Genomic DNA, 50,481 nt, shown 5'->3' with positions numbered 1-50,481 from the left:
TACCACGTGAAATAAGGTTTAGTCGGGAGGAACTCTCCGCTTCCAAGCCTACAGTTGAAATTATATAAAATAGTTGCTTGTTTATGCAAATAAATATTTCTCTTTTTGTGATCGACCAATAACCCCTACAATGGGAGAAGGCTCAGAGGGCCAGGTGCCCCACGATGCTCAAGGACAGTGTAGGATGCAGCTCCTTAATCCTTGCTGTTGCACAGAGAACTGATTTATCTCCACACAAAGGGGGCCTGAGGGCGACCTTTCTTTTGGATAAGCAGCCAGCAATTAGACAGACTGGTGTGAATGTTTCTTCTGAGTTGTTCAAAAGAACGTGAAGGGCTCCCTGAGAACAGCCAGACCAGCATGGGGGAAGAGTATACCTGGCTCAACCCAACAGAGAGTATAAAACCTCAACAGCTAACAAAGGAATTTTGAAAAGAGCAATGGTTTTGAGCTGGCTTCAACCCATGTATTCCTGGGACTGGGACACCCAGGGTCATGACAGTGAGCATATCCGAGACTGGTAATGGCAATCACATTGGTATTGTGATTGAATTGTATATTGCAATTGCTAGATTTTGTTAAGTGTACGCACTTGAATTGTGATTTCAGTGTATTGCTGGATCACTCTGCTAAATCAAAAATCCTGTGTAACATCAAATTCCCTCAAAAATAAAACCTTTATACTTTTATATTAAACATTGCACTCTCCGTATGCATAGAATGTCTAAAAGAACCTGGTGAGCGTGTACTGGACTCCAACACCTTGCACACATCTGAAACAGTACCATTAATGCATTTTCCTCAGCTGATACGCTGTGATACTTGCCAAAAATTAGCTACCATCAAGTCTTTCATGCAGTTCTAACTGCACGTTGTCCAAAGAAGCTTAGCTTCTTTGCAAGTGTGACTTGTTCTCTTGCATTTGTCTACGTTCATAGTAGAGATCTGTGCTTTTCATCTCCATTTATTATGTCATGTGTCATCTTAGCAAACGGTCTGAGGACCACTTACGATGCAAAGCAAACCTCAAGTTATAACAGGTAGCAGTAAATTTTGAAATATCATGTTAAGTAATTTAAAGTTATTGTAAGTATTTTGTTTTATACTGTATACTGGTTTCTCAAAAGAACTTGCAACACCAACCACTTACTAGTCAGTGTCCATTAAGCTGCACTGGTATTACTGCTTGAGAAACATGCCTCTTAAGCAAGTTAGAGTTTAATTCCCATGGTTAAATTCAGCCATGACATGAACTTGAATTATTAAGTCAGATAAAAACTGCCTTTCTTCTCCCTATAGTTCAGTAAGTTCTCATTTCTAATACTGCACTACTAAACAACAACTCAAGCTGAAAAAGCAGCAACTTCCTTGTTTCTGATGTTTCTATCTCAACATGGGCTTTCTGATTTAATGGTCTTTCAAAACCTTTTTTTGACTACTTCCACCTTTTTTCTTGATTTTTCTTTTTCAAACGTATTAATTATTTTTTTAAGAAAGTACATTAAACTGTTTGCTTTTCATTATTTACGTTAACCACTATAACTACTACTGGATCTGGAAATTCATCCTCAAGATGATCTTGTTTTTCATTTCTTGTCTCTGTGTCACTATCTGTTTGAGGCCTCTATCACTCTTCTTCATAAAGAAGATATTTCAGAAACTGAAATATTCAGTAAAATGGAATATCTTCCAAAGTGCTGCTTAACATAGATTCTGAACTTGTTACTTCTGTTTCAGAAATATTGCCTTTAGAATCTTCTGGGATTTTACCTGTAAGAGACTTTAACTGTTTTGTTTCTGAAGGTTATCTTGAAGATTTGAGTAAAATAAAGATTTCAGACCAGCGCTTTTTTTTCCTTGAGCAGCCCAGATTCTCTGTCTTTTGACTGTCCTCTACTAGCTCTTAACAAGAGCAAGTTCTCTTTCACCTTTGTTAATTCTTCTTTTGTGATTAACCCTATTTTTGCAAGTCTTTCAACAAGATGATCCTGGATTTTTTTTGCTTAAAACTGATTTTAGAGTCATAATTTCTCTTTCTGGGAGTAGCTCTAGAAGAAAGTTTTGCACTCTCTCACTTAATGCAAGTTTTCCTTTTATTATAGATTGTTTAGCTAGATTTTCACTACAATTAACCTGGTCTATTTCCAGTAAACCCGTCACTTGTGCCACAAGCTCTCCTTCTCTAACAGTCAGTGAAGACAAATTCTGATGTACTTTCTTTAGTTTCTCTTCCATCATTAGCTGTGAAAGTTTCTCTGTAAGATGATGTTGGATAAATTTATTGAAAAAAGGTTTTAGATTCATTATTTCTGTTTCCAAAACTCTTCCTATAAGAGTATCTTGAAGCACTTTGTTTGAAATAGATTTTATTTCTCGTTCTGAAGGCTTCTGCTGGTGATGATCTTGTACTACTCTAGGCAACTCCATTATCCATATCTACTGGCAATCTCACATCGATCACCTCCAGTGGTGTATTCTGAAAATCCTTTCCTAATTTCATTTCTGAAAGTCTTTCTAATGTATATTTTTGCAGATTTTGAGGTAACAGAGATTTAAGATTTATTACTTCTGTTTTGGTAGCATTTCCCTCACAACTGTCCTCTCTCTCTCTCTCTCAGAGAAATCCACTGCATTATCTACTGTTCCTTTACAACTTTGCAAAGGTTATCTTTTGACATTCATATTCTGTATCAGTCCCTTTGACTTATCCAGTTTCTGAAAATCTCTGAAGAGAACGATCTTACAGGTCACAACTCAAAGCATTTATTACTGGTATTTCCATTTCTGATTGATTTTCTTTCCTTCCATCAGAAAAATCTGCTTCATGTTTTGTTTGTCTCATATCAACATTTGGCAGAAAGGAGTGTTGATCCTTCTTTTCTAACTGCACTTCTTCCATTAACCTCATTTCTATAAGCCACTCTGCAGGAAAGTCAGGCTGATTCTGATTCAAACACACATGTAACAAGTCTTAGATGTTTCTGAAGTTCTCTCTCCTCAGAAAAGGATTGCAAGATCTGCCAGCTAATTCTGCCTCTGAAACCACTGATGATCCCTCCTGAATTCCCTGAGATGATAAATCCTGGTGTTTCTTTCCTAATCCCAAACGTGGGATCATCCCCCTTTCAAAAAATCTCCTAGGTTTTGACTTAAAATAGGCTTGAGATTAACTGGAGCAGGAAGTAGCTTGAGATTCCTTCAGCAGGATGTCTTTTCCTTGACATGTTTTGTTCTTCATATATGCCGCTCTTGAAAACAACGGGTGTTGTGTACCTGTAATACTCTGCAGATTCTGATATTTCTCCCTGACTTCTCTTGGGACTACAGCTACTTCTGAAACCTATCTTTGATAGGCTCAAGGATTTTGCTTACTACTGATGTCAGGATTATTAAGTTGATAGATGTGTCTATAAAGGACTCAAGAGCTTTAGTTAAAGAAGAGTTTGGATGTCTTATTTTTGTTTCTGAATATGTCTGTTCTTGCTCCATCACAAATACACCTGTTTCTATAGCTAGTGGCAATAGTTCCTTGACATTTAATGAAGAAAGTTTCTGATGCTCCTCCTCTAATTCCATAGGACTTAATAAAGATTGACACTGGTCATTCTCGCTTAAAACAACATGCAGGTTCTTTACATCTTCTGTTAAAGGTGTTCTGACAAGTGGGTCTTGGTCTTCTTCCTCTCTCCCCTTCACTTAACACAAAAGCTTGTGATCTCTCCACAAGTCCCAAAAAAGGTTCACATTTGTCCTTCCTTGGAACAGCTGGCTGATGCTGTAACATAAATGTTCAAATCAATTTAGAGATTACTATTTGCATTTTTTCAAACAAAATTCTAGTATTATATACAACCAGAAAAAATTCTCAGACCAGCTCAAGAGTACGTAAATGCATAACAACAGAAATGTTCCATAAAAAACTTCAGTATGACTGAGACTAAAGCGCTGTTCAAATATTAACTCTAGAATACTTCTGTGCATTTATTCCCATTTTACAAATAGCACTCCTGACCTTCAGTGTACAAAATTGGAAACCTAAATTCTTGATCATTTATCCAAAGTGATTTAATTGTCAGAGTAGCCTAGAGTAAGCCAGAACTGCTTTGAGTAGAAGCTGTAGGCATTATATAATTAGCCAAAGTAGTCCTGGCTCTCCACCCCAGCATTGTCACCTCAGACAAAACTGAGACTCAGCTGTCCAAGTTCACGGTGGTGACAATGCTGAGATGAGGGGCCCAGACTATGGAACAACTGAGCACAGGTGAAGACCTCTGATGGAACCTGGTAGCAACAGAAGTCTTTGCTAGCAATTTGTACAATGCCATAAGAGACCAATATATCCCCAGTCCTAAAGAGGAAATACATTAACCAGAGGTGGCAAGTCCAATCACCCAGATCCATGAGAACCCTAGTTCTGGAAGTCCACAAGCCAACCTACTTTTTCATTTAACCCTTATATCTAAATTTGACATTTCTTTTGTTTCTGAGGCTTGAACCTTCATGGTCTAAGCACTTAACACTATTTTGTAAAATGCTAGCATGAGTTTTTCAGACAGTGCACACCTTTAAGAGCTATCATGGAAGTCCTGCCTGTGGTAAGTAGCCAGAGGAAATTTGGTAAGATACTGTAGGACCCATCCTTTTATTCTGCCTGTATTCCAGATCAGAAGTTACTAAATTGTTCCTAAGGACATTTTCCTTTTTCCATGTACTTTGACTGAGGAAGTACTGGTTTCACACATTTATTATATTAGAAATTCTATTTCCTGACAGAAAAATGCATTTGCAAAAATATTTGAATGACTTATAGTCTCTTCTATCTCATTCCCTGCCTACAACAATCCACTTCTGAAGTCCCTGAGTTTTGGCAGAATATCCTCTCACCAATATTGGAAAGCGTACAGAGTGTTCATCAGCTAAAATCTATACATTCAACTATATTATTAAATAGCAGTCCAACTTTCAGTGCAATTGCTTGCTTTCAACAAGCAAATGCCACGTTAATGGCTAATGCCCCACCAAGCAGTATCAGTGACTCCATACGATCAGGAAATGCTACCATTTGGAGGAAATGCAATGATGAAATAAACAGAAAAAATAGTTAACTATTTTGAGTGGTTGGACTGCAAGATTCTGAATGATGTCTTTGCTTGATAACACAACTGTAAGCTTGCCTTGCAGAAGTAGTTACCTCTAAGGTACGAATGTACCAAATTTGAAGACTACACCGTGAAGATATTTCTATTGTAATAATATTGTATATATTATTATTTGTAATAATATGAAATATCCTAAAAGAAAGAGTAACTACTATACTACATAATTTTATACATAATTTTAAACTACACAGTTTTAAATTCATAGCTATATTACTTAGAAAAAATTCTCAGGTACACGTAATTCTCACGTAACTATTTGCCACACATATAGAGAACGGCTTACATCTAAACGCTGTTCTGGTTAGGTCACTGTTGGAAGTTCTTCCGTGTACTCAGCATTTCAGATGAATTAATGTATGAGATTTCATGAATCTCATTCCTATGTTAATCATCATGTTTCAGATACTGACATGGTATATTTAATTGGTATACTCCTGAATATGATACAACTTACCCCTTTTTCTTTCAAAAAGAGGGGCAATTTTTTTTTTTTTTAGCAGTTTCACCTGGCAAATAATAAATAAAAAACAAATAAACCCCTCCAAATTCACACTTTCTATTTGATATCTGTAAAACTACCTATAAACAATTTATCTAGTGAGACAAATATTTTTTGAAACTTCTAAGTACTCATATAATGAATACTTATTAAAAATGCAGACTAGAACAAGTTCCAATCAGTAGAGTAGGAAGCAAGGGAAGCACTAATAAGACTTCCTAATTATTTTAGATCAGTAATTGCTTGAATAAAGTGTAGGGAGTGTATAAAACCTTCAAATGAATAACAACACAGTCTAGTTCAGTGGGTTATTTGAATTTGCACTACATGCAATAAAATTATTGCTTTTGTTCCTTGAAGAACTCTGCTGCCTTAAACACAGTTTTTTCCCTTTAGGCAATCAGTATTTGCAAGCAAAAAAAAAAAAAGAGGGATTTTTACCCCATTTTTTAAGCGTATCAACTGTTTTTGATGCCCCAGTGGAATGCAGTACCTTTGAAATATCAAATTTTATAGTCTGTAAGAATGTTATTTCTTAAAAGTTATAAAATGCTCATCCCTTTGTCTCTGATTGCCTCTAATTGCCTCAAACATATATGAACAAAAATAATTAAACTGCTACAATAATACAACAAAATCCCTGTTATGTAATGTAGAAGACAAAGTTTTCTGGTTTCAAAGAGGTGGTCTGGTTTATGTGCACAAAACTGCACATAATAGACTCTCAAAAATATATATCTTTAAGTGCAGAAGCCTAAACTACTCTTTTACATATGCTACAGATTTACCACTGATGTGATAGTTGGCTATACACACCATAAGAGCACCTGGGATTTTGGCTGAGCGATGTCTACAGTAGAATCCGCCCCAAAGGCGGCAATCACACCTACCTACTAAACATGCCTCTCCAGACCTCTTCATAATGGAAACTGTACCAGATATAACAGTTACAGGAATACACATGGCCTATTCTAACTTCCATTTGCACGTTCATACTCTGTTTAAAAAAAAAAAAGTTACTGCAGTTCAGCTTAAACTTTTCCAAAATGACACACTGATTCCTATGAAAAAAGGACACTTTTATGCCACAGTAAGCATTTGCCCAGATAGTGGAAGGGAGACAGACCTAAGTGTCACAGAACATAACTGTAAGTTGTTAAATTCATATCTTACATATTAGAAAAACAAAACACACCTGTGCATATAAAACTGTATATTACATCCACTTTCATTTTCATATATGGGGGCAGAATGCATATAGTGCGGAATGCTTCTAAATGTTATCCTTTTACTAAGGATTATTACTACCTTTTGTTTATGTCATCTTCTAAGACCAACACTGGACACCTCAAAGGTCTACACTACTCTATTTCAGTCTCTAAAATGTTACTGAAGTGTCTGTCCTTTTAATGGCCTCCTCTTCCAACTGCAAATTCTTTTCAAAGGGAGGTGAAACTACTCACAAATGCAGAAAGGGTTTAGAAAAGGACTACAATTCAACAAAAATTACACTTTTTTTTTTTTACACAATTTTTTACACAATTACAAAAATAGAATTTCTCAGGAGGAGATGCGATGACACTTGTGAATGACTTTCAAGAAACTCATTTAAAATAGTCACTTTTGATTGACTGAGAGAAACAAAGACTGAGCATTTGAATTCAACTTAATGCTGCTGTTGATACAATTGAAAAATTGTACATTCTTCTAGTCAATACATGCACTTGCATTACTGAATAATTTTTTAACCTTCTTGATGATTCCTGTTGCACTTTCTAACCTGTTTTCCAGCTCTACAAATCTGCCTTGACTATTTGAAGATTTTCCATCTAAAGTTGTATCCACTTTTTTTTCCCAGGAAAAGCAGACGTAGATGCTTCACTCATTCTTGGAAGAGGAAGGATTTCTTCTTCAGAGCATTCACGTTTACTGATAAAAAAGAAATTTGCTGCTACAGTTTTCAATATTTGCTCTGGATACCTCACAGACTGAGGAGAACCATCTTCTAATTCACTCTGTAAGTAGGTTATTATTGTTGTTCTCTCTAATTTCTCAACATGGGTTAAAAATAAATGGGATTAAAAACGGGATTAAAATAAAGTCAGGAGCAAACAGGGACACTTCCTCTAGAAGTTTCAATGCTAATTTCACCAGTGAGGTAAGAGGTGCTTTAACTTAAACCCAAGTGGGGAGATGCTAAAGTGCAAGTGAAAAGTAGTTAAATTCAGTCACCTGAAATTTATCATGGCACATGATTACTGCACTTTAAATTATTAGAAGGCCACATTAATGTCTATGCATTTTTAGCACTGTAACAAAACAAAGCTTGACCTATGATGCAGAAAAAAAAAGTACAAAGAACAGAACAGGCAATACTGTAACAACAGCAGGCAAAATATTAAGTTGCATCCCTTCCTCTAACTGGAGTTAATACAGTGCTTACTGCAATACACCACATTCAGTCCTGATATAAGCAGTAGCACAAGCCCAACTGCTAAAGAAACTGTTTCTGCTTATGGGATAAGTGGGGGAAAAAAAAAAAGCCAACTGCAAGGGAACATGAAATCAGAAAGGGTTAAAACATTATTAATATTTAACTTTAAAAACTTTTGCTTCACGTACTACTGGTAACACAACTTTGAAAGTTTATGTCCAGAGACAGTACTTACTTGTTTACCTACAAGAATACATATCTAACTGTATGATTTTTTCCACATTAAATAGGACACATTGAAAAGAAAGATATTTTCAAGTTATGCCTAAAATGATGTTCTCTGTTTAAGGTTACCTAATTTTAGGGGTACTTAAGGGCTAAATTATTAAGAGCCATCTTATTTAAGCCCCTATTGAGGGAACAAATACACTGCAAAGTAGGTAAAACACAAGACTGAACAGGACAACGTGCTTACAGAACATGAATTCTAATGCCATGATGATTGTAACTCCATAATGAGTTTATTGACCAAGATATTTTAAAACCTCAGTGGGTTTTATTTTACATAGCAAATCTTTAACAGGACAAAGAGAGATATCCACAAGGCAGAGAACTTTTGGGAGAAATGGCATATTTGTTCCTGATCTGGTTAAATCCTTGGCAATCATGTTTCCCTTTATTTGCAAGGCTTTTGAGTTGTGCCAATTAAGCATACTGATTGTTAGTATAGATACGACTCTTATTTGTTAAGACCAAAAGTTTGGAGGTAGGGATAAAGTTTTATTAAGAGGGCAACGTCAAATGTATTTTGTATGCACTGACCTGCCAACTTAGTAGTCAGACCGCCACCTTTCAAGGTAAGTGTTCCAAGGCTTACCATAACATATTCAACACGCACTGAATTTCAGTCTCCTTGCACTAAAAGCTAGAAGTGGCGGAAAAGCTTTCGGCCCACAATGCAAAGACAAGCTTCAACTTTTACAATACCCAGCACAGAAACCCTGAACTCAACTGATGATATGTACCATCCTTTATCACATCTCTCGCACGATTCTGACTACCACCACAGTTCCCACACAAAGAAAGAAATCCTATGTAGTTAACAGGAAGAGAAGGAACAACCCTGTCTGCAATTCAGAAAGGCTGATCAAAGCCCTTCTGGTTCCTGGCACAGCAATTAGAGGGTACTGGATACATGTTGTAGCACTTGTAAAGAAACACTAACGTTATATTCAGTGAAAATAAAATACCTTTACCTCTTTTTCAGAGATCCTGGCCAGTAACTGTTCATCAGCTTCAGAAGAAAAGACAAAGAAAAAAAAAAAAAAAAACACACAACGGTTTACTTTTCACTTACTACTATCAAAATTCCAACATTAAAAAAAAGGTAACTTGTTATGGAGAAGTTAAAGTGACATCATCAGATCACAAACAGGATGTCAAAGAACAATTTACTTTGGAAATGTCCAACTCTAACTAGATCACTCTAATGGCAAGTCCCTATGTTGAAAGATGTTTTTAAACTTTGGTTTTGTAGACATCCTAATAAACATCTCACAGACTGCCTCTCCTTTTCTTTGGCAGCTGTAAGCAATTCTCAATTTAATGTAGTATCAGATGACAAACAGGTGACTTACAAAAATTAAATACCAACCTATCAGTTTAGTCTGCATTATTAATGAAATTTTGGGGCTACACACAAGGTGACTTTGGGAGTAGATTGTGGCCAGCCAGCCCACTCCCTGGAACTGCCACTTTTGTCCTGCAGGTACCACAGAAGTACCAGTTTGAGAATCAGTGCTGAGATACACGTAACACTTCTCCATAAGGCACTAACTTGTCAACAGCCAGTTGCTCAACGTCTTCAGCCAATGACTTCACACCTGCCTGCACCATACCAGAGGAAAGAAAAAACAAACACTCTGTAATTTTCAGGAAATACACAGCACCAGTATTTCCTGACTAACCCTGGGTTTAGATCTGTACATACAACACAGGAGAACATCCCTAGGACCCTAAGAACACCTAGAGAAAAACCGAAATCCAAGTTCTTACAGCTAATGTGTGTCCCGCAGGGAGGCTTCCCTCTCTGCCCTTCTCCCACGACCTACCCGAAGCGCACGAGCCCGCGGGACAGGGGCATGAAGGGTCGCCCCTAGGCACAGCGATGCCGCCCCGCTGCAGCCGTGGGGGCTGACAGGGCCCCAAACCTGCCCACCGGCCCCGCACGCACCTTGCCGAGCTTGTCTGCCTTATCCTGGCTCTCAGCTGCTTGAGGCTGAGGGAGTGTCGGGACAGCAGCAGGGCCCACAGCCCAGCAGGGGCCCCGCCGCCTCCTTCGGGCCGAGCCCAGCATGGGGATGCTGCCGCCCCAACGGCCGTTAGGCGCCGCCCCAACGGCCGTTAGGCGCCGCGGCAGCCCGCGCGCACGAAGGCAGGCGGGGCAGGGCGGGGCCCCGCGCGCCTAACGGCCGCGCTCGCCCCACAGGCAGCTGGCGAGTTTTCAGGTTTTCACAGTAGGGTTTCTGCTTGCGTGGAAGAGCGGTTAGAGCAGCAGTAAGCTGACTGATGAAGGAGGAAAAAAAAAAAAACCACCAAATTTAAAAAAAAAAAAAGCTTTCCCATAACCATCCCTGCAGAGCTTGTATATTATATACAATGCCAGCACTGGAAAAAAAATGAGTTGGACTGCTTTATTTTAAATATGCCAATTATTTGGAAACAGCACAAAGTAGTACAGTAATTTTTAACAGTAGTTTAGATCGGTTAAGTGTTTTAAAAAATGAGAAATTGGCACTAACTTCTTGGTAATATTTTTGCTTAACACAAAAATCCTGCATTAATAACAATGGTATGGAAATACACAGAAGCATTTCAATTAAGGCTTCTACAGATACTGCATGTCCTGTAATTAAATATCTGCTTCGTAAACTTCAAGAATTTCTAAACTTTCCAGGTAGCTAGGCAAAAAGCTCTCAGCTGAACTCACATTCCATTGTGAAGCTTAAGGGAATTACAAGTACTTTGTAAAAAAGGTAATTACCCGACAAACTGTTTACTTATATGTAATTTTAAATGACAAATTTCAAAGCTTGTTAATTCAAATATGAATATACCCAGACCCTCCCAAAAATATAAACTGGAAAGGCAAGCCTGGTTTGAAATATTGACCTCATTAAGATCGTCAGCTTAACCTCTGCTCAAATCATTGAGGCAAACCCCATACTTCAGAACAAGAACAAACACACCTGGCTCTGGGCTAGCGTGTGCTTTCTCAAAGGGACACTTAGAAGGCCAATTCTAGTGTAACAGCGTCAGAAATTAAAATCGAGCGGTTAAGTTATTCAGGCTTTTCCTGTAACCGATTTGACATCTTGGGGCTGTTGTGCACCGAGCTCCATACTTCCTCTTTATGGGCAAAATTACACTTCTTACGGAGCCAAGTTGACAGGAGCATCAAACAGCACACAGACCTAGAAGCCAGTGTTACTCGCGTCTTCGGGAGCTCAGCAATTCTGGAAAACACGCTACAGCTGAAGAAAGTCCTATGCTCGCTTCCCCCTGTGGCGGAAAGCTACGAGGGAAGATTAAGTAGGGCCTCTTCCCCCATCTCCTACAGCCAAATGGAGACAAAAGCCTCCAGTGTCACACTGAAGGGAGCGCCACCCTTAACCTCTCCATTTTCATGTATATAATGCATAGAGCAGTGCGAGCCATTATTCAGCTCTGCAGTTTTGCAAGAGTACATAAGCAAGAACCATAACAATTTGCAAAAAAGGTTAACAGCTCTTTCCCACAACAAAGGGAACGCCCTAAATTACGGCTGACAGCAATGGAACGTCCCTTTAATTTTGTCCTTTTAATTTTGGTGGAACCATCTTATTCCAGATTACTCACAGTGTTCTACAAGCATCAGGAACACTGAATTTTAGAGTTTTCTAAACGTGCTGGATGAGCATAACAGACCTCAGCTGTTCTACAGGGCACCAAGAGCCCTCGTTACTCATCTTCTCACCCGTGCTCTAAAGCAACAGAGGTGACAGCATTAAAAGTTACTGCCCCTTTAACATCTGGCTACTCTCATCTTCAGTGCTACAAATTGCAGTAGTTCTGCAGCAAACTTAACTACTGCATCCCCTTCACAAACCCGCTTAGACACATGGATTAAACATAACAGTGTAAAATCAATACATATTAAATAACATACAAAAATAGGACGTATACTTTAGGTGCTATTTCTTGAGAAACGGATTTTAAACGAGCTCTTGCTAGTTTACTAGCAAGAGTAGTTTACTTAGGAGATTGTCTTGTCCTGCCAGACATTTGCCACTGAAACACAGAGGAGAAGAATCTTGGCCGTCATCAAAAACAATGAACTGCCACTACCACCACCACCATGATGTCACTACACAGAAGGTGGGCTGCTGTAGGGTTTTTCTTTTGCTTTAATAGGCATTTTCTTCTAAGTTTAGGAAGAAATTTCCTGTTCCACTCCTGACACAAAACAAACGATTTTGGAATAAATCTTTCTCCATCAAAATAGGTTGAAGTAACATCTGTGAATTCCAAGTTTCTTTAGAAAGAGCAGTAAGTAACGCTATTACTCTTACCATACTATACAAGAAAAGTAGAAATTAGAACACTTTTCCTGTGATTGGCTTTGTAACAGTTGCACATTACATGGCCTGTATTTTCTATTGGCAACCCAAAAAGCCCAGCTTGATTAAAGGACATTTTAGGTATTCATTAGCTGACCAAACTGCTGCAACATTAAAACTTCTGTTTCTTACATCTACACCATCTTAGAAGAACTTGGTATTGTCAGGACCTTTGTCAAGAGAACTAAATGAAGAGATACGAAGAAGAAAAGTGTCCTTTTTCAAGGAATTATCAAACTAAGTCCTTGACAATCCAGACCCATACTCTAGAAAAACGCTTTTTATGACAACTAAAACCAGATTATTCTATGCTTGTTAACTTTGAAATGTTTATTGCATGTTTTCTAATTTTGTTTTGTTATAACCTTTCTTAAACTATTTTCTTCATAAGGAGATTTGTTTTAATTTCTAGAAAACATTTAGCCAAGGCAGATAACTCAACTGTACAAGCTGATACCAGCATCAATAACAAAGTGCAGGTTGTCGAAGAATGTACAGTTGTCTAAAAGCACTGAATACCTGATCTCCTGCATCCCTCTATTTCGTTTGGCTATCTAGGCAGCAATGTTTACAAAACCAGCTTGACTTTATGTGCTAGAGATAATTTACTTTATAAAACAAAAAGCAAGAGTATAAAAGTTTTCATTCATCATTGCAAATTTTAAAAATAGTACACATAAAAGATCAAAGAAAAGCAAATACATACAATATAAAAATACAATTTTTGCTTTACGAAAAGTATATTATATGGCTACAATACAAAGAAAACGTTGAGCCATCGGTCACAGCTACAATATTTGAAGGTGCTCGTTCCACGCTATGGCTGGACTCTGGGTAAGATATCCCCCTGGGGAAATTCCTCAATTTCAGCATGAAACATCAGTTCTAAAGGAGAGAGAAAAGAATGCTATTTTAAAAGCTTCACCTGAAAGCAATTTAATTATACCTGAAAAGTTGTCTGGCATTTCCCCAAGCCTCCTCCTTTTCTTCCCGATCAACAAATCACTAACAGCAAGATGTTGACAGCAGGTCGCATGCCATATCATCCTGCGTTCAGCCTGGACACTTAAATAAAACCAGAAGGTAGACTGAGGGACCGTGACAGTTTTGAAAGTGTCCGACTCAGGAAGTTTTCCATTTACAGGCTCATTCATTTTTGTATATACCTGCCCTGTGAATCACAGCGTTAAGCTAGCGACACAGGGACCTGAGACAGAAAGTCATGAATTATACTGCTCACAGCTAGCTGTCACCAAGGTAGTTCAGGCACAGGAGACAGCTGTCACGTCAGCTGTGGAGAGCTGCTCGTGGAGAAACCCAGCTAGGCATGCTAAGCAGCATGGTGAAGCAGTCCTTGCGGAGCTCTGTGCTGCTGAGGACAGAATCTTCTAGGATCTGGGTTCCCTTGCATATCTATATGCAACCTCAGTATAAGTGAAGACTTTCTGTCTTGCTAGCAACACATTCAGCATATAGACCAGATGGTGTTTGCTAGCAACTTCAACATAGTAAAATTACATAATCTGCACATGCAACTGTGTGGTTTATCCACTCAGCTATGACAGTCACACACCTTTTCCTGCTAAATTATACTTCGCATATGAGGTTTGCATTACTATTTAGGCCAAATCCTAACAGAATTTCTCTCTTGAAATTTCAGAAGCAGATCTTCTAATCCTAGTTGGGACCATCCAGAAAAAAATCAAAACCTGAGCTGCTGGCTTCCTTGAGTAAGCCTTCATTACTTAAAAAATGCCTTATAAATACAACCTAAAAATTGTATTTATTAACCTTCCTTTCAAAGATTTTAAAGGCTGCCAACTAGACATTTTAAAAACTCATTAAGTACTAGAAATAAGTTAAGTAGAGAAACTGGAGCCTACTGAAATACAAAGATCTGCTAATCAAAATTATTATCTGAAAAAACATGGTGAATCTCTCTCAGGCTCCCCAAACCAAATCTATGCTTCAAACCATGCTGCTTTTTGGATAGGAGTTGACTTACAGTTAAAACTTGTGATTCCCACCTACAGCACCTGCTTCATCCTACAGGCTATATGCACTTGATAGGAAGGCTAAGGAGCGATACGTGCCACCTTTTGGATCCCAGTTGGGAAGACACAAGGGAAAAAGTCCCAACCTCCAGCAAAGCTTCTTCTAAGAAAGGGGGACCACCAGCTTGATCCCACCTCCCTCCCCCAGGCTGGACCACCACAAGCCGTCCTCACTTGAAGTCCTGTTCTGCAAGCACAAATCTGACTTCTCAAAACTTACAAGTTCCCAAAGCTACCATAATGTTCTGTTGAACGATACCACCAAACTGAACTCAAAACACATTCAGCATTTGCAAAGAGGAGCATTAATAAGATAAGGAAATTTTTTAAAACACAAGCAGAATAATTTCAAATGTTCAAAATGCTGTTAAAGTCAAAATTATTTTTTTCTACAAAAATGACCCACACAGTGTCATATTTCAAAAACTGCTTCAGCCAGGACAAACAGTTTATTTCCTCATGGTCCCCCTCCCCCCCCCCAACCCAGTTACTACTTTTTCTTTAGAAGCTAAACACAGATACCAGAATCCTAAAAAGCACTTGAAAAGTTACTAGAAGACAAGACAAAGGTAACAAAGCATATCATTTCTCAACCATAGCACTTCTCAGGACTAGTCTTGAATACAAAACACAGCAGATAACAAGAGTCGCCAACCTGTTGCCTATTAACGTTTCCTACCTTCACTGTGGTCTAGCTCTGGTCGGTAAGACAGGAATATCCAACTTGTCCCAACTAGAATAGACACTACCAAATTCACCACAATCCATGGGTGAAGAATTTCTTCCTCTGTACCTGCCGTCCTGGGCAAAGCACATCAAACCATCAGTCAGGAGTTCAATGGTACACAAACGTAGCAATAATCATTTCAACAGCGTATCATAACAACAAACTTGTTAAGCCAGGTGTGAAACCACAACTACTTCTACCAGCCTGATGGTCTTGGGTTGCAAAGGCCTGCTAAACAGTGGATACCAAAGACATCAACTCAATTAAGAAACCCCATTATCTGACAGTGAAAGGCCACTTGTAGATTTCAACAGCAAATTCCTTTCCCTGACCAAGAGACAGAAAATAAAAGTCAAAATCACAGTCAACTTGTATTGTGAAAGATACAGCACGATACAGTAAGTCTGTCTTGTTTAAAGTACTTCCTCATGAGGCAACAAGACAAGTGAACAGCAAGTTAGCAAAGTCGGGCTGGAAGCCAGCATAAGGACTTGTGTACAGGTGCTGTAGGGCAGATCATCTAGGGCTTTAAGAAAGTTATGATTTAAGTTAGTCTATATCTTTCTTACTGTCATAATACCAGCAGTCATATAGGTTGAGGTTTTGCTCCTGAAGACTAGGCTCTTCAATAAACTGAACACTTACAAAAGTCATAAAAGAGGAAAACTGGCTAAATACCTAAAACATCAAGTTTTCATGCAAATGCTTTTCTTTATTTTACTTCTCCTGGTCTATTTAAAAAACTCATGCTACAAGAGTTTAATCTCATTAGGAAGTACCATTTAAATGGGAGCTCCTAGCATGAAACAATACTTCACATTTACTGCCATTTGTGTCTGCATCCTATTTCTTGGACAGATTGTACTATCTCCTCCAAAACCAGCACTGACTCCCAACAGAATGTTCTGCCCTCGGACACAAAAGGGTTACCTCAGTGGAGTCCCATTTCCCCAGCAAAAGAGGTTAAGTTCCCTGCCAGGCTTGAGCTTTCCAGCATCGCTTGAGCAGGCTACTGTTTGAGGTATAACGGATCTGCGACCAGCATGACTGAGCCCAACCTTGAGACTTCTCATTTTTCAGTGAAATTATCAAAAATTCAGGTCAAGCTCACATAAAGACGAGCTTAGTAATGAAATCTTTCATTAGTACTTTCATACGTGTATCATATAACCTTTCAAATCCACAAGCTCAACAAAAATCCCTAAGTGGATAATGTTATAAGGGGAGCTACGCTCTCATTTACAGAAGTGATTTTTTAAGTTTCCTACCAGATGCTGCCATTCTCTGAAGGTGGTGTGTAGAGATTAATTCTGTCACATGTCATCTGCTGGCTTAAGGATAAGACAAGAGCAGCAAAGTACACTGGAAGAAATGGAATTAGTAGTGTTAGCTATAAACTACAAGAATGTTGTTTCATCATGACACAATAATCACCACTACATTTTCTTTCTTCTCACTCCGCTGCCTCCAACAGTACTGTCACCTTTAACTCATTCTCTCTTCCTCAGCATTCCCTGACCCATCAAAATCTGGTTTGTGCACTTTTGCATCTATTGGCTACATCATAGGTGGCTGGCATCTCACGATTCTCCTCTTTTCAGTAAATCTTTGTTTTGTATTCTGAAGTGGGAAAAGAAATATCTCACTAACAGCCCCACTAATACTTTTATTCCAAATGCCGAAAAAACCTGCAATGTGGCAAGGTGTTCAGAGGCCTTGAATGCCATTTTCTACTACTTGGCGAGTCATTTAACCTGAAAATAACCAGGGAGAAATTTTCAGTGAAAACTCATCCTAGGATTTCTCCATTTACTTTCCCTTCGGACAATGTTCCAACCACCTCAGAATACTTACAGAAAGAGGCTATTGCTGCTGGATCTAGGGTAAGAAAGCCCCTCAGTGCAACGGATGCTTTCGCCAGATCAATCCTGGTGACAAAAACAAGAGTCATTAACCCAGCACAATAGGATAATAATACTGTTACTCCTAGCAGCGTTCCACTGTTCTTTTACTTTCTCTGCAAGATGCTTTTTTCTGCCTCTGCTACAGTGCCTCACTACACAACTACACTGCACACACCGGTAACGATCCTCATTATGCCAAAGAAAAGAAAGGCAGAAACTAAGGAGGATGTTCCTCAAGGCTTGTAGCTTCTACACTGCAGTCCTTTCTGGAACAGGGAAACCTCAGAGAGGCCCCCTCTCTAATCACGACCATTCATTTTGGTGTCCACACCAGCAGCTCAGTTATGCTAATGCAACTGCTCACGTAGTTCCTGCTCCTGTACCTATCTAAACTTAAGTCAAATTAAGAATAAGTCAGGCCTCCTCCCTGCTGCCATCTAATGAAATGAGAAACATGACGATTTTTTTCCCATAGAGCAGACTCCTCTTCTGGTTCACCATGCCACCATGGAAACTGTCACTAAAAGAAACATCTATCAAACGGCTCTGGCTTTGATGGCTATATCAATTTACTCATTTTGCTCCTCTTTCTGTACGTTCCCATCGTTGCGCCATAACGCAGAAACCCCAGATGAGTCAGGAAAACTCTTTACCACAGCCACGTTGCAAAGCAGACTGGGGAACGGCTACATGTGAAAAAGCAATCTGATAGAAACATTACTCTTTCTCCTTCCCTCTCCCTGTCAGCTCTCCTGTCTGGTTCACCTCATGATCATACAAATAGCAGCAGCATATTGAAGCAAAAAAGCAGGCAACAGGCAAAAATGAGTAGCAAGGCTTTGAATGCCCAAGTACACCTTTTATCTCTACAGCCAGCCACCTGTAAAAATCGCACTTGAAGCGTATCATATTAAATCATTAATAGAATATCAAAATGTGCTGGAGGAGAGGGGCACATACCGCACATGAACTACATATGCCTTTCAAATACAAACATATTTTACCTGTCAAAGGCTGAGACGGTGCTCACAGATAGCAACAAATAGAACAAACTCTGAGCTGGGTATGCTAGTGTCTTATACTGCTGGAGGAGGTTAGAAACCGTGGAAAGCTGGTTTCCTGCCAAAATGTAGATAACAATGATGTTCCATACAGCATACCCAGCAAGGAAGCCATGGGTAAAGAGTCCAATCACCCTGAATGGATGGATAAGAGAACATCAGATGAGGTTAACATTTTGAATCAGTAACAAACTACAGATGAAAAGCCCTGTCAAGCCATCCATTCAATCTTTTTGCCATGACAGGACTGCAGCCATTCATAGATTGTTTTTGAGTGCTTCTCCTGCTCTAGCTTTAAAAATGCTAAGCAACGGATGGGACTTTCACTTTCTCCTTTGACAGACTGCTCCAGTACTTAGGCACTCATTAAAGAAAACCATGATATTTCGCTTGATCCTATCATTACTTCATTTTCTTACTGCTACAGATGTCAGATTACATCAGAGAAGCATAACACCTCGCAAAGCCTCAAATATTTCACTCCATGTGTGATTTTCATAATCTTCAAATAATGATAGAAGCTCCTAAATGCACTCTCCAACTCTGCCTGGAGATCCCTGGGACCACAGCCCATTGCACTTACGCAAGGCTCTTCAATTTGTCCTTGAGAGACAGTCCAGAATTTCCTCAAACTCTTTTTATGCCCGTCATTATCTTCCTTGATAACAAAGAGCTGAGGAACAAGCACAAACTTCTAGATGAAATACACCGGGGCAAGACAACGACTGTCATCTTCCCGTTCTGTACCACAACATGGCCACATTTGCAAAAACCACTTTTTGCTACTCTGTCCAAACTTAAGCCTCAGTCCAAATTCGCTCCTCCCTCTTTTTCACCATCCAAGATTTTTCATTGGGAACTATCTGAATTCAGGTATTTTCTTTCTGGTCATACCATAGCCAATAGATGCATCTCATGTTGCAGCACGTTTTCTCTGCAGGTCCCTAGTATTTCTATTAGCAGATCATATAAAACTCTTTCTATTCTAATTTTGTCTGAAACCTTGCAATAGCTCTTCCTTGGTTAGCTTCATCTTGTTTTTTTGTTTTTTTTTTAAATAAGTTGCATTTCACATGAGGTATCTACATTGCAAATAGATATTCTTGTCAAGAGAAAGCAAAAGCGAGAGGACTGAGAAGCTTTATACCAGCTGCATCTCCAATCACCACTTATTAAGAATATATGAAAGAAATAAAGATACATCACAATGGTAGAGAAAGGCGCTAACTTCCAAGGAGAAGAAAAAAAAATCCTAATTTCTGCTTATCTACATCAAAACATAAATCTATCAAACACCTGAAACTTCGATGCACTGAGAGGGCGACGTCTCTGGTGGTCCATGAAACCTTCATATCCATGAGCACATTGATATTTTCAGTGGTTTTAACCAATTCTGCACGGTCAGCTGCCTGGAAACGCCCTAAAATAATAGGGAAGTTAATATTAGAGAATATTGTTGCCTTCCATCATCATTCCTACATTAATACTTAAACTGACTAATGTTAAAAAGCTGTGTCAGTAGTTCCATCAAAAGACATCTCCCCCTGTCAGCACACATTCAAATCAGGATGCCTTTGCCAGCGTGCTGTGCTCTGAAAGATCCGGCTATGGATACAAGCATGTGCAAGGCACTTCACGTAGTTACTCAGTGTTCCCTGCCACAGAGCACACTGCTCCATTAAAGACTTTTTGCAATGTAGCATGGGATACTGTCTTTCTCCTCAAGGTACTGTGAGGATATTGAGGTCAAGTTAGCTCTGTTCTGTCCTATCAAACAATTATTTTTGCACATAGAATTCAAAAATTCAAACAAACGTGCCAGCACAGCAACACTAACGTTCACCATTGAAAAATTACCATGTATATTTATTTGCAAATAATTTTTGTGCTAGAAGACTTTTTTCTATTTTGATTCTTTCCAACAGTACAATATGCACTTTTTAAATATAACAACAACAATTATACTTACAGTACATAAATCACAAGATTTACTTACGATTTTTTTCAACAAACACCTTGCTAACAGGCTGGCTAATCCCAGTAGGAGCAGCAAACACAGGCTGCTGATCTGGGCTCCTTCTGTGCTCATCTTCAATGATGTCTTCCTCCTCCACTTCTAGCTCATTGGAACACTGCATTTCTGCTGGCCGAGGTTTCCTATCATCACAAGACATACCACACGGCAGAGAGAGAATAGCGACTACAATTTAAAAGCTTATGACTCCTATGAATATGTAACACATCTAACTTGGCTGAAAAGAACAGATCAACCTACTGTCGTGTATAACACTACCCCCATTTATAGCATTAAGGACTAAAATTCTCATGGAACTAGCTAACTGAAACTGTAAAGTTAACCCTTGAATTTGTTTTTTTTTTTTTTCTTTTCATTTCATTTCCAGCTTGCATCAAAACACTAAGGTGGGAAGAAATATATAACAAGTGATTAACAATTAGAAAAAAAATACAAACTAAATACAAAGCCAAGAAAGTGGCTGCTTTTGATAGAAAGTAGACTATATGTTTTAAAGGCATAATTCTTGGAGCAGAGGCAAATAAAGAGACTCGGAAAGCACCTAAGTTTCGGCTAAAATTAAGAAAAAGGGAAAATCAAAGAAAGCAGTTATACATTCTAACATTTCATGCATGCAACTTAAACATTACACTTACGCTAATGTGTTCAGAACTGTAATGTACCCAGGCATGTAGTAAACAAACAAGCAAAGAAAGTTACATCTTAGCCCTAGAAGGAACCACACATACTATTTACTGCAAAGGTTGAATAGCATCATGGACTTCAAGGTTTCACATCTTTGCAATGTGACAAGGTGAAAAAACTATCCATGCACGTTCACTATCACAGTTATGCTGAATTATAAGCTATAACTAGCTATAGTAGCTTTTCTCACTTAGTTCTTTTTCTCTGTTTGCGGATCACTGTTTCCTCAGCTTCCGGGACATCCATGCCATTTCCATTCTGAAACAAGGACGCAACATTCTGCTGGGTAAAAGAGGTCTCAGAATCTGAAGATTTAAAATAAGCCACATGAAAATGTCAAAGCTCTTATAGAATAACATATTCACTGATATACATAACTAGCTATTTTAGAAACACAATAGCAAAAAAGCGATGTTCTGAGTTTTGGATGATAGAAAGAATATATTTTACCATCTCCAAAACTGTATTGCCATTATTTGCATCAGGATCCATACCCTATGGAAGCCAGAATCAGAAATTCAAATTCTAAGCTACCGTTCATTCAGAAATTATGTTCACCTGTTATCCATGCAAGTGCACATGGTGTGACGTGTTCTTAAACCAAAACGCAAGTCGGCCGATCATATTTTTGTGTTACCAAGTTTTACTCGGTCTTCTTTCCCATCTACAGTTTTTTCACATACCAGCAGGTACTTTCTTCTTCTTGCGTTTCCTCTGAGGAGGGATATCGTGAGGTTCAGGAGTTAAGGGCTCGCTGCTTTCAGACTGCCGACGAACAGCTGCTTGCACAATGCCATCTGAAATCCAGAAGAAAAACTCCAGCAATTTCAATTCAGAGCAGCTGAGAAACAGCTAAGAAAAAGCTGCCCTTGGCATTCTTCTCTCACTTCAGCAGCTTTGCAGGAGGTCATCTCTGACACATACATTAAAACGATAAACATCGGCTTTTATTTGTATTAGAGAAAAAAAGCTCTCCATTACAAATCTAATATTTGATGCTGTGACCAAATCGCCTCAAGGAGGGGCGATACAAATGGACTGATCAATCATTCCTGTTAACAGAATAACTAGAGAGAATTAGGCATGCACACCTTCAACAGGGAGAAAGAGCTGTGCCGCAAGGAAAGCTGGATTGCAACCAACGCTATAAAAACAGCAAGACTTGGAATTTTTCACACATTGGCCAGGAAACTTATAAAGCTCAGCTACGGGAGTATCTATATCTTGTGCAAAACTTCTCTATTTGCCCAGCTTACAGCTGAGACGAAAAGTATTGGCCAGAAATATAAGAGCTGGGAAACAAAAGTGATAAGAGATAACCAGCAACCCTCCTTTCACTCTGACTGTTTCTTGGAGGTATCTAAGACGTGGCATAATTCCCATTTGGGTCTGCAGCAGAGCACTTGAGATTGAAAGGAATCTAACACATGAAAGAATTGGGCCTCTATGTTTTTTCCTTTCTACACGCAAACACTATCTGCAAGGTTCAGGGAAAATTAACACAGCAGTTTGTTACAAGTTGATGGGCATAACTAGACAGATGAGCACTAAGGCAAAACATGTAACAGTACAGGGAAATTTAAATGCTAAATAAACAACACAAGAGTAAAGGAGTCAGAAAACAAAAAAAAGCTTCGAAGAATGTCTACTCCAGTCCGAGAGATGAATTATCAGGCTTTAGAGGAACTAATTCTCCATGAGAGGTTTACATGAAATTTTGAGTATTCTAGCAGCAGTAGCATCAATTTGCACGATTTGGGGTAGAAACAAATTTACTTTTCCATTTTAGGTCACACCTACCTTTTCACAGCCCTTTCAGGTACGGCAGTTTTTACTGTAACAACTGAATCTTTCTTTGTCTTCACGTCAAACAACAGGTTTTCCTATGCTTTAGGCTTTTATTGTGCTCAAATGCAACGTTAACCATCAAAGTATTGGCCAAAAATCAAGGAAGAATTTGTATCATCGTTCAGCTCACGGAAAACAACACTAAACAAAACTTGATCCTTAGGAAACCCTGCTAGCAACAGCTGTACCTGTTAGTTGCACACAAAGACCCTTCAGTAAGCTTTAGTCAGATAAAGGAGGGTTATTCATCAAAACTTATGGTCTCAAGTCAATTGTTTTTAAAAAATACAGTAGATTCTATCAACATATTTTGCTTTAATAAAACAGAGATCAGGCTTGTAATCTTGCTTAAAAACATATGCTTGTTTTACAGATCAATTTTCTGTAAAACACAAAGCTCTAGTACTAGTCATATTTTCGGGTCTTAGCTCTTAACTTGTGACTTTATTTGGCCAAAGACTGAAATCCAGCCAGCTGTGTTTAAATTAGCTTGTTCTTAGTTCATTCAAAATTCCAAGTACTTAATAACATATTCAACATCAAAAGTAGCTCACAGCTGGGAATAACTGTTCAATGAAGGATCCAAACATTTTAGAAAGGAAAAGAAAAGCAGGAATAAACATTAAAGGCATTTTTTCAGTACAGTATCAAGATTTGCTGTATTAGCAGTACTGGGAATGGACCTTAGGAGGAAGAAGGGGATAGAACAAGATACTCAAGTTAGTGTCACAACTTTGTTCTAAACACAACAGCGCTTGGAGGAAGAAAATTCAGTCTATCGACATAAAACCAATTATAGTAACTTAGGCAAGAACAACACTATTTCAGAAGCAGAGTACAAAGCTGAGAACTGTGTCTCTGTCAGGAGCTTGGCTACAGTGCAAGTCTCACTGCGATTCCAAACCCCGTTTTCAGTCTTGGCAGGATCTTACCTAATGGAGTCTTTCCTTTGGGCTTCCTTTTTTTTGGACGACTGAGTGGAATTTCATCTGTAGAACATAAAACATAATTACAGTTGCATAACATGGAGAAACCTCCATTTCCCTTTTTTAGCAGCCATTCTATTGCTAGTCCTTTTACAAGTGAAGACATCCTCCACCTTCTGCAGATAACATGACAGTTGACCAATTCACACAAGCAGGGAGAGTACAGAAGAAGACAGCAAAACAGAGGATAAGAAATCTTTCTTGAGTGCAACAGAGGCTAACTAAGCACATACATACGCAATAAGTGAAAAACAAACATTCAAAATAATGCTCTGAAGAATAAACTTCTTATTTACAGCATAGTGACAACATTCCAGTTACACGCATTCAATACAGCAACAGTAAACAGCGAAGAGAACAAATAAAAACACTAGATAATTCTGACAGTGACAGCCCAGGTACCTAGGCAGCTTAAATAATTATCAACCTGCACCGCGGAAAAGTACAGGGACCAAACTTTACAGGGAGGATGAAGTGACATCAAAAGGAATTATTAAAGCTTGTAATTCTCTTTAATGTTAAAATAACTCACCTTGGCTTCCACTTCATTTTCATATTTAAAGGGGAAAGTGCAGAAGAGCAGCGTAAAAGGAACAAAGAAGAGAATTAGTTTTGAATCAATCACAGTTCACAACAGTGTTAAATTCACACCTGCCTTTTTTGTTTTGTTTGTGATTCATTCCCTCACCCCCACTCCCTGTTTCTTTTTATGAGCAATTCCATACAACAGAGTTAAGGGTACTAAACAATCATCAAGATTCAACAGTTTGTTCATGACTGCATACAGTTTCTTGATTGGTTAAGTCACAGATCAGATTAAAAGCTTTAATCACCTGGCTGTTTAATTACAACTTGCCTCACTGTCTGACATGTAACAGACTAACAAAAGAAGTTATGAAACATTTGCACGTGTATGTTACTAAAAACAGGAACGCAGCTTTTATACGTGATCATAAACACCAAATTTGCCTTCAGATACCTTGAAGGACTTCTGATGTACTATGCCACAAAGCCTATATAGTTGCCTTTCCTTCTGCACTATCCACTCGGATGCTGAAAATGACATGCCCGTATTTCTCTCTAAACTGTGTCATACTGCTATGCACCTACAAGCCTATCCAAGAACACCTAATCTTATTTTAAAAGTTTCTGTTATGATTCAAATATACAAGAGATTATGAAGAAACAGGGAAGGAAGGAAGAGGAGAAAAGCAGATTGAAAAGAGGAACATTAATAAAACTGCAGTAGATGTTAATAAACCTGAGGCAACCGCCTGTCCAAGACTTTTTAATAGGATTACTTCTCCAAGTAACAATAAATGAAGTTATATAATAAAGTTTCTCACCTCCTGTAAAACTTTAAAATGCTTTTACAGCCTTTGTAAGGGGTTCTGGGACAGCAAATTAGCAAGAAAATGCAACATTTTTAAAGCCTTCACGACTACTCAGACGTTCATCAAGTTTTTTGTTTTTTCATTTCATCACCTTTAAAGACCACTGCAGTACACAACTCCTATCAGTTCCGTAAAGTGAACTGATCTTACCTTGGCACTGGAGGGAGGGCACGAGGAGGGCACTGCAAGAGAAGAGACAGAGGCAAAAAACAACTTCTGTCAGTGCAAAATCACCTCTCTCCTGAGTACCTGTTAAACCACATCACAGAAAACAGCTATTTCCAGGTATGGTCAGAATATGCTAGGTAGGTTTAGCTTCTCATGCTCCCGAAACCACACTATGAACATCTCACGCATAAGTAAATGCAAGTGAAAATATGGAGAGACTCCCAAATGAAGAGGCTACATAGAAGTGCACAGTACTACTGAGGAATAATATGATGCTTTTACCTGAATTTGGATGGGTATTACATTAGGGACATGCACCTAATAGGCATATATGAGGTGCAGCTTGCATTTAAAGTTCGCTTGAAGAATTTTTGCGTTTCATATACGATACTGAATTCACAAGAAAGTTTATCAGTCATTTCATTTAAATATTAACCCACTGCAATAATTTAATAGCAATATACTTGCACACTACATATCATGAGCTGAGGGGTTTTTTTTTTAAACTAATGAAGCTGTAAACGCAGAATTACAAAACAAGAACATTCAGTAATGAGCAATAAAAAGGAAATAAGCTTATTTATTAGAACTTTTTTAATATGATAAAAAACTTTCATATTTACCAGGAGATCAAACATAACTAAAATCTAAAAATAAGTATCCCTTGTTAACAATCTGAAAGCCAGCTCTCACAAACCAGATAATTCTCTCTCACCTAGGAAAAGGCAGGCAGCTTACTTTCAGATTTTGTGTTATATAATTGCACCGGAAGAATATAGAGGAAGAAATGTTTGCCACACTCCAAAATACAACTAGAAATAAAGAAAAGAAATGAAAAAGACTGAGATCAATGGCTCAAAAATCTGCAAACTTACCACTTGTTTCTTTCCCATATCATTTGAAGCTGTTCCCTGAAAGAGGCACTGTGAACTGTGAATTGCTCCTCACGCCGCTTACTCTGAACCTCAGCTAATTCTCAACTAAAAATAAACTTCTCGCAGCCAGGATTAGCTGGAGGTGAACCTTCCTGTCCCCGGGCTAGGGCCCAGGACTACTCCCATTTGAATCAATGGCAATTTGCTGCGGGAGTTTTCCATGATACAAGTCCTTAATGTCACCTGCACTAAGAAACCCGTGACTCGATGCGCTGGTAAAGCGAGTGGTTTTCACTCGGGTTTGTTTAGGCGATGCAAACGTGAGACCCTGTGCAAGGAAAGGTTTGCAGGATCGGGCCTCACGTCTCTATCCTGGGTTTTGGTGCCATTTGCAGAGGGAGAGACGGGCACCCCCTGAACAGCACCGCACACACGGGCACAGCGAGGGAGGGAAACGAATGGATAAAACTTCAGCTCAGAGCTCACTGCTTTATTGCTTCCTATGCTTTTGCAGCAGCAATTATTAGGGTTTTTTTTTTTTTTTTTAAAGCATAGTCAGAACTTTTGGAAATTAAAGCCTGGGAACACCTGCGCAGCACTGAGCAGCCGCGCAGCAGCGTAACGCGTGCCGTTACCTCCCGCGAGGCACCGGCAAAGCGACGGCATCTGCCCCTTACTAAGCGAACCATGCGGGGGCCGCTGCCCGGCGGCCCACGCGCCTCCGCGCCCTCGGCCCAATCCTGCCACGCAGGAGAGATGCCACCGGAGGTGCCGCCAGTCCTCAGGACCCAAAAGCGCTCGCCCCAAACGAAGCGCCGGTTTGCAAGGACGTCGCTCTGCCAGCGGCCGCCAGCAGCGCGCCCACGGCTCCCGCCGCCCGCTCCGCCGCCGCCGCCCTCACCCGGCCGGGGCCCGCCCGCGCCGCCGCCGCCATGCCGCCCTCCGCTCCGCTCCGCTCCGCGCCGCCGCCGCGGCGCACGGGGAGGAGCCGCCGCCGGCTTCCGGGGCGGCGGGGCTGGGGGCGCGCCGCTGCCTGCCGCCCTCCTGCCGGCCCGCAAGAGGGGGACGGGCAGCAGTGCGCGCAGCCGCCGCCCGCACTTACCCACGTTAGAGCTGACGCGGAGAAGCAGCAGGCGGAGCGAGAGCCGCAGGACGGGACTTCGCTGGGGCTTGTAACCTGAGCGGTGTCTTTCCGGAGTGGTAAAGGCGCTCGCGGGGGCTTTCTCCGGCACACACCTGTAACGGGAGAGGAGGGCAGTGAGGAAGGTGGCCGCTGCTTCGCTGCCCCGTTGGAGCGGCAGAGCGTGCCGTCCCAGCCCGCACCAACGCGGAGAGGCTTTCCTGCTCCATTTCCCTCTCTGCTAAACCCACTGCTCCCGCTGCCAGCTTTTACTCACTCCAGCATACGGACCCAGAGAAGAACAAAAGGTTGATGTGGCGCGTACTACAAAGATAACTGTGGTTTCGAGAGTCTTTTTTTTTTTTTTTTTTTTTTTTTTACAGTAACGCCACTCTGCTTCTGTCTCGGAAAAAGAACAAGCACCCGGCCGACACCTGTATAAATAACACTGCGCAAAGGCTGCCTGGCTTGGATACATACAGAGTATCATCTGTCCGCGGGGCTCCCAGAACACGCAAGTATCACAATATCAGGATGCTCCTAAGAGGAAGGGAAGCGGGGAACTTTCAGTAGCTGAGTACATTATACAGGTACATGAAACAAAATAGAATTTTCTTTATTTTTGTAATTGACACCTCACAATTTTTTTTCTGGTACAAAAATGGATCAAACTGTAACATGCGGGAGAGCTACACAGAACATAGTACGATTATATCTCCTGCAGCAGCTTCTTTCCTAATCCTCTTCCAAATCCTCACATACAAAGATAAATTCTTGCAATCCCGACATCAGGATTATTCCTGAGGTAAAACATAAGCTATAATCTTCGTGAAGCTGGCAGCCTCTCAGAGTTACGGCTGAGTGTCTGAGCATATCCATATTGCAGGGACCCACTGGGGCTCATCCTGTGCACGATGGACTGCTGATAACAGCTGTGCAGATGCTTCTTGTAAATCATCATTCACAATCACTTGATCAAAGAACTGACCAAACTGGGCTTCCATTTTCTTAGCTGACTCTTCCATCTCCTGTAAATCTTCTTCCTGCAAGAGACCGACCAAATCTATCACGTTTGAGCGTTGGGCACAGAACCACGTCTGCAGGGCATCTGCAGAACCCCTTGGGCTATAATAAACAAGAGGCGAATAGACAGCGCAGTGTAAAGTATTTCCATTTACAATCGCTATCAGCAGTGGAGTATGCATGCTACAATCAGTTCTGAGCTTCTGAACACAGCTGACTGCCACATCTTTCCCAGTGAAAGATTTCACCTCTCAGTATGCTCCAGTATATTTTTCATTTGCTCCCAAAGATTACTTTACTGACAAGTGCCAGCAGAGGATGTTATGCACTGCAGGCAAATTCGGTTTGCAACAGTTGTGCTCTTACTCTGCATTTTAGTTTATCATCAGATTTCCAACATTCACATCTCTGTCTTAACAGTTATGATTCATTTCCATATAAAGTTATGGACTTAGGCCTCTGAAATTATAAGGCGCTAAACTTGATCATGATTTTTATGGAAGCCATGGTGACAAATGCACTAGACTCATTCTGAATGCAGCACAGAGATTTCCTATATGCAGAACTTGTTTGTTTACAGAATTCACTATAGAATTGCCATCAATATTATCATTAAGCAATGATAATCTATATGAAATATGAGTATATTTCTAATGAAATAATCTATATTAAGTACTTATAACTATAAGAAAAAATTGATTAAACCATTGAATGGAACACATTCCATATATTTCAATGCAAACAAATACATGTGCTGACTTAAATCTTGTCACAAGGCAGTTTAATTAAAGCAGACATTTACACAACAGCCTCTCTTTTAAAGACATTTTGGAGACAACGCCTCAGTCCCCTAGGTATGAATTATAACCCTTCCACTCCAATTCTGGAAGAAAAAACAACCAAAACACACACAGATCTAGTCATGAAGACACAATAATCTTTTAAAGTGTTAACATAGTAAAAGAATGCATTATGTTCTAATGACAAATTCCCAGTGTAATCAGCTGTCGTCTTCCACCTCCAAATCTCACCTTGAATTTCATGTTCACATAATAATCTGTAATGATCCTTGCATTTTTACGAGACTGCCTCATGCAGTTTATGCTGGATGGCTTGATGAATATAATGTAGGGCTTTAATTCATGAGTCCGGGCTACTTGAATGCCCTGCAAGTTAAGAGTAAAAAGAAGTTAAATTAAAGCATTTCAAGCATAATCACTCCCATTTTATTCCCATTAAAAAAAGCAAATTGTTTACAAAGTACTGTTATCTCCAGACCTAGCAGTAATCTTATTCAAGAACACCTGCTTTAACATGACCTCAGTAATAATCTCTGGTCCAGACATTATTAAGCACCTGCGCCACACTGATCATTTAATTCTGCATGGTAACCTTATTAGGAGAGGCTTTCAACTCCAGAGAATGACTGAACATTGTCATTAACAGGTCTCTACCATCAACCATCACTGTAGTATTTTTTTTTTCTACTAAGACCAGATTCAAAGAATACTCTATTATTAATAAGCATCATAAGCTAAAGTGAAAATAAGACAAGTCAGAGCAATTAATGCTATTCCAATAGCTCAAGAATGTACAGAGTTTTTTTTTTTTTTTTCCTCCTTCCAGGAGATGCCAATTGCAGGTTCCCTGCTCTTTTGCAACTCACCTGTGGTTCTAAATCTATTATACAGATCTTCCCTTCATCAAGGACTGTTCGCACTGCATCGACACTGGTACCATACAGGTAACCTTTGTACTCCCCATATTCTAGCATTCTGCAATAGCAGTGAGGGAGGAGAAAGAAAAATGAAAGAGCACTTGAGTCTCAAAAGGTTCCATTTACAGGTGAAATCTGCAAGTGTAATCTCTGTGATCAAGACTGAATGATGATAAAACATAACAAACATTATTGAAGAACCTCCACCTTTGCTCTCCCCCACTACAATGAGCATAACAGGCAGGACTATTAGAGCCAATCTGGACATCCCCAAAACATGCATTTTTACCCATCTTGCTGTGACAAATTGTGTGTTCAGAGGTTGCAATTCTGGTCAATCTCCAGACAACTATAAGGAAACTTCAATTATATTTATTTACAGTGATAAAACACTTGTAATTTATATAGTACTAATAATTTAATAATCAGAAGATCTCAAAACACTTTGTACAGCTCAAGGAGTGTTGCTTCTGCTGCTGAGCTGGTCTGTTTTAGTGGAGGAATTACTGAAGTGTAGAAGTGAGCAGACATTTGCAAGTTACAGCTCAGGTGCCTACATGGAGATGTCATCACTCCAGAGGTCCCACAGTGAAGATGTGCATATGGCATAGGTCTGGCTCACTGTTCAATTTTAGAAAACAGTCCAGTTTTAAGAAAGGTTAAACTCACAACTCAAAATATCACATCAGATGAGCTCAGGACTTGGAGATCACACTTTATCTTAGAAAGACTCTGAGATTAATTTTAGAGGACCTTGTTTGTCACTGCACAAGCACAACTTTTGAAGCTATAGCCTCAAATAATTTGACAAAAAATTTACATCAAACATATATAGCAACTATGAGGAGAGGAGACCAAACCCGAGGCCTAACTACAAAGCTTTTTTCCCATGTTAAGTGGCAAGAATGGAATTTGTCACTGCTAATTACCTGTGGGTGTACACCATGTTTTCAAAAGTTTCCTTTGATACATAGTGATATTCACGACCATTCATTTCATAGCTTTTCTGAACACGCGTGGTGTCTGGAGAGGAACAAAACCAACAAATTAACAAAAAAATGTAACTGCAAATAAATATTTGTAAGTTTATAAGTGAAAAATGAGACATGAAGGAAGATTAATCAGTATTTTCATAAGTAATGAAATTAGTTGATTCCATTTGTTAGTCCAGAGCAAAAGCTTTGTCTACTCTAACGGTTGCCCAGGGGCGAGTCCTTGAAAATTAGCAGGCACGTCCATACTTCTTGGGACAGAAGAGAAGTGGTTTATTCCAAATACTTTTGACTCAAACCAACCAGGAAATGCTTTAGACCCGCTTGCACAACTGTTTCTTCCTCTCCTCTGAGGCAAATTTCATGTTCATTCTGAAACATCCCACAAGTGTTTCCACACTTACACTTTCCCCATATTTGGGATCTTAAGCATAATGAAATGCCTAAAATTTCAGATTTCAACTTCAAACTCATACATTTCCCGTTTGGTTATCCAAATCACAAGTACCAAATAAGCTCAGGCAGAGACAACTTCTATGATTAAGCCAGAAATTAGGTTGCATAATTCTCAGTCAAGACAAGAAGGCTAATAAGGAAAGCTGCAAAGCCTAAGCATGAACTTCTATTGCCTTCATTCTCATATCTCATCACTTAAACACTACAAATTTATTCTTATAATATCCCTAAGAAGCATTCCTTTTTCAGAGCTGAGAAAAACAAACAACAGGATTAGACAAAACCATAAAGGTACATAAAGCTCAAGCTACAGCTCCTGAGACCCATAAGATAACTTTGGCTGATTTGCCAAAGTAAGGAGAAAGACAGTACTTTAAACTAAGCCTTATAAAAGCAAATGACACTAGCTTGCAATAGAGCTGAAAACCTTCTATACAGCAAAGCTGAATATCCAAGAGCAAGAGGGAGGACCCTGACATTTCCTAATCACTGCTTTGGGGAGAAGCAGGGGAAGGGAAGAGCATTACATACGAGGTACAGCACTTTGGAACTGATGAGGGTTACTTGCAATAAGCCTTCGCCTTAGCTCATTCACACCAACTCCTGCAGGACCTGAATTGTTGGAAAAACAACTAATATTACTGACAGAGGCACTTTGCATGTGCATTCCCAATTTTCCAACACATGCTCTTACAAATAAATTGTAAATACCATAAACACGTGATTTTAGTTAACAAACAAGCGATGACCTATCACCAGAATAGAAGTCAGATTGCTACTTCTGCTGTTGGATTCCTCAGCAGCAAGTAATCACTCTATAGCTTGATCCCGTGAACTCAGAGCACATGCAGATCTCTTAAAAAAAAGTTTACCAGGAGTGACTGAAGCATCTTGATGGATCAGGGCACAAATCACTTCCTAGCAACATAGTCATTCCCAGGAGGCAACTCAGCAATACCATTTTAAAAGAAAAAAGATGGTATCAAATACTTCCAGACTTAGCAAGGACACAAATTTTCTTTTACCTGGTTTGCTTTACTGGGAACATGGAACTCTGCAGAAGAAACAGCTTCCTTTCAGTCACTAAAATTAAAGACTAGTGAGCCTGCAGCCAACTTCATACAATATTCACTATAGCAAACATTATTCAAGGCATCTTTAGCTTTCCCTGATGCCTATGACTGAGGTTTCCTAGTTTAGATTTTTGAAGCATTCCTCTTCCCACTGTGAAATCCAGATATTTTTTACAGTGGTTGTAGAAATGCCTCCATGAAAAGTTATTTTTCTAATGAACTACAAATGCTTTCTCATCACTTTTTTGTATCAGCCCCAGCTGAGTACACAACTGAAGCATTTCCCCAATAAAATGCATTTTGATCCAGCATTCATAACTCTGGTTTCTTGTAAATACTTTTCTAGAGAAACATTCCTTATCTTAAGCAAAGACAACAATATACACATTAGACTTTATAAAACCAACAACAAGGTCAAATCGCAAAGAATCATTCTTGAATTGCTGCTGTAAGAGCTGCCTGCACAATCCTCAGCCACCACCTGTCACAACCAGTGGCAGAAAATCTCAGTGGATCAGATGACTGACTGAGGACAAGAGGCAACAGGCACAACCTGAAACACACAAAGTTCTGTCTGAACCTGAGGAAAAACTTCTTTCCTGTGAGGGTGACAGAGCACTGGAACAGGTTCCCCAGAGAGGTTGTGGAGTCTCCTTCCCTGGAGCCGCCTGGACGCGATCCTGGGCAAAGTGCTCTAGCTGACCTTGCTTGAGCAGGGGGTTGGACTAGATGATCTCCAGAGGTCCCTTCCAACCTCAGCCTTTCTGTGATTCTGTGACTGCTTCCTCCGCTTTGTTACAGGTTGTGAGATTTGTGTGAGAAAGTAATTACAGCTTACCCACTAGTACAATTAGTCTGTTGCGGTCTGCTGGGTGCCGCTGGTACCTAACCACTTCCTCATATGGAGCTGCAAGAGTGCTGTAACAACTGCTGGAGCATTGAGCATAACATGACTGCTGGTTGGTCCGAGATTTCCTGCGACACAGGCGCATACTTCTACGGAAACCAGCTGTAAGGGACAAAGGCACCAATACTGAAAACTACACCTGAAAGACAAGCAACTAGGTCTTTAGTCTAGATTGTCTAAGTTACACAAAAACGTATTCTGAGCTTTTTACAAGGTGAAAGTTAATTTCATTGCTGTACATGGTTTGTCAGTTTGGTAGAGCCCTTTAGTATTACAAGGCAGCTAAGGAAGAGGTTTTAGAAGTAAAACCCCAGGTCTCATTGAAAATCACCTCCAAATTAGCCCAGAATTAGACTGAAACAAGATCCCCCCCCCAAACAAGCCAGAGGAAAAGTTTCTGGTCATATAAAGCACCACTAGGACCGGACTGAAAGCGTAGCTGGGCCACTCTGCTTAAACAAATCTGGAACATCTGCTCCAGTCTCTGAAACTAATCTAAACATTTTACAAACCACTGTCGTTTAGTAACAGGGACAGGTTTGTTACTTCACTTTGTCATTCAACTCTGAAAACTTTATTTACAGGCCTCTTTTTCAATGAAAGCCCTCTCAATTTTTCTCAATACATGAAAGACAAGGGGACAACGCTATGCCCTAGCAAAGTTAATTCTGAAGTAAGGGAAGTCGGACAGTAAGTCAAGTTAAAATGGTGGTGGCAAGGTCTCAGGAGAAACTTAACAAGGAGGGAGGTTCAGATGGAGAGAACAAGTATTAGCAGGAGGCAAGTGACTTCCTGAAGTCTGGAAAACAGTAGCTAAAATTCAGTTCCATAAGACTTCACAGGAGGTAAAGAACAGAATTTGATTCAGACAAGAATTTTATTGAGGTCAAGCCCCAAATATCTTACTTATTAGTCAGACATACCAATAAAGACTCGTTGACCAGATTCACCAAATTCTTCCTCTTCTAGAATAAGAAGAACAAATACCCGTGAGGGAAAAAAATGTTATGGTGATAACGGAAGAGCTAGATAGCTAACTTGATTATCTCTGATCCCACATGGGGGAAAAAAGAAAAAGATACATCATTTCAGTAAACATAACCAAGTACTGCATGACAAAATATTCAAATGACAGGACATCTCATTTTTCTATAAGCAAAAAATAAGCTTAGAAAGTCCTGATATTTTCTAAAGTAAATTTGAAATTTGACATTGTTTTGAAATACTGATAGTGCAGAAAGAACTCCACATAATTTATCTTTTCAGGTGAAATCTAGTTGACAAGGATTCTTTAATTATAATATTAAAATAATCACCAAGAAAGCAGCTCAAAAAAACCAAAACAAATTTAGAATAACCACACAACTCAACTTCTGCCCCACATGTGCTTGGAAAATGCAACAGGCATCTGCTCAAATCTTTAAGGCAGAATAATAAAGACCTAATTTTTTGTTTTTAAATAATCTTTGGATCAGGGATATCCCTGCCCCAACATTCCAGATTAATCAGTTTCCTTTTTCCTCGTCTCCGTTCTCATGCTTTTCCTTGTGATGGCTTAACCATTCAGGTTAGCCTTCTAAGTCTCTATACATATCTTTTAAAATAATATATCTTCTACCAGAATCAAAAACACCAACTCCCCAATAGAACAATGCCCTAACAGTTTTGAAACAATTTTATAAAGGTGATTTGAAAATAAGTAGATTTAAAAAACAAAACAAAAAAACTCCCCCAAAACCCAAAAGCCAGTGGTGGCAGCATTGCTTAGATTTCTCTTTGCAAAGGACACCTTATTTTCCCATAATGACTCATCTGGCTGTCCACAAGCTGTGCATCTTGCCTCCCATATTTAGGCCTTACTGAACCAAGAATAAGATAGGGAAAATGTAGGCATATCTTTCAATGCAATAATTGTTCCAAAGGAAAAATATAATATTCATTTGCAAAGCATGAAATGTAACATCTTGTAACACTAATTATTCGATTGACAGTTCTCATAAGTACCCAAGTATCAAAATAAAGTTAGATGCATCTTAGGTACTCTTCTTTCATGTCTATACACTCTTCACTACTTTTAACTTTTTAAAGGACAGTTCTTTTCCTACCTTTCTGCAGGCACTAACAACTTCTTGTGTATGACTCTAGAATGCAATGACTTGACACAGACCTGCTTAATCAGGGAGAAGTTCAGCGTGTTGTTCAACTAACATATGCTGGTATCATTTTTATCTTCATTTCCTTTAAGCTGCCATTCAATTCTCTTTCTGAGCGTTTCTGCTTTATTTACCCTCTCTTCTGCAGTACAGAAGGCGGTCTGGAATCCTACAGTGAACCAGCAATTCAGCTATCTGGTACCATAAGGGGCATATTGTTCCTGGGAACCCAGTAAGCCAGATAAATGCTAATAGATTACTTTTTAAATCTAAAGACAACAGGGGGGTGAAAAAGTTAGTGTTACCTTCTTTAAGCTCCTCTGCATGTTCAGATAGAGACAGACATAAAACCATTAGTTTTGAGGAGACACTCTGTATAGAGCTAAACAAAAACAACCAGCATGGTCCAATACATTAAGGAGGTTTAGGAAACAAACACTGCAGGCTTTAAAGCCAAAATATGCCTGACGAAACATGGAGCATGACTACTCAGTTCCCAAAGAGAGATAGCTACAGCTTCTTGGAAAACACATACTTGCAAAATATATAACATAGATGTTCAGCTACCTGTTAAGGTAGGGTGAAATGTAGAATAGAAATGATATTTGCATTTTTATTCCTTTGTCTGGATACAGCAGAGAGGTGACTCAGCAGTAAGTAGTGAATAGGACTGCAGGAGTAACTCCCAAATGCAGTTACCCCAGCGTCCTAGCCTGAAAGCAAGAGACTGCCTTGTGGACCTGCTGGTTCTGTTTAAGCTTTGGGCATTGAGAATCAACCACTTGGGACAGGCAGAAAAAGATCCTACTGGCAAGTAGGAATTTTGTAAGGAAAAAGCGGTAGGAAATAAGGCAGAACGTCATTTTCCCCACAAGATCGGCAGTTATCTCAGACAAGCAGTTTAGGAGTCCTGGAAGACTTAGTTTATTTTAAAAGACAGCGTTTTGCAGAACTCTGAATATGTTGGAGATGCATGGCTGCCCCCTGAGAAAACGGCTTTAAAATACAAAAGAAAACACTGATTGCACATCTTACATGTGATGCATTTTTGCTTCTTGTATGCCAATCATGCACCCAGTCAAGACTCCAGAAAAACTTTCCTCTACCACATCATCAGTTCCTACAGGCACTGGGGGCACAAGGCCCTTCATCACAGTAAGGTGATCCAATTATCCTTCCTGGCATCAGTGCAGGCGAATCTGATTAGGACTTGATAAACAGGTGTTACTGATACAGAAGCAGTAACACTCACATTGCCTCTGTGGGATAACAGGACAAAAACCTTACTACAAAGGCAATCAGAGAGCAAGAGAGTTAAGTCAATATGGTTTTACAGAATGGCTTTTCATGCCTGAATGGCATTCTAGTTTTTCTTATTTTTTTGTTTTTAAGCCACTTGCTTGTCTATGAACATCCTTCCAGCAGCAAAACAATAGCAAGGAATTTGGAATTAGGTCAGAGGAACTTACCAGACTCAAAAGTTTCTTCATCTTTTTAGTAATCCAGGTAGCAACAATAAAATTTAAAATTTACTTCTTTTCCTGCTACAGAGTTTTGGCATCAGAAATTAATTTTCCAGCTCCTATCAGTCTCTTACACACACTTTCCTCCCCCACTTCCTTCTACACTGTGGTGGTCAAAATGCAGCTTGCCATGCTTGAATTAACTGTCTGGTCTGTCTCCACGCAGTCTTTCTGGAAATCTGTTCAGAAACTGAAAATTCTTGCTCCTGAGAGCAATACATGCAGAAATAGTGAACTGGCATAGAAACTAGATGCTGTGCTGTAGACAGTATGTTTGTTTGTGTGGCAGCAAATCCACAGTATTTATTTGTGTATGCAGCACACACCTACCTTTTACTCCCCCTTCTTCCCCCACCCCCAATGCAACAAACAACAGAACTCAGATCGGGCTTAGATCCGGGCCTCCAGCTAAAAAGATGCAAGAGCAAAGCATGTAAGGGCAAGGGACTTCGACCATTACAGCTAAAGTCCAAAACCTGTATCAAGCAGGTTGGATCTCACTCAGAGGAATATTTTTAAGCGTGGTCATTCATTTCAGCAAAATACACTATAACTGCTCTTTCAGTGTACAACAGAACTGCAAACTTAATTTTAAACACAGATACAATATGAGATTTTCATGGTATAAGAGAATCAGAATTTTCTACAGTTACTGTCACTAAGGGATTTACTCTTTATCTAGGAAAGAAAAACAGGTTTTGACTACTTACTACTTTGAAGCAACCAGAATAATTTCAAATGAAGTCAGTTACCTGTTTCCACACACTTCTCATCAATTTGCATGTCATCCTCTGTAAATCAGCACAAAGAGGGCAGAAAAGAAAACAACAACAAAAAGACTCACCTGAATTCAGAAAATACTGGGTTGAAGGGGGAAACTTTAGAGATCTTACAAGACTGCCATCAGACATCAGAAACTTGCTCCCTCCTCCCCGCTTTAGCCTTTCTAGAGGTGCATCATTCCAGTATGCTTCATTCAAGGAAAGGTTTTGTTTGGTTGATATGTTATTGTTATTCATTTTTAACAAGAAGGGGAAAAAATGGGAGAGATTGATTCAGCTCCCTCTCTGTCCCCAGCCCACATCAGCTCATTCAGCCCGTATCCCTTAAATGCAATGTCACAGGTCTGGGCAATATTGTGGGCTTATATTAAACTGCTCATTTGCTCCATTCTTTTATAATCCTGCAGCCAGGCCCAGAGGGAGCTATTTTCCAGGTGCAGGTGTACGCAATCTGTTAACCAGATCCAGTTCTAGTCCCAAACGCCTTCAATCCTATGTATCTGCCAAAAGTTATCCTTAAAGGAAGTACTCTGAGAGCTGCTCCGGTCAGCTGCTGAGTGGGAAGAATGAGGAAAAAGCAGTCTTTTCTTTTTCCAAGCAACACATCAAAATCCTCAATTCCCTCTCAAACAGGGCATAGCCAAAGTTTCCACTTCAATAAAGTTTCAAGTGAACAAAATACTTGATTTCAATTATTATTATGTACACAACAACGCCAAAAACTCGGCAAATACATGCAAAAAAAAATCCAAACAGCCTTATTTCTGGTAGCTATTAAAAAAAGCCTATAAAACCATGCACTATATTGTGCTAAACTGATTCTAGTCACAGGAACGCAGTGCAGTTCAGACACCACCTCCTACCTTCTTCCACAGTGCTTACTGCCCACAGCATATCCATTGAAGCAGTTAAAAACACAAGAAAATTAATAGTGAAAGAGAGCGCCAACTCTGAGAAACAAATAGAGCAATCCGTGTAAGAAGAATCCTGGACAATGAAACACAGGAACTTAATGTGGGAGTTATCACAGCAGAAGAATGAATTTTATGCTAATATAAAGAACCACAGAAAAAAAGGGCAAGGGAGAGAAAACAGGAAAAAAAATATTCCTTGTCTGGGAAGTAATTACACGTTTACAGCAAGTCAAATTATAGTTGGCAGAGCAAAATGTTTTCTGATTGCCACCACAAATAAACTCAAACGCAGTAGCTCCTCTTAGACCTCAAGAAGCAAGCTGCATCTTTCTCCCAACAGTTCTGATGACACAGAAACATTCTAAAAATTATCAAGCCATCCAAAAATTGGAATGTTTTGATTAAAAACATTTTTAAAAGACTGGTAAAGTGAAGTGGCACAATTTTACTGAATGAAATGCTGTATTTAACACACTGCACGACATTTTCCAGTACAGAAATTCTATCTGTGTCCCTAAAAATTCATCAGGCGAGTCCCATTGTCACCTCAGACTTTTTCCACACTCATTAGCTACATCTGAGGCCCGATTCTGTAGGCACAGAGAGCTCCCAGTTGTTACATACTTCAGGAGGAGTTGAATCACAGCTACTGGCACAGTCGCGTCCTAAGTACACTGGAGACAACCACCACCATCAGTCCTCCAGGAGCAACTACCATTAAGTATTTATTTCCAGGGAAACACATACACATAACATGCTCCTGAGGTTACAATACAGCTACAGGAACAATATTTAACTAACTGAATTATATGAGCTTAGATTTCCGTATTCTTGGAAATGGAGACAAGACCTCCCTACTCTACCATCCAGGTAACTTTCCACTCACATATTGACGATTTGAGGCAGAGGTGGGGCTGGAAAGGCTGAGACCACCAGAATTCTCGCTGCTTCCTGCACAGAAGGGAATTTATTGTAGTTGATTAAGGAACAAGTCAGTTCGCAAGAGCATTATGCTCGTTAGATTCACTGCTTACACATAAGATGAAATTAGTGCTGAGCTGACTGAAGACACCAAGAACGGAAACATTACCAATGTTTTAGCCCACCGAAGCGCTGAAGGAAACCCAGCATTCTGTTAGAACCATTTGAAGGCAGTTTCCACATCAGCAGCCCAGAAGTATTTTAATTTGGGTTAACATACAAGGACAGGTATATTAACCATACCGTGGTACATACGCTTAGAAATAGAGTACTACTGCTATAGGTAGTAGTTCTGCTTCTGTTACTACACAGGGCCTTTTGCTTGCAGCCTCAGTCACAACCCAGCTTGATTTCAGTTTTCATTATACAAACTACAGCTAGGTTTATGCACAGTATAAATTACAGCTTCTACCCGCATGGTATTACGCTTTCTTGAGGGTAACACAGGTGGGGCATATGGTTAGAAGATTAAACTGAGAAGTGTGCTACAGCAATATAGTTAGTATAGATTTCTGAAAGCGTTCTGTCTAAAAATAACTGGGTGTTTATGCAGAAAATAAGCCAGAAATCCTTGTTTTTCCTTGAAAATTCTTTTTTCCCCCCCACCTCCTCCCTTTTAACCTATCAACTCAGCTTTGACCAAAGAAAAGAAGTTATTCATGCCTCATAGAACTTTTTTAAAAATGCTATCCCCATAGGTACAGCTATGCCCTTATACCATACATTTAGTATCCCACGCTCTCCTTTACATTTTATTTTAAATGAAAGATGATGGCCTTAAGCAGCCAAGGTCCTTAATTTCCACTCAACTTTCAGGTGTTACACCCCACTAGATGACTTAGCAGCTAGCACAGAGACTTGGCAACTACTGTGACCCTTTTAGACACCAATTTAAGATGTTATAGGTGCTTTTAAAAGCCTGTTCTCACAGAGGAACTCTTAATAAAAGGAGAACAAGTTGGAAAACAAAAAAAAGGAAAGAAGACTGCCAGCTGCTCTGAATCATGCTACTATATAGCTGGTGCAAATATTAGTAGCAAAAATTGAGTAACTTGCTTATTTTTGGATTTGAAATCAGAAACATTAAGACTTCTTTACCTTTTAAGAAGATGATTTGAGGGTATAAGTCCAGCACAGGCACTGAGATCTGAAACTTTCCTGGCCTGCCACCAAAAAGCATCATTCTGGTCCACAATCTGGAGTATTTCACCCCTCTTAAAAGGCAAACCTGCATCAGCACATGGTATGGCAGGATCTTGCAAGGGCCAGTAGTCTGCCATCGCTCGCACATATAACTGGTGAAAAACGCACAGGAATAAGTATAAGCTTTCTTTAGAACAGACAATACCAGCTTCGTAATCACAGGGCCCAGTACGGCTGCTACTTAAGTCGATTCATGAAGCCAAGTTTTGAAAGCAAGAGCAAGCCCCAAATCCTATCTATTCATTAAGGGGAAAAAAAAAGCAGCCTTGTACACTATGAAGAAAAATTGACCTTCAATCTATGGATGACTAAAGATGCCTTTATTATCTTAATATAACTATTTTTCAGCTTATTGTCTTCCTTGTTTCAGCAACAGTGCATTGATGCCAGCTGAGAGGTAGCAGCAAAGGCAGGACATGCTTTAAGGACTGCAGTGAACCTCTAAGCAACAGTGAACCTCTGAAGAAACTGCCCATTAGATGTTATTGGATTAACTGTGTGCAGTAGCAATCTGGAAGAAAAAATGAATCTTACTGTTGTTTGGTTACTGACAGGCCGATCAGAAACTGGAATTAATTTGAACATAATTGTCCCCTCAGACAGGGCCTAAATGATAAAGAAACAAACAAAAAACAAGCAAACAAACAAAGAACTGTAACATCACTGGTATTCAACGAAAATAACCAAACACAAGCATAACACAGCGTGGCTTTGAGATTACTGAAATATCTACATTACGAAATGGAATTAACTTAAGTGGACTGATCCAGTATATGACATTACTGTGTTTTTCGAAAGGACCACACAAAGAAATTTCAAAATCTTGCTAAGTATTTCTAGTTCAATGAAATCCACAGTTGCATTATAAATATATGCAATTTCAGTATTCATCCAGACCAAACCTTTCTACTGAAGTCTAATTTAAAGTTATCTGCAGGTCTGGTAAGACAGTATTATTTTCTTCCTCTTCTGCATCACCTAAGTATTTGAAAATGAAGAATTCCACTGGAGTCTGTATCTCTTATACCTAGAAATAAGTACACTCAGGGGAACAACACTCAAAAACTTGATACTGATTACATATAACAATACCTTACTTACTGGGACTAACACTTTGCAGTTAGGAACCTTGAAAAACTGTTGGCAAAATGGTGAATAAGTGACAGGGACAGCTTAATAGAGATTTCATGAGAAAAAGAGAGGTAGCTTACAAATGCATCACTTTACTCTGCTTTAGTGCATTTTGTAACACAGGACTTGTATAGCACGTTTCCACTACTTTATTGTGGAAAACAAACTGAGTGGAACATCCAAGAAAATTATGGATAAGCAAAATCTGAATGAATTAAGATTTTCCACAGAAGCTGGAAGTGGAAAGGCCACAGTTCATTTCTGTCCAGGACAGGGTTTAGATTCAATTTTTGTTTCATACATGCCTTGCTTTTTTTTTTTTTTAAGGTTTAAATGTCACAAGACTTATTCTTTTTTCATGTGAACTTCATCCACAGCAAAGAAATAGTCTGAATTTTCTATTAAAAAAAAATTCCCTCTCTGTCTAAAACTTTAATATATTTTTGGGGGGCAGGGAGAAGAAAGAAGGTGAAGGCTGTAAAAACACCACACTGTTATTTCTAAGGTACAAAGTAGAAAAAAATCCAATACCAGAATATTAATAACTTGCTCTGGCTCAAGTCCCTCAACAGGAACTCCGTTTACTTCCACCAATTTGTCTCCAGCATACAGCAACCCTAACAAGGATGAAAGCAGCAGCAGTTTTAACACAGCATGAATGATACTATGAGAGGAAGAGAGAGAAAAAAAAAATCCACACTGGGCTATCATATGCGATACACCGCAAGTTTGGAAGTCAGCTTTAAAAGTTCCATATATCAAATCTGCATTTCAGCAAAGCATTTCAGATTTAAGCTATATTGCCCCTGCATAGGGCCACAGATTTCTTGTGGGTCACAAGAACTTCACATGCTTCAGTTTTCTTATTCCCTCCTGCCTCCCCCAAACAATCTTTACAATCTATTAATGCTTTGCCTTAAAAGTAGCAGAAAGATTTTAATATAGTTCCATTTCCCAAAGCCATTTCTGAGTCTATTCCAGCTGAACCTAGTTATACTAATACTAATAAACCACGAGATTTGGAACCAGACCCTTAAAGATTCCTTATTGCCTCAGATGCAATGGGAGGGCTTGGAACTCATCTCTCAAGTCTTTATAACACCTTCACAGGATTGTTTAGCTTTACTGAACAACAAACAGTATCACATTTTCCTTCAACTTAATTAAAGCATTAATCAAACTAAGAACTTACTCAGCTATTGCATACATATTGATTTTTCTTCTGTAGACAGAGGCCAGAAAATGCTAAAAGAAACCATTGTATAATTACTACTGTTCAATTTTACTTCTGATGCTTTACTTTTTAGTTATTCACATTTCCCAAGGAACATGGAACACTTCCATTCCAGGACGACAAAGCAGCAACATTTCCAAGGAAGCTCCTTGAAGACTGCTTAGCAACTAATGTCAAAGTGTTTAGTAGACTAGTGCCAGAAAGTATTCCTATATATTCCTCAGAGCCCACTTTTGTCCTACAGAATCACAGACTGCTGCTATTTTCCATTTCTCCCTTAGGGAATGAGCTACTAGGGCTCATACTACGTTGCAGTTTTGGATATTACTGATCAGTCTCATGCCAGATTTATCCAGGTGTTGGTGTCAAGAACACATAATAAAGAAAATGTGCATTTGTCCCTCAGCTCACTCTCTCTCAAACACGGCCTGTTCAAGAGAAAATTAATGAAACTAGAATCCAAGTCACTGCAATGTTTATCACTATTCACATAGTGCTGTCCAATATACACATTGCTTTGCTCTATAAAGAAAGACTAACTGTAGAAGCAAAGCTATTATCTTATTTCAAATAGTTTATTTCAAGTTTATGTTTTGTATTACCTTATTTCACATGATACATACCACTTCTGTCTGCTAGCCCACCATGGATCACACGGGCTACTGTTATGTCACCTGTTACCTCATGGCGTTTAATGGTGGCACCCTGGCAAATAAAAACAAAGGAAAAAAGCACACTTTGACCACTGAAGAAGCCCTTTAAGTTTCCTTTCAAGATGCAGGCTCATCTCCTTCACAATGAGAAATGCATTGAAAGATACTGCTTTTTTTAAAACTGCACAGATTTAGCAGCTATGCATCATTAGTAGTACTATTGACATGTACTAAGTCCCTCAACATCTTCACCTGTCATACTAAAACAACCTCAAGTGACTGACTGCAACACATCTTTCCCATCTCAACTACCACACCTATCCTTTCCCAAACCAGAAAGTTAAACCAAACAACATCTTCTGCTTGTAAGGCCAAATGTTTTCTAAAGAATCTTTCAGGGTCCCTCCAGGGATCCCTTCCAACCTCAGCCATTCTGTAATTCTCTGATTCTATAAAAGCTGGACAAGAATGCACGCAGCCTCTATGACGTTCCTGAAAAGAAACCCATATGCACATGAACATATTATTCAATACTCGCATAAGTATAAATAATTTGACAGATATAAGAAAGCTCCCTAACCAGAGGCTGCTTGTTTTTCACCAAGCAGACAATCCTCATGGCTTCCTCATTCTCAGGTATGTTGTCTGGCAGTGGTGGGAGAGTTGGTTCAAAATCTTTCTGGGCCACAGTATCATGAGCAGATAGCAAGGCCTGTTACAGACAAAAGACAAGCAAACAAGTAAACCCACAAGCAAAGATCATACAATAGAATAGCTTTAAATAGTGACTGGTCAGGAAACTAAGGTTAGAGACTAAGTTCCTACACGGACATAGATTCCTTTCACACATTGAAATTCTCTTTGCTGTTCTTTCCACCTGGGAATTCAAATTGCAAAATAAAATTTAAGAAACAGGTCCTCTCTCTGCTTCCTCTAGAAAACTTAAAAAAGAAGAAACATTGCTATTTAGAGCTCTAGTGTTAGAATGCAGGTTTTACAATCACAAAAAAAATGTTTTTACATCTCACTATTCTGTCTCAGCTGCTTAGAATTTGTTTTCACTCTGTAAGAAACATCTCTCAAACATTCTTTAAACAAAATGCAGCCCACTGCAAGTACTTCAGTCCACATCTGAATTCACAGCTAGATTAGTCCACGACAAGAGGAAACTAAGCCTCTTCTGGCTCCTTTGTCAGTTCCTGTAAACAGTTGGCCATCTGTTTCCATTCCTACCGCACGCATCTCTATGAGAAAAATCTTTCTTTAAGCAGGACTTGCCTTTAAGTGTGGAGCTTGCAGAAGTCCCCTTAGCTCTTTGATCTCTCCAGACTGGGGGGCTTCACACAGTAACTCCACCACCTAATAAATGTAAGAGAAAGCACAGAGACTGGTTCTGCCAAGACAACTAATTATTTTAAAGAGAGCTCTATACTGAATTTAAAGGAATATGGTGTGGTAAGACTTTTAAGCCTCCCTGGAAGTCTAAGACAGTCGTTCTATTGGACAGTACTACAATCAGCCAGCCTGTCTTTTTGTTGTTGTTTTTTTTTTTTTTTTTTTTTTTTTTTTTTTTAAAGTTCAGGCAGAGGGCCACAGGTACAGAGCTTGACTGGTTTTGGGAGCCAGCAAACTGTTATATCTGCATGGCTTGCATGAAGGATGTACCAGTACCAGCTAGGATCAGGCTAGCATGAGCAATCAAATAGATCTGTTTCATGCTGTGGATGTGCTGTAAATTAATTCTTTTCTCCTATGTTGCAATCAATTTAATCACTAGTGCAAGTTTCTCCACTTAGTCATCAACTCTCTCACTAATTCAGTAATTGAATAATTAATCAGCTGTTACGATCAGACTGCTTCATGGCATCCCTAACACTGAAGCATAGTGAAATGGGAAGAAAAAAAATACGGCCTGTGGTTAAAGCAAAAAAAAAATTATGTATTCATTACATCATTCAGGACTCATGTCGCCTACTGATTGCGCCAGTATGTATTTCTCATCCCTCTCTGAACACGTCAACAGTTATCAACTGGTTTGACAAACGTGTGAAAAGAGGTTCTTTCAGGTTTATGTAGCATACTCAGGTCTCAGAAACATAAAATAAATACAAACATTCTTATCTGCAATTAAGCTGACTAATTTGGTGTTAATAAGTAAACCAGTCCGTGGTGTATACACACTCTTACCTCGTGATTCAACACACGTGCCTGCACTGTGACGGGAACTGGTCTTTTTCCAAGATAGTGATGGAGGCACTCATAGATCTATTGCATACCGACAAGACATAATACAATGATGATATCTTTTGTTCACATGACTAGATAGATGTATACACAACATACTAAGGACCATGTTGTATTTCCAGGAATTTCTCAATCCAACTAGAGTTAGAGAGTTTGTGCTATCAATCTTAAATGTCAAATGCATCTGGCATTGAGCCTGTAATTCATTGTCTTTCCATATCACCATCCAGCTAGCCACTTATGCTAGTTTTTAATTTTCCAATGAGAAAAGTTGATTACACAGGACAGTGGTCCAACAGCATCAATTCTCTGATTTGTGGTTTGCTTCCTTCCCCTAGTTGCAGGCCCCAGTAACAAAGCAAAACTTAAAACAAAATATATTGCTATATTTAAAAGGCTGGCCATAAGCATATTCTTATCCATTGGAAGTTTTTCTTTAAAGTTTAATGATTTTACAAAATTCTCAGAGAAAAATAGAATCCATAGAGAGACAGTCCTTTGAAGAGAAGGGCGCTATTCTGCTCAGTAGAAACACCGGCCAAAACTGTTCTATGTTAACATATGACCTTCAGCTACACATCAGATCAATGTGGTCAACATCAAAAGATTTAATTTCACAAACATTCCATCAAAAAAAGAAATTCAATACATAACCATACAGAAATTTAACAATGGAAGGGACAGCTAAATAGTGCTGTGTTCAGGCTATGTTTTGACCCTCCTCCTCCTCTCTTGCCCCTGTCTTAATACAGAGGTGTAAAGACAAAGAGCTTTAATTTCTAGAACTTTATGAAACACATTACATTTTTCCCCACCTTAAACAGAAGTTCATCCTGATTGCTGATATTAGTCCTGATATTAGAATCATTAGCAGCTTGTGGAATTGAACACTTACTGTCCTCACATGGCAAAATGAGGTAGCTATCCACCAGATACTGTTCTCCAAGAAGCCTTTTTCTTCACAGCTAAAAATGATGTTACCTTTAAGAGTGCTTGCAGCCAGCGAGATCTGAGCAGGTCATATAACATGCCAACACCGTTGACATCTCTTTTACAGAGCAAACTCAGTTCTTGTAGCACTAGAGTCAGAACATGAGATAAACCTGAGCCCAAGAAACAGAAAAGTGCAACACATTTCAGTACAAACAGAAGATTGACTAAAGCCAACCAGTGACCCAGACCTTGAGAAAAGCAACTTGCTTCAATTTACACTTTCAAGAAATACAGTTTTCTGTCAGCTCTGCTTTAAGATGTCTCCTGCAGTCAACTCTTGCCTGAGAGCTTCTTTTGTTTTGTTATTAATCAGCAGGATTAGGTCAATGCAAGTAATTTTCCACAGACCCGAGAAAAACACCCAGGGAACTCCCCAAACAGTTTGGGTTCAAGCTCACGCCTCTTGTTGAGAAGCGGTAGGTATGAATAATTGCCTTGTTCATTTTATAAGCGTCTCTTGAATGACCCACTGTTTGGACAGATTGTCTGTCATCCTCCACTCCTGAATGCATCAAACATCTTGGAGTATTACTAAAAAATACACATTCCCACCAAACAGATACAACAATGTTATCAGACACCCAAAAACACCTCCCAGGGAAGGGGAAGAGTTGTTCTATCAGAAATGGTACTTGTTCTACTAGGAACAATATCACCCCTAATCTAGACTGCCTCCAATCTATTAGGAACAAAAAAATCAAAAAAGGCAATGTCTTTCTGAAATCTCAAAGAAGCAGAAAGTGATGACCAACAGATTAGATGCGTTACACAGAGTCAGGTCCCACTGTGCAAACTAGATTTTCATAGGTGCATGGCAGTTACTTTCATCTCAGAAGTGACAACAGATCATTTCTGGTATCTGGTGCTCTGCCCAAGCAATGCAGTGTTTTTGACAGCACTAGGGCACCACCATACCAAATGCAGTGAGTTTGTTTTATTCAGGTTTTTAAAGAGACCCTGAGATTTAGATACCTGACTTCCATTGACAGTCAAAAGAAAGTAGGCTCTCAATTCTTGTGCATTTTGGTAAGTCACAAGCTGTCTTTTTGCTTACAATCATACAATATGATTGTAAGTTGAGATTTCTCTATATTTAATTTTTCACACCATAAAAACTGACATGTTTCAATGAGTAATACTGCAATGCAAGAAAAACACTGAAATAAAACCAAGGCAGCTTCTATAGCTATGTTATCCAAAGTCAAAATATCCACATCATCTTTTAGAACTACAGCTCTTCCAGCAGGCCCAAAATAACTGAATCCCCTCTACTGCAGACTTAATATAGTCAGCTGCTATTATCCAGTCACCACAGTTAATCTGAACATAGCAACCACTCCTTCTCCTTTACTTGCATCTCTCTCGAGGACTTTTTTTTCTTAAATACCTGTTGATGGTTACTATTATCCTATATCAGCTCTAGGCCTTTATATCAACACTCACAGATGTTCTTATCTTCAACTTCAGTTTCACCAGGATTACTTTCTTTAGGCACAAGTTTATATAGGTACTTCCTTGCTGAGTTTCTGCAGATGGGACTTTTGCCTCAATCACTAGGCAGATCTGAGTATCCACACTGTGAAAGCCTGAAAACGTAGCCCATTATCAAAGGAATGATTTGTTTTCCAGAAAGCAGACATCTCAGCACTTACGAAAAAATAACAAAGATCCTTGAATTCAATGAACCCTGGTTTGCTCCAACTTGTCTCAGGACGGATTGTGAACCCCAGATGGAAACATCACCAAAAACTCAAGAATTTAAAAGGATTCTCTTGAACAGAAGCTTCCTTGTGTCAAATAAAATATTACCTGTGGTGGAGACACTTGAGATCTTTTGCTCATTACTGGTTGCCTTTTTTGAGGCAACTTGTATGAACTGATCATCTCCAGCAATGCTATCCCTACAGCAAACTGGGTTGAAATAAGCCAAGAAGTTCCATACAGAGGCAAAGACTTTCCAGCTACAGAGAATTCTTTCCTTAAGCAAAAAACCTCTTGCAGTAAATCAGTAACTCCCAATATAGTTGCTGAGACCATTGGCTTTACAAATCAGAAACAAACGCCAGGTATTTTTCTTCTGACACACTCTAAATTAACTGCATACCACCATTAAGCATCAAGAATCATCCCCGCTTTCAAGTAGTAATGCTTCTAAACATGGGTCATCTCTGCCATGACTCAACAGAAGAATAATTATGCAGATGAAAGAATAAAACTTGTTGCAAGCTCTACTTCATTTGGAAAGACATATGCAAGAGTTGCGAGTACCATCATCTTGGCTGCAGACTGTTGGCACCTCCATCTTTTTCTTCGTTCAAGGAGATTCCCCTCACTTCTCTGAATACGGCATTCACACCAAGCGGGTTTCACAGAGGTAGATGCTGAACTAAAGAGGAGAGCACATTCATACTGCAATGCTGTCAGGTATTTTAGATTGATAAGAAAGTAGAACAAAAAAAGAACGGGGGAACAAACATTGATATCTGAAGTGAACAACAGGTTGCAAGCAACCACACGTGAAATCCAATTACCCACCAGCATCCAAAGGCAGACAGACCAACCTCAACTGCAACATGCCTTTTTATTTCCTTACGGAATTTTTATTAGTTTACTTTATTAAGCCTTCTAAAACAACAAGCTATCCCACCTGTTCCCTAGCTTTTTAAGTGCACTACCATGGAAAGACACCATTTTTCCTACGGACTTAAGTTTATTTCATGCAAGCATAGCTTAGAAAAAGAATCATATTCAATAGCAATCTATGCTTAGTCCCCTTGTTATTGACACAGAATATTAAAAGATTGAGCGTTTCTACTGGATATTCATTAAGCAAGGGCATAATTTTGCCAAGAAGGGGTCCTTGTTTCTATCATTGATTATTTAAGGTCTCTGAAGG

General features: G+C 39.3%; 2 protein-coding genes across 2 annotated transcripts; both read right to left on the bottom strand.

The window, feature by feature from the left end:
- Positions 1–10,771: 10,771 nt before the first annotated feature.
- Positions 10,772–27,455, bottom strand: TMEM237 (transmembrane protein 237). Its single transcript, XM_068948169.1, has 14 exons — positions 27,388–27,455; positions 26,487–26,522; positions 25,594–25,625; positions 24,582–24,592; positions 23,996–24,052; positions 21,899–22,012; positions 21,406–21,520; positions 20,493–20,653; positions 19,793–19,916; positions 18,440–18,631; positions 17,386–17,459; positions 16,800–16,893; positions 15,484–15,605; positions 10,772–13,635 (listed from the first exon to the last, which is right to left on the bottom strand). The coding sequence occupies exons 1-14, from the start codon at positions 27,418–27,420 to the stop codon at positions 13,568–13,570; spliced, it is 1,233 nt and encodes a 410-aa protein (XP_068804270.1). The 5' UTR covers positions 27,421–27,455; the 3' UTR covers positions 10,772–13,567.
- Positions 27,456–28,000: 545 nt separating this feature from the next.
- On the bottom strand, positions 28,001–49,905 carry MPP4 (MAGUK p55 scaffold protein 4). Its single transcript, XM_009684243.2, has 21 exons — positions 49,854–49,905; positions 47,574–47,695; positions 46,536–46,613; positions 45,627–45,707; positions 44,929–45,060; positions 44,319–44,400; positions 42,993–43,078; positions 41,865–41,936; positions 41,226–41,422; positions 40,033–40,097; positions 39,096–39,113; positions 38,203–38,241; positions 37,397–37,417; positions 36,233–36,247; positions 34,698–34,739; positions 33,706–33,876; positions 32,326–32,406; positions 31,276–31,369; positions 30,296–30,404; positions 29,661–29,795; positions 28,001–28,649 (listed from the first exon to the last, which is right to left on the bottom strand). The coding sequence occupies exons 1-21, from the start codon at positions 49,885–49,887 to the stop codon at positions 28,458–28,460; spliced, it is 1,866 nt and encodes a 621-aa protein (XP_009682538.1). The 5' UTR covers positions 49,888–49,905; the 3' UTR covers positions 28,001–28,457.
- Between the last annotated feature and the right edge of the window lie 576 nt (positions 49,906–50,481).

Source organism: Struthio camelus, chromosome 6 (genome assembly GCF_040807025.1).
Source record: "Struthio camelus isolate bStrCam1 chromosome 6, bStrCam1.hap1, whole genome shotgun sequence".
NCBI lineage: Eukaryota > Metazoa > Chordata > Aves > Struthioniformes > Struthionidae > Struthio > Struthio camelus.
This window is presented reverse-complemented; position numbering and strand designations above follow the sequence as displayed.

What these genes read in the sequence shown, in the direction of transcription:
- TMEM237 (XM_068948169.1), bottom strand. Translation starts at nt 27,420, where the DNA reads ATGGCGGCGGCGGCGCGGGCGGGCCCCGGCCGG. An exon ending in GGTGTTTGTTGAAAAAAATC is followed by an intron (nt 19,917 to 20,492) that starts GTAAGTAAATCT and finishes CTATTATTTTAG; the next exon opens with GGCGTTTCCAGGCAGCTGAC. An exon ending in ACCGTCTCAGCCTTTGACAG is followed by an intron (nt 17,460 to 18,439) that starts GTAAAATATGTT and finishes TTTTGTCACCAG; the next exon opens with GATTGATCTGGCGAAAGCAT.
- MPP4 (XM_009684243.2), bottom strand. Translation starts at nt 49,887, where the DNA reads ATGGAGGTGCCAACAGTCTGCAGCCAAGATGATG. An exon ending in AGTCTGCAGCCAAGATGATG is followed by an intron (nt 47,696 to 49,853) that starts GTACTCGCAACT and finishes TCTTGGGCTCAG; the next exon opens with GTTTATCTCATGTTCTGACT. An exon ending in TAATAGATTTAGAACCACAG is followed by an intron (nt 29,796 to 30,295) that starts GTGAGTTGCAAA and finishes CTTAACTTGCAG; the next exon opens with GGCATTCAAGTAGCCCGGAC.